General features: G+C 43.2%; 1 protein-coding gene across 3 annotated transcripts; it reads left to right on the forward strand.

The window, feature by feature from the left end:
• The first annotated feature begins 1,124 nt into the window (after positions 1–1,124).
• LOC101950492 (uncharacterized) lies at positions 1,125–28,743 on the forward strand. 3 transcript variants are annotated; one of them, XM_065567285.1, is made up of 13 exons: positions 1,125–1,143; positions 1,397–1,851; positions 4,723–4,857; positions 6,516–6,640; positions 8,453–8,521; positions 10,862–10,975; positions 12,324–12,439; positions 13,935–13,990; positions 16,907–16,959; positions 18,780–18,907; positions 20,002–20,158; positions 22,233–22,401; positions 25,359–28,743. In XM_065567285.1, exons 2-12 carry the CDS (start codon positions 1,513–1,515, stop codon positions 22,375–22,377), a joined length of 1,437 nt encoding a protein of 478 aa, XP_065423357.1. In that variant the 5' UTR covers positions 1,125–1,143; positions 1,397–1,512; the 3' UTR covers positions 22,378–22,401; positions 25,359–28,743. The 3 variants fall into 3 exon arrangements, with proteins under 3 accessions (XP_065423357.1, XP_008166851.2, XP_042708046.2); XM_008168629.4 differs by lacking the exon at positions 1,125–1,143 and having other exon boundaries at positions 1,371–1,851; XM_042852112.2 differs by lacking the exons at positions 1,125–1,143; positions 8,453–8,521 and having other exon boundaries at positions 1,371–1,851.
• The last annotated feature ends 43,346 nt before the right edge of the window (positions 28,744–72,089 follow it).

The raw sequence follows: 72,089 nt of genomic DNA on the forward strand, positions 1-72,089 counted from the left end.
TAGCCCACGAAAGCTTATGCCCACATAAATTTGTTAGTCTCTAAGGCCTCCTCGTTGTTTTTGCTGATACAGACTAACACGGCTACCCCTCTGAAACATGTGAAATTTGTGCCTCTGGTAGGTGCCCCCAGGATGGACCTAGAGTTCAGGAAAAGCTGCTGACCATGAATGGACTAGTGTTAGGATTGGGGCTGGTTGGTAGCTCCAGGCTAGAGTCTGGGGTGGCTGGTGGCCCCAACATAAGGTTAGGCTTAGGGGCAGTTGGTGACATCAGGCTAGGGATGGAACCTATGAGTGCCCACAAGTTAGGTTTATGTGTGGGGCTGGTGGGTAGCCCTGGACTACAATTCAGGCTGGATGGTGGCCCCAGGTTAGGGCTAAGGTTGGGGCCAGCTGGTGGCCCCAGGCTATGGCTGGAGACCAATGGTTATCCTAGACTAGGGTTAATGTTGAAAGTAGACCCCTATTCATACCAGCTCCTAAGAATTTGGAAGGGGGGAGAATGGGGCATGAAGGAGAGAGTAGCTTTTCAAGCATTAAGGAAAGTAAAAATAAGAGAGAAACCAGCAGGGAAATCAATCCAAATCCAAAAACTGCCAAGAGTGGGCAGGGCTGGGTTTCAGGACTCCTTAGTAGTGGTGAGTAGCTGCAGAGAGGGACGTTGTGAGCTAGGATTTGCCATCGAGGGGCTGGAGGACTCTGCACAGCATGTGCACAAGGAAAAGGGACAAAAGACTATAGCTTGGGACCAAGTGTGTAGCAAGAGGGTGAAGTGTAGCCGGGGGCGGAGGGCACCACGAGTGTAACCAAAAGCTTGCGGCGGTATTAGTGAGTATCCAGGGGCTGGATCCTGCAGGGAAGTAAGTGTATGTGTGTGTGTGTAGCCAGGGGCTGGATCCTACAGTGAACAGTAAAGTGTGTGTGTGTAGCTGGATCCTGCAATGGGGAGTGTGTGTGTAGCCAGGGGCTGGATCGTGCAGTGAAGTGGGGAGTGGGGTGTGGCTGGAGAGTGCAGCGGGGACTGTGTGTGTAGCCGGGGGCTGGATCCTGCAGTGAAGTGGGGTGTGTGTGTGTGTGTAGCTGGATCGTGCAGCGGGGAGTGTGTGTAGCCAGGGGCTGGATCGTGCAGTGAAGTGTGTGTATGTGGGGGGGGGGGGTAGCTGGATCGTGCAGCGGGGAGTGTGTGTAGCCAGGGGCTTGATTGTGTAGCGGGAGTGTGTGTGTGTAGCCAGGGGCTGGATCGTGCAGTGAAGTGTGTGTGTGTGTGTGGGGGGGGTAGCTGGATCGTGCAACGAAGTGTGTGTGTGTGTGGGGGGGGGTAGCTGGATCGTGCAGCGGGGAGTGTGTGTGTGTGTGGGGGGGGGTAGCTGGATCGTGCAGCGGGGAGTGTGTGTAGCCAGGGGCTTGATTGTGTAGCGGGAGTGTGTGTGTGTAGCCAGGAGCTGGACCGTGCACACACACAGGCTCAGAAGCTGCCCCGGGAGGAGGGACCCGCGCTGCATCCCCGGGACAATGCCCGATCTCCTCAGCCTGCTGCTGGCCGCGCTGTGCCTTTTCCTGGCCGGGTGTCTGCTGTGGAGCCAGCGCTGTCCCGCGGCCGGGCCGGGCGGCAGCTGCCGCCGCTACTCGGTGCCGGGGAGCTGCTTCCCGCTGAAGAAATGGGCCATGTGGGGGCTTCTCTCCTTCGCGTTCCGCCGGCGCCGGAGAGAGCGCGGCAGCGCCGCCCACCGGTTGGAGCGGATGGACACGGGAGCCGGCACGGAGGCGGTATTCTCGGCTACCCCGGGCGGGCAGCCCGGCCGTGGGGCGGAGGAGCTGGAGCGGCTGCAGGGACTGGTCTGCGATGCCCATGTGAGTGAGTCCCTTATATCCCCGCCTGCCAGGGCTAGGGTGTCCCCGGGGGGCTGGAGCCCGGCACCTCTCCGGGGACTGGGACTGGGACCAGCGCCTCCTCCCGGCAGATTTGTGGCGATCTTAGGGGCAGATTCTTGGCTGGTGTAACCGTGTAAGGCCCCATAGCTCCATTTACACACCTGGGCTTCCCACTCGAAGCTGGCCGGGTTAGAAATGACCATCCCGCTTTGGGTATAGCCGTTTCATGCAAAAACATGTTGGTCATTACCTGAGTCCTGCTCCTCTTCCGTCTGATGGTTTAACCCTCTTGTCCTGTCTTGTCTTTGTAAGTTCCCCTTGGCCGGGATGCTTCTGTGTGTCTGTGCAGTGGGCATCTGATCTCAGTTGGGGCTCCCCGACTTACAAAACCACAGTTGCAGGAACTTGAATCAGAATGACATTGCAGGGCCAAGAAGCTAGAGGTGAGACAGTGCTGGCAAGCGGGCAAGGCGGAAGATGCAAAATAGCTAAAGATATAGGGCCACATCTTCACCAGCTGTAAATGGGCATCGCTTCATTGAAGTCAAGTTGATTTACACCAGCTGAGGATTTGGCCCACTGTCATTTTTTGAGAAACGCCTACCAATTTGCGACATTTTCTAAAGGTTTTGAGGAATCCAGAATTTCCTTTCTTTTTCAAGCTGATTATCATCACATTGGCGTTGTGTGTGGTTTTGATGGGCAGGGGTGGTGTCCCTAGCTTCTGTTTGCCAGAAGCTGGGAATGGGCGACGGGATGGATCACTTGATCCACCCGTTCTGTTCATTCTCTCTGGGGCACCTGGCGTTGGCCACTGTCGGAAGACAGGATACTGGGCTAGATGGACCTTTGGTCTGACCCAGTACGGCCATTTTTATGTTTTGTTTTGTTTTATTTTTTTAAATAAAAGGCTGTTTTTAAAGCCGGTTTTTAAGGCACCGGGACACAAAGCAAGTCATGAAAATTGTAATACGTGATATTGGATGTGCATCTTAAAGTAGGGCTGGAAGAACTCTTTGTGGTTTTTTCCATTCCAGTTCTGTGAAAGCCCTTTCTGTGGCAAGGACAGAGATCGCCTTCCAAAACTGTAGTCACTCTATGACCAGACAACACTCCTACACCAGAGTGGTCTGAAAAGTGGTTCAAACTGTAACCTTCACCTGTCACCCGGCTTCACACTTTTCCTCTTCAAACTGAAAGCAATGGAGCACCTCTTCTAGAATGCTCCCAGAAAATCCCAACAATGGTCCTGAAACTCTCTCTCCAAATATCTATTTTGACAGTCCAATGCACTCTGCTTTGCTCAATAAAGGACCCAATTATCAAACTTGGCTACCTCAAGTCAGGCACATATATGCATATTTAGGTGCTTACATGGGCACTTAGTCACCTGAAGTAAGTATTTTTGAGCATTATTCTGAGTACATTTTTCAGAGGCAGGAATTTATCCACACCCAAAATGCACAAGGAAGTCAGGTTATGCATGTGCAAACCTGATTTTTGAAACTGCATCTGGTGAGGGGTTGCATAATTTGTGCATGTAGACAGCTGAATTTGAAAATTTGGGTCTAAGCACATAACAAAGGCATTAACATTTATCATTTGGACCCTTAACTAGCTGATTAGGACTGTGACTGGATTTTACTGAAATAAAATTCTATCTTCCCTGTAAATCTGAATATTCTGCATACCATTTTGAGCTACTGTCTCAGCTTGACTCTGGTGTAACAAGTGTAGCACCTGGGTTTGGAACCACTTCACACTGGGGCTAAGAGCAGTGCTATTTGCCAGCTGGGCAGATGTAAAGTCAGTCTGGATTGTGACTCCAAATGCCTGGGGACATCAGACATGCTAAAACACATGAAGCATAAGAAGGCCCATGACGAGGCCTACAATAGTACATACAATAAATAATCATTTGGACTTGAAATGTGTCAAAAATCACCAAAACGAAATGTTTTGATGTTTCTCAAACAAAATTTTCCCAGCATTTTGAGTTGGTTAAAATTTTTGAAAACTTTTCTTTTTTTGTCCCTGTTTGGGACAAAGCAAAATGTCAAAATTGTAAAGTTTTTTTGTGAGTCATAAATTCCATCTTCTGGCCCGCTCTAGGCTCACCAGGCTACATCAAAGGAAAGGCACAGGTGCTCCCAGATGGAAGTGATGTCAGATGACAGACCACAATGCCAGGGTTTTCAGTCATATTTTCCTTCTCCTACAACTTCCTCTCATTGTTTCTCAACTCCGAAGTCAGCAAACAGGAAAAAAAAAATTATCGAAGTCTAACGCGCAAATAAATGGAACCATTGCATCATCAGTTGTGAAAGTCATTGCTGTGGAATGAAGAGATTATTTTCTGTCCATTTCTTAAAGAGGAATGTGGTCGGACAAATATTAAAAGAGGAAGAAGTATTGACAGCTGATTAAAAATAGTGGACTGGGAGTGCACCCACTGACCAAGTCTGACCTTGGGAAAATCTTGTAACCTCTTGGCAGCCCTGTATAAATAGAAATGAGAATACTTACATACTTGCCTGAAGTATTGTGAGGCTTAATATAATACACTGCTATTTGTAAAACACTTGGAGATGCTTGGTTGGAAGGGGCTTGGGAGTGGGGATTGCAGGTGTTGACTAAAAGCAGTCTCTGGATCAAGTCCACTAGTGTCATTCTACAAAGGACTCACATTAGGAAGAAAGAACATCCTACATCCTTTGAATAGAGGGCAAACTTAGCTGGCCTGATGATTTTTGACATGCATAATCACTCTTCCCTACACACCTCACTTCCCATTTGTTCTTTGTTCTCTCTCTCAGTGCTAAAGCATTTTTTTCCTTTACCTTTCTGTAGGCCCTGGATTCAGTTTACTTCACTGGGTTTACAGAAACCGACAAGACTTTTGTGATCACACGTCTCGGAAGACGTCCGAATGGGCTCTGTGAAATGTGGCTCTTTCTCCGCGTGGACGGAATTGGAGAGTTTGAAGTAAGTGGAGGGTGAGAGGAAGGTAGGTGGCTGGAGTTCGGGGATAACATTCAAGGGTGATGTTCATTACCCACCTGAAATTTAACACTGAGGTATGACCCCAAGATTATTATTCTGTTATCAATGGTAATGCCTAATGACCAACCCAGAATGGGGCTCCATTGTACCAGACACTGGACAAATGGAGAGTAGACAGTCCTTGCCCCCCAAAAATTGACAATCTAAATAGACAAGACAGAAACAGGGTGAAAGATGGGGTATAACATACAAGCAGTGTGAATAATGTGATGGTCGATTTAGTGGCCAATATGGATCCCTGAGAGACTGCTCAAAGAATGGATACAAAGTAACTCAAGCAGAAACTAAAGTTTTCTGCCTCTTCATAAACATCAACATCTGGAATTCTGTGCAAGACCGCAGTGCTATGACTAAGGTCAATTACAGGTAACGTGTCTGTCCCTTTCTTTCCCCTCACCATGTTTCAGTCTCTTTCCCCATCCTCTTGTTTCTCCATTATCCTTCAGCAGCAAAGGAGGTCTTACTAGCTCAACATGCCTCTACTCCACAGTAGCTCTTTTGCCAGGGCTCTGGCAGCAGCAGCGTGAAGCAAAATACAATCGTGATCCTAGTTCATCCATTACTGGGTCATAAATGATTCACTCAGCTGTAGGGCAATATGCAGGAGGACAAGGAAAATGCATCCTTTCCATGTTCCTGCACTGAATGTAGCTGTTGCCAGGACCCTGAAGTAGTGTGTGATTTTGGATTAGTGAGAGCTGTTTAAACTAATGTCTTTCGTGGATTTGACCTTTTTACTGTTCACAAATTTCATAATGCAGTTTACATTTAAAAAGTAGTGCAGAATAACTGCATAGGGTGAAATCATCTCTCCATTGACATCAATAGGAGTTTTTTGTAACATTCTTTGAGATCCAGTGGTGAAAAGCGCTAGACAAAAGCTAGGTATTATTATTTTGCCATTGACTTCAATGGGGCCAGGGATTTCCTCCATTAAGTTTACAACTGTGAGCAGTCCATTGAAGTCTATATAGGGAAATTGACTGGCAGAATGATAGGAATAATGATGGATGGATGGATGGATGGATGGATGGATGGATGGAATAAAAGTGGTTTTATCCTGGTATAATCACGCTGGTCAATTTTCCCATGTAGACAAACCCTAAGAACAGTGTAGTAGTAACTGTTACTCAGGACCGGTGCAAGGAAATTTCACGCCCTAGGCAAAACTTCCACCTTGCGCTCCCCCCAGCCCTGCGGCAGCTCCCCACCCCCCCTCCACCCTGAGGGCCCCCCCTGCGGCAGCTCCCCCCGCTCTATCTTGGCGCCCTAGGCAACCGCCTAGTTCACCTTAATGGTAGCACCGGCCCTGCGGTTACTCTTGACAGTGTTTGCATCATGAGGTCCTAGAATAGTAATTTATGATTTCATTCCATTTACCACTGGTGCTGTCTGCAGTAATTACTTGATATTCATCAACTCGGGTGTTTTACATGCAGTTTTCTCCTCTGTGAAATATCTGGAATCAAAAAGCTATCGCTGTCAATGTTCTTCCCACAACAGATGAATAAATTATGACCGCACCTCTGCCTTACCCCCACACTTTAATTCAATGAATGTTTTACTGAATTGTCTCTTAGCACCCAGTACATCCGGACATGATGGTGAGTGATGAATCTGAAAAATGCTGGCGTGGCAGTGGGCTGATGATTGAGTGCTTAGAGCCATACAGACGCTGGAAAATAAAATTCAATGGACGACTCAGGTATTATCATATCACCTCTGGGGGGGAGAGGATTGCTAAGACACTGAACTCTGACTCAGGAAAACTGGGTCAGTTCTCAGATCTACCAGAGACTTGCTGTGTCACCTTAGAAAAGTCATTTCCTCTCTTTCTGCCTCAGTTCCCATCTGTAAAATAGGGATGATGATAGTGCATCGTTTTTTACCGCCTTTTGTCTGTATTATCTATTTAGGTAAGTTACTTACGTGGCCAGAGAGTGCCCTGCACAACAGGACCTAGATCTGTTTAGTTAGAATGGTTACATGGGATGAATCATGCAACTACAAAAAAGGTTTCAGGACAGGTTGTGTACCAACACTTACAGTAGCCTTTTCCCTGAGCCTCAGCTAAATTCTGCTGAAGCACAAGCTAGAGTGCTGTCTGATCAGGGTAATTTAGAAAGCATAACACAGAGTTCGAAACAGTGAATTCCATTTCTTATTATCACCTTCAAATCCTATTCGAAAACAGCACCATGCCACGCAGTAGCTTAGTGTACAAATGTTTACATTTAATACAAACAGCTCAAGCATTTTAACCAGTACTTGGAAATATATTTAAATAATGTTCTATTAGGTAATAAGTCTAGCAGTGTAGTCTTCTGATACCAACTTTAACAAACTCTGCTGTTGATATCTTGCAAGGAGAGTTTGTAACATCTGCATCACAATGAAGGGTTTCAGCCTAACATTGACATTTTACTTTAGCACACATACACTCATTCTTTCCCCTCTGATCTTCTTCAGAGATAACTTCTTGATCTTCTTCAGAGATAACTTCTGGTGTGATCTAAAATGTACAGTGTCAATGATAAAAATTTCAGGCAACACCAAGAACTGAAGTGTTTCTTATCTTGTCCATATCCAAACACTTCTGCCTAGCCAGGAAACAGAAAAAAATGTGGTCTGGGGGAGATCCTTCTGCTAGCCGTACTCAGTCCTTTGTTGACACATGACTTGCTCTCTCGAGATTGTGTTTCAGATGGGAAATCTGTAGCTAAAATGTTACAGGTTTTGAAGCTATGGCTGAAATGTTCAAAAGTGTGTAAGTGACTTCCATTTTAGAAAGAGATGTAGGCTCCTGGAGGTGTTTTCACAGGGTGTTTAGGTGCCTCAAGATGTAGCTAGACCCCTACTGGAATTTACAAATGCACTTGAGCATGTTAGTTGCCTATTTGCATTTTTAGGCCCCCAAATAGCTGTGAGGATCTGGGCCTAGGAGTCTGACTTTCATGGACTACACACCTAAATCACTTTTGAAAATGGAGCTAAGGCTCCTAAGTCACTTAGGGGCTCTTGAAAATTTTACTCCAAGCCACAACACCAGACACATATTTGGCTTTGCACTATCATTTAGCCAAGTCCCCTGAGAACATCTTGTAGCAACTATATAAAATAATTCTCCATCCTCCACAAGATCAGATTGGCTCAGCTCTCACAATGAGGATATGACTTGCAGAAGTGTCAGCCTATAAAAGTTGGCTACCTATGCTGGCTTCACGAAAGCTATCAAGCATGCTTAGTACTTACAACTCTTATCTTCAGATTTTTCTGGTTTGCCTGCCCTGCCCACGTACAGAAACAGGTGATTTTAATAAAGCCCTTCTTCCCTCTCCATTGTTGCTTTCCCGTTCGTTGGACTTAAACTAATTAAATGTTGTGATATAAAAGCATATGGGTTACACAACAGCTCAGTAAATGAAAAGGGAGAAGTGAAAAAAAATGTAAGGAATGTTGGTAAATGCTGCTGCTGCTACAGAAACAAGGAAAGATAACAACACGTCTGATCTTCCAGAAAAGGACCGTATCGGCATCAGTGGAATGAAGAGGAGGGCGAACTTGTCCACGTTAAATTCTCTTTCCAGTAAGAGCATGGCAGTTTGATGCATGCATCCATTTTTTTTTGTAAGAGTACAAATAATAAGTTGTGGGCCAGATCTTGACCCATTCTAATTCTGCTTAAGTTGTGCACGGACCTTGTTTTTTGTCCTTGAACTCAGGGTGAATATTCTCCTGTATGTATAAAAAAAATTCCCGTTTAAATTACTAAAATAATTTATTGAGGATTGGCCTGATAAATACAAATCTATTACCTAATCGTTGCCTGAGTGTTCTGTTAAGTGATTTATCATTTTATTAACTCACTACAGCAAAAACTTTACTTATATTTTGGAACTTTTAATTTAAAGGAAAGCTGCCATATGCTTAATTGTCAAAGTTAGGGCTTCTTAAAAAAGTTGTATAGTCTCATAGGGCATCTAAGTGCCACTATTCATATATTTTCTGTATTTGTGCAAAAGTGGTTTGTAAAAAAAAAAGAGTAATGAACAACCATAGTTTATAGCAGGGGTCGGCAACGTTTGGCACGCGGTTTGCCAGGTAAGCACCCTGGTGGGCCGGGCCAGTTTATTTACCTGCTGACGTGGCAGGTTCGGCCGATCGCGGCCCCCACTGGCCACGGTTCGCCGTCCCGGGCCAATGGGGGCGGCAGGAAGCCGCAGCCAGCACATCCCTCGCCCACGCTGCTTCCCGCCGCCCCCATTGGCCTGGGACGGCGAACCGTGGTGAGTGGGGGCCGTGATCAGCCGAACCTGCCACGTCAGCAGGTAAATAAACTGGCCCGGCCCGCCAGGGTGCTTACCCTGGCGAGCCGCGTGCCAAACGTTGCCGACCCCTGGTTTATAGTAAGGCTGTTGTGGCTATAATCATCTAGTTAGGAAAGAGAATACAAGCTAACTAACACAGAGCCACAGTCTGCTTTTGCCTATCTATGGACTTGGAATTTTGCATGCATATCCAAGGGCGGGATTTGACGCATTGCATCAATGACAGAAATATATACACAAGGAATTAAACTGAGCAGCTCCGTGATGGATTGTGTAAGAAACAAATCCAATGTCTGCATCATAGCAAGGGTCAAAACTGGTGGGGTATGGAATGTTTTAATCTAGAATTAGAAGTGCATTTTTATAGTATCCCTTAAAAAACCCCACAACTTTCCATCTCCCTTAAGCAATCTGTAAACTGGGAAAAATCAAGCTTATTAAAAATGATCTTGAGTAATATTTAGAATTTTTTTAGTTTATTAAGATTAGGGTGACCAGATGTCCTGATTTTATAGGGACAGTCCTGATATTTGGGGCTTTTTCTTATATAGGTGCCTATTACCCCCACCCCCGTCCCAATTTTTCACAATTTTTCACACTTGCTGTCTGGTCACCCTAATTAAGATTATATTTTCAGAACAATTTTTTTCTAAGGGCTGTATTCTCCAGAGTACTTTGATCAGCACCGGCTCCAGGGTTTTTGCCGCCCCAAGCAAAAAAAAAAAAAAAAATGCCACGATTGCAATTGCGATCGGCGGCACTCCGGCGGCAGCTCCACCACGCCGCTTTCTTCTTCAGCGGCAGGTGCTTCCCTCCGAGAGGGACCCGCCGCCGAATTGCCGCTGAACAGCCCAACGTGCCGGCCCTTCCCCTTGACCGCCCCAAGCATTGCTGGGCTGGTGCCTGGAGCCGGCCCTGACTTTGATTATACGTGCATGCAAATAGTGCACAGAGCCAACTCTTCATGTAACTGTCTGCCTACTCTGATATGCTGCTAGGAAGTGACAACAGCATAGAAACTATAGGCAGATATAACTGTATCTTCACTATGGACTTTTGCCAGCACATACATGTCAATCATATGTCTTCATAGCCCAGACATCATGGCTTTTTGTAGTGTAGAGTTGGCCTGTGTTTGATTTGTGGTTCCCTACTCCTCCTGATCTATAGGGTGTGGCTACTCACTTTCCATCCAAATAAATATTCTGCTGACCAAAGTACATGGCATTTGTGCTACAACATGGAGCGTGTAAGTTACAATAGATCACAATGAGAGAAAACCAGGCAGCAGTATTGCAGATTAGAATCGTGTGCTATCCCCACTGCCAATCCAACTTGACGAGTAATTAGCTGACATGTCCTGTGCTGCTATGCAATAATTGCATCTTTGCCTCATGGTTGCTCCATTGATCCCTTGTTCATTTCCCTAGAGAACTGTAATATCTAGAAATATTGGAAAAATCGGACGATTCCAAGCATGAGAAATACAAAGGCACAAATCCTGCAGACAAACCGAAGCTTTGTCTGAGTCATGATTGCAGGGTTTGACGCAATACAAACTGAACACTGATGAGATTTTGCTTTCTCTTCTTTTGTAGCTGGACTTCCTTTTCAGATATATTCGACTTTAACCTTGACAGTCACCCTAAAGTGTTTGCACATGCCTTTGCTTTGGAAAAGTGGAGTGCAGAGTTCTTCCGGAGAGTCAAAGAGTGAGAGACAGTTTTAACTCTTCTGGGGTTGATGGTAACTTTTGTTTTACTAGCCCGGCTAGTGTTGCCTGCTAGTTTTGCCGCAGACCAATTCATAATAAAGCTGATCAGATACAGTCAACGTCTGTGTACGTTTCTGCCGTTGTTCTGAAGGTTGTGTGTATTTTTTATTATTTTATAAGAATAATTTAATTTAAATCCGTACATTAAAGAACTTTGCTCCTCACAGCTACCTCCTGGCCTAGATGAATACATAAGGTACATTTTTATTGTAAAATACGGTAGTCACCAGTAAGGAGACAGTATTTGCCAACAGTTGCTATGCACATAATTTAGACCCCGATCCTGGCATGCATTCTGTGCAGGCACCTCACTCACCTGGGATCCCATTGGCTTTAGTGGGGCTTCATGTGAGTGCAGGATCTGCCCTTTGTAAGAACAGGGCCTTCGGCAGCAAGTTCTTTGGGGCAGGGACCATTTCATTCTTGGTGTTTTTTACAACATTTAGCACAGTGGGATTCTGATCCTGATTTGACCCTTTTTTTCGACTGCCTGGCACCTGGTGTAGGCAAGTGTGTGTCTGTGAAATGAGTAAAAAATGCTACTCTGTCTCTTCTGACATGGCAGCGTTTTACACCCACTTGGTGCAGGCGTATATTACTACACCATTACACCGAGACAATGTCTACACTGTGAGCTAGGGGGTGTGATTCGCCTGCTCGGGTGCACACACTCGCCCTAGCTCTGAAGAGTATAAATAGCAATGTAGTCGTGGGAGCATGGCTGAGCCGTGCCAAGTACAAACTTGCCTGAAACTGGTGCTCTGCTCAGCCGTGCCGCCGCTGCTGCTACCCATGGTACTGGGGCTACACAGTATTTATACCCATGCACGTGTACATGAGCAGGGGAATCACAACCCTCGCTCGCACCGTAGACATAGCTGATGAGGCAGAGAAGAACAGGCCTAAGAAAACTCTCTCTCTTATTCTAAGTACAGGGGAAAACAGTGAGATCGTTGTTGACGTATGCTGACTTTTAAGTGGCAACTACTGAACTGTCGCTTTTGTAGGGAAAAAAGAGGGCAATTATTTTAGGAGGGGAAGAACGTCTTATAGCCTCAGGGTGTCTTTTTGTCTAACCTGTTTATAGGCTAAACAGTTCATAGCAATATTCTTAAAACTCAAAAATATATCTGACAACTTGCAGCTGGGATCCAGATGTTCTGAAATCTGTGTGTCTTTCATAACAGAATTAACCCTTTTCTGACTGGGGTTTGGGGAATGTGTTTGAATAAGAAGCTTTGTTTCTTAACTGCATGATCTTCTCCCTCCCCCACCTTTTTTTCCAGAGATGGGGAACAACATTCTCGTTATGAACAATGGGGCCAGTCTATAGGAGAAATTGAAATTGAAGGTCATGGGAAGAAAGAGGTCTCTCTGAGAGGTGTTCGGAGCCACTCTTATGGTAACAATATCCTGAACGATTCAATTACGTAACAACTTAGAGGTTATCACTTTGGCTATTAAGTATTGCGGCATGATCACTCTTAAGTGTGACTCATAAAATGATCTGTTTCATGATTAGATCTAAAATTGTTTAACAAAAAAACGTTTTGCAGCTGAATTTATGATATGCAATGATCAGAATCTTCCCACTGCAAGCTCATTCATGCTTTCTCACTTTAAATACCAAACAAAGCTTGTGCTGGAAGAACACGCTGTCTTGTGATCACCCAGCCACATTCCTCTAGCAGAAGGAGTGCCTAGAACTTCATCCCTCTCCATGGCCCATATGGCTGAGAGACAATCTAAGAGACTGAAGACTCATTCTTTGTCCAACCCCACAGTCGGAGCCAGCTGACAGCTCTGAAATGGTGTTAATGTCTGGCTAAGGGGCCCACTAGGGTTGAAGATTCCTTCCAGCCTTGCATGTAAGCAGTGTGTGCGCATGGAATGGAGGGGCCGTGAGTGGGGTACATAAGGCCCTGCAACCTCCCCCCACACAGGTGTTGTTTGTGGAGAGTTCACTCTGAGCCCCCCCGATTCACAGGCCTCCCTACCTCCCTCCACTTCAGCAAGGGCGTCTGCTTCCTCTAGGCAGCATTAGCCTCTGTGGTTCCTGCACAACGGGGAAAGGGATTTAGGAGCCATGAAAACCCTTACCATAGCTGCAGGCCTGTCCCCAGGGTTGGTTAGGTCAGTACAGAGTAAGGGGGCTATGCTAGCCTGCTGATACTAACACAGTTAACAGAGTAGCAGATATGCATCCGAAGAAGTGGGCTGTAGTCCACGAAAGCTTATGCTCTAATAAATTTGTTAGTCTCTAAGGTGCCACAAGTACTCCTGTTCTTTTAACACAGTTAAGTATTTGAATTAGTTCTAAAGAGCTTTCCTAGTTACAGCAAAGAAGAGTCTATCCTGTGGGGGTCATGCCCATGGTCGCCCAAAGGTGGGGGCAAATGGGGCAATTCTTCCGCTCCGGGTCTTCAGCAGCAGTTCGGCGGCGGGGGGTCCTTCTGCCTTGGGACCCGCCGCCGAAGTGCTGGGTCTTCGGTGGCAATTCGGCGGTGGGGGCCCCCTGCCGCCGAAGACCCCAGGCCCCCTGAATCCTCTGGGCAGCCCTGGTCATGCCACTACCCTGGGCAGGCAGATACCTACAGCCATATAGCCCTGTTTGCTAGCTTGGGGCCTTGAACAAGTTAAAGGGGAATGTTTGGCCACTAGCTATTATTGCAGCTAATTGACATTAGTCAGGTCTAAAATTAAACCTTAATAAGAACAGTTTCATTGATATTTCTACCTACAGGCATTTTTATAAACTTAGTACGTGATTGCCTGGTAGAATATTTCTCTGGCTAAAGATAAGGAAGCCAAATACGATACCTTTATATAAATGCTTGTACTTAAAGTGCTCAATAAAGGTGATCTTTCAAGCACATATTCTCAATTTTTCCCCCCAGGCATCCGAAACTGGGCTGAGATTTACCGATATGTCATGATTTTGATGCATTGTGAGGTAGGTCTTATCGTGCCTTTCAGCACTCTAGAGATCAAATGCAAACTTCACTCGACTTGTAGGATATGTCTGAACATCCAGAAGCAATATCCTAGGAGGAAATCAAATATCATAACAGCCACATCTTTAGACCTTGCCTTTTAGCAAGTTGTCTCGTTGCCAAACCTAACATTAACACTCACTGAACAAGTTCTCAGTAGCACGTGCTTGCTGGACTCTGACCTCATTAAGCATATCCGAGATGTTTGTTTATACAATGAACACACAAGGAGATTAATGGCAAATGATCAACTTGTGATAGTCACATTGTGCAATTTGGTAGGTGCGTGGGTGGGCAGTGCCATCCTCTGAGACATCAGATAATGGTTCAGATCCTCTGGTCTGTCTGAGCTGTGCTTGGCACAGAACGCCTGCCACCCCCCGTCCCTCCAACTTCAAGCCATTTTTAAGTTCCTTCCGTTTGGTCTGACCAGTCCCATGCCTTGGTACAAATTTGAGCACTGCTCTAATTTATGCCTGGCTGTCCACAACCCCAAGGATCTGCTCCTGCAGCTGGGGATTGCCAGGTATAGTGATGCCCCAGCTACACACCCTTTCCCCTAGGGTTGCCACCTCCTGCTCCAGCTCCTTTCCCCGCCCCCAACCTCGATTTGAGGGTGTGGCACAAAGTTACTGTGCAGGCTCTATTCCACCTGGGGATTCCCGTTGCACCAGGGAAATCTACAGGGGACTGGAGCTGCACGCTTTACAAGAACTTTGAAGCGTGAGAATGTGCTACTGAGAATGAGTTCTCAGCGTGTGATTGGTGGGTACTGCAGCATTAGTTGCTTTCTCTAGAAAAGTTCATGCATGAGGACTCTAAGGATGTGGCTGTTAATGCTTTTTGAAGGTGATATTTCATCTCCTCTAAGGGTGTGCGTCAGGGTGATACACATCCATTCTTGCTATTTTCCGTTCCTAGGGAAACTGCTTCTAAAACATCTGTTTGTTTCCTCCCATGTTTCACTCAAAACTTTACATCTTTTGTTAGCCCCAATTCTGATTTGCAGCTTTTCTGTTATCGGGAACTTCACCATAGTCCCAACCCCTGAAATAGCAGTAGGGAGGTTTTATAAAATGTCCTTGTGTCTGGGAGCCCTCCCCCCAGTGCATTTACATTTATTTCTCTAGCTTCTCAATGTCTCATTCCTCCTTTGCCAGGCATCTTGTTTTGATCTGGCTGTGGGTCCCTGCAATACACTGCCCATCTCTGCGGGTGACAGTTCATCACTTCTGGGGACAGATTCTCAGCTCCTGTAAATTGGCACAGCTCCTTTGACGTCAATGGACTTGGAGCTACCCTGATTTAGACCAGCTGAGGGTTTGCAATGTTCTAAGTCAGCTCTAAAATGAAAGTTTCTGCAAATCTTTCCATATTGTTTCTTTCCCATGATACATTTTTGTGGCTATGCTGAAGGAATATGCGGAAACATCCTGGTATGAGCAGCTGGGCTGGTGGAATTATTCACGAGGGGAATCCAAACTTGGGCATCTTGCCAGGCAAAGGCTTCTTAGAAGGCATTTCCTGTGTTGATACAGGTGTAGGGAATTCCAAAATGTCAGCATTTCAAGAGAGAAACTTCCAAGCAAAGAAACAGAATGAGAGGGCTCAATCTTACGTGGCCAACATCGCTGCATGCCTTGTAAAATCTTGTATGCATGAATGCAGCTGCCTTGATTAAACATGCAGCATTGTGCAGATGTGTCATAGGGTAGGACTGAGCCACTGGAGTATACAATTCTTATCACCAGGTGATACCCTCACAGCAGTTTGTTTACAGTTACGGAGCGTATGTCTACAGTGAACACCTCCCCATCCTTCTGGCAGCGAGTCTCAGAGCCCGGAGCAACTGTCTCATGCTATGGGGCTTAAAATAGCGGTGTAGCCATTCCTACTCGGGCAGGAGTTCACACTCTGAAACCAGGCGAGGGTCTCAGAAGCCAGGCTCCAGCCTCATAGCGTGAGCCCAAGGCAGTTGAGCTGGGCTCTGAGACTGGGTCTGTTTTTTGCAGTGTACACATAACCTCACAAGTTAAAATGATTTCCACCTTTTGATTAGAAGCCATCCACATGTTTGCTTTGATAGGAAGGAGTAAGTGTTTGACTGGTAGAGAGTTGGCATACCCATACTGTGCCACAAGTACTCCTGTTCTTTTTGCGGATACAGACTAACACGGCTGCTACTCTGAAACCTTCCTTTGTGTGTATATGCAACTCACGATGGGCTGAAATTTACACGACAATGGCAGGAAAGGAACACACTCTAGAGCCTTAGAATCAAGGTAGGGGCAAGTATGAAAAGAATGAAGGTGCATTTGCTTCTTTATTTAACATTTTTCCTGTGTACTGTTCTCAGACACTTCTAGCCCTTACCTCTGTGTCGGCTTTCATTTCTTACTGCTGCTACTGCCTGTGCTCATCGTATTGCTACTGCTGGCTGCGTGGTCCTTCTATGCTCCCTTTGGGTCTCCTTCTCCCATTCATCTCCATGGCTTCTTCCATGCAATGCCATTATGCTGTGCCAAAACAGCCTCTCTCTGAAAACACATACAGCCATTAAACATCACAGCTGCATCAAGGTTAGTCCTTAATGTGTCTGGTTTGAATTGTCTGCCTCACAGTTACTGAATGCTCTTCATGGGAAATATAAAATGTCTAGTACTTAAGTTGATATAGCAAGAAAGTTTGGCAACATGCCATAGTAAAATGCTACATAAGCCTGGTCTTCTCTGGAATCTCTCATTTTAGGAGATCGGTGGCTTTCTGGAAGAAAGTGTCCAATAGGAATTATTTTGATTGATAGCATCATAAACTCAGGTGTCTCATCTGCTCCAAGCAATGAGAATACTTTCCCAGCTCTGCTCTTTTTCTTACAGGATGGGATGTCAGCACACTTAACTATTGTTTGTGTACCAGCAACTACAACACAGTAAGTTCAAGCAGTCTGTGGAACTTATACCTGCCTTCTTCTGCACTGGGATGGCCAGGTTTTCTTCCAGACCACAGCCGGACCTTGGTTTTTGCCTCCATAGTTTTGTGGTTGCAAATAATCATGGGTCCAGCTTTCACCTTCGGTTATTTGCAATCTCTGTTTAGATCATTCAACTGTCTAAGTATATGATTTACAGGCACCAACTGAGCACTTCCAGAGATCCAAGTTATTTTATGTGCACTTGCAAGTGAAAGATTGGAGGCAAGCATTTAAAATCTAGCCGTTTGTAGTCTGTGATACTGACGTAGCTATTAACAAGAAAGTACTTATATAGCATCTGAAATCTCAAAGCACTTTCCTAACATTCATCCAATCTCACATCAACTTCATGAATCAGGATACATTATAACCATTTTACTGATGGGCAAATTGAAATGGAGTGGTTAAGTGACTTGCCCAGAGGACACAAACAAATCAGGAGTCATTGTGGGGAAATAAATCCAGGAGTCCCAATCTTTTTACATTGAGGAATCAGTTTACAGCTTAAAGGCAGGCGGTTTAAAGTTTCCAGTGAAATGGGCTAGTGAGTATGTTTTCAACAAGTATCCTCAAACTTTAGAACTCCCCTTCCTGGATTTGGTGACTTCTGGATTTTTAGCCTAACATCATCTTTTCTCAGGTTCTTCACAACCCTTTCTAGCCAGCCCCCTAGCTCTGTAGTAAAATCCATAAAAAATCCCCTTCCCTGAGGTTCATAAGAACTGCCATACTGGGTCAGACTAGTGGTCCATCTAGCGCAATATCCTGTCTTTGACAATGGCCAGTACCAGAGTCTCAGAGGCCATGTACAGAACAGAGTAATTCTGGAGAGATCCAGCCCTGTCTTCCCCTCCTGACTTCTGGCAATCAGAGATTCAGGGTCTGCCTGAGCATGGGGTTGCATCCCTGACTATCTTGGCTAACAACCTTTGATGGACCTATTCTCCATGAACTTAGCTAGTTCCTTTTTGAATCCATTTATACTTTTGGCCTCCACAACATCCCCTGGCAATGAGTTCCACAGGTTATTTGTACATTGTTTGAAAAAGTATTTTGTCTTGTTTGCATTAAACCTGCTGCCTATTAATTACATTGTGTGACCCCTAGTTTTTGTGCTGTTATCTATTCACTTTTTCCACACCATTCATGATTTTATAGACCTCTATTATATCCCTTAATCGTTTCTTTTCTAAACGAAACAGCCCTAATCTCTTTAATCTCTCATCATATGGAGCCATTCCATACCCGTGATCATCTTTGTTGCCTTTCTCCGAACCTTTTCCTGTTCCACTTTTTGAGATGGGGTGGCCAGATCTGGACAGAGTATTCAAGGTGGGGGAACACCATGGATTTATATAGTGGCATTATGGTATTTTCTGTCTTATTTTCTATATCTTCTAATAGCGCCTAACATTGTCAGCCTTTTTGACTGCTGACCCTTCTATCCAATTGGCTCTCTTACATCCCTTCACTGTCGTCCTCTCAAGAGCCTCATTGTAAGTCTTGCCTCTTGCCTACTCTTTGTTACTAGAGAGCAAAGAGATCTTTAGTTTCCTTGCTCCCTTTCCCAGCATGCATTATCACCCATCTACAGTTCCCAGGGGTCCTCCGGGAACCACACATCCTCAGTTCTGTGCTGAATCAGAATTAGGGTGGTACCTGCCGGTAGCCTCCCTTAAAGGGCCAGCATTCTGTTCCATGAAAGAAGTTGTTCGTTTTAATTGAGCATCGGAAACAGTGACCTGCACCAGCCCTGTTCTGCTTTTTGTTTTTCTCAGTCTCACTGTAGGTTATGTTCTTTTCCCTGATGGGAAGAAGGCTGGCATTGACTGGTCCAATGGCTCACTGGCTGAAATGGCGGATGATGGTATTATCAGAGATTTATACCAAGTCAGTTTCACTGCAGGTAAGTGAAAGGAAGTCAGGTCGTCTTCAGTTTTTTTCAGGACTAATCAAAATGCTTTAGAGTCTAGGAAATAATTTCACTGAATTATAAGACAGGTACGAGCAAGGGGAATTTTGCAAGATGCTCTATTTGATTGCCGTATTTTCCAGAGATCTCATGTACAGAATACAAGGAGGGGGAGACCAAAAAAAAAAACCTAACAAGCATGTCCCCTCTCCAAACCAACCCAGCCAGCAGAGTTCCTAGTGCTTCTAAAGTGTTCTAGGAGTCAGGGCCTTGAGTCAGAGCAACCAGACATATGGCCAGAAAAACAAAGTCTCTAGGGCAGGGGTCGGCAACGTTTGGCATGCGGCTCGCCAGGGTAAGCAGCCTGGCGGGCTGGGCCAGTTTATTTATCTGCTGACGTGGCAGGTTCGGCCGATCGCGGCCCCCACTGGCTGCGGTTCGTCGTCCCGGGCCAATGGGGGCTGCGGGAAGCGGCGGCCAGTACGTCCCTCGGCCCGCGCCGCTTCCCGCAGCCCCCATTGGCCTGGAGCAGCAAACCGCAGCCACTGGGAGCCGCGATCGGCCGAACCTGCGGACGCGGCAGGTAAACAAACCGGCCCGGCCCGCCAGGGGCTTTCCCTACACAAGTGGTGGAATAAGTTTGGGAACCACTGGCGTAGTCTCATTGACTTCAGTGAGGCTATTGGAGTGCTTAAGTATAAGCACATGTGTAATTCTTTGGCGGCCAGGAGCCTCAGGTAGCTGTATCAGACAGAGGATTTCAAATCCCCAATTGTTCTGAACATCCCTGTGTTGCTCAGGTTTAACTAGCTGGGAAATGAGTGCTGAAATTTCCAGTCTCCTCTGGTCAAAGCTCCCAGTTTGGCTTGGGAACCAGCTGCTTGAAAACACCTAGAATGGTGGAGGGCCAAAGAAGCTTTAGAAAAAATGTTCAAAATGTACACAAAATACTTAGAAATGTTTAAAAAAAGAAAGGTTTAGGGGTGGGGGAACTGTATGAAATCCACATAAAACTCTTGCTTGTTTCATCTCGACTAAGTACTCTGTCATATCGTCAAGGAAACCTGCCTACATTTTCCCTTCCTAAGGTGGCCAGTTCTTTGAGGTTTGTGCTAGACTCGACAAGCAGGCACGCCCTGTAGTATATAATGGTTTAACCGGAACAGGAGTATTCCATGAGTGCATTGCTGATTTCCAACTGAATCGGACAGTCCCAGGCTGGGGCTTGGTTGAATTTTATTACAGGTGAGATCCTGGTATACAGTAGAGAAATTATCCTTATACTGAGAGCAGAGTGGAGACAGCAAACAAATATGCTTTCGAACAAAAGGCACACATCTGAATTGCCAGCCGTGGCATTCGCTGTTTGCTTTCTGTGAACGTTTGCATAAGCACCGTTTGTTCCAAAGCAAAACTGTCCTGAATACTTATGCATGTATTCTTGTGTCTATGTGTGCATCACAAGGGCTTGTGCAGCCATCTTTGAATCTCCTGCTGGCTTTGTGAGTTGGAAGCCCATCCACTCTGGGGAAATGAATGAGTCTATGTCAAATTGGGTGGCCTGTCACATTATGTAAATAATGAATCACAAGCATTATCCATTCACAAACAGCACTTTAGCCTCTCAAGGCTGAAATTTGTTCAGCCAAAAGATTTGTCAAACAACTGCAAGTAGCAGACAAAGTATGAATAAACTCATCGTTTGTTCAGGGGTAACTTTGGACACAGCCCTGGTAAAGCTCCCCCTGCTGGCCATTCACCAGGCGGTTGTTTTGGGCCCACATGCTGTGTGGCACTGCCTCTGGTTTGGGTCTTGAGGCACACTCTTGGGGTGCAGCTCCTCCATTTAACACCGCCTTCTGAGAGCTGAGACCCTGGGCTCCAAATGCCTAGACCCAGTGACTTATGCCAGCTCCCCCAGAATCCCCAGTTGCTTAAGCACACATCCTTTCTTACAGCTCCAGCCTTGGGGTCACTCTGGATTACAGTTTACTTCTCCAGGGACACATCATAGATAAAGCACATAACACCCAGATTCTGCAAAAGGGATTTTAAAACAATTACTCTTTACTTGAGACAGCACAAGAAATATATAGGTCTATATTAAAGAATACAACATCTCTATCCCATCCCTGCCTCAGTTTCCTTACCATTCTGGAGTGTTCTTCAGGATTTGGAGCAATGTCCTTTCAGGATCCCAAGTCCGCCTTTCCTGCACCTCTCTTGTTTTGGCTCCTCCTCTAGAACATGGAGTCTCCCACTTTTCCAACCAGCTTCCTTTGGCTTGGCTAGTCCCACAGTCAAAGAAGACCCCCTCTGCTATGAAAGCATGCTCGTCTGTTCCTCTCCTGCCTAAGATTTCCTTTTCTCTGAGTCCCTCTGAGTTTTTAAATGTGAGCAGTAGCCCTGGGTTTCTGTGTTTTCCTGTTGGGAGATTTTCCATTCTCCGCTCCCCTGAAGATAAACTTGGTTGAATGCGTTTTCCAGCTCAGGCGTCCCGCTTAGCATACCCACTGTTCAGCCAGAGCCCAGCTGTTACGGTTAATGACTTCTTTTTGTTTATTCTGTGATATATCAAGGACCCTATCAGCCCACGGTTGACTCACTACACAGTGAGGCCTTTGATGATACAGCAATTGTATAAAATTAACCAGAATTCATAAACTGTACATAGACAGATTACTCAAATTGTCACAACTTGTGAACAGGAGGAAAGGCTACAGTCACCAAATACATCTTTCACTGCAAATTGTTCACTCGGCTGTGCTGAGAAGTATGATTATTTCTGATTCACTAGAGAATCCAGTAAAAGATTAAGCCCAAGTTTTTCCAAAATTAGTAATGATTCGTGGGACTCAACTTCAAACCTCTTAAAGGGTCGTGATGTTCAGAGGATGGGTGCTCAGCACTTTCTGAAAATTGGACTCATTTAAGGTATCTAAAACTGGACTCCGATGGAACATTAGTTAGTTTTGAAAATTGTGGTCTAAGACTGTTGCCAGGTAACCAGATAGCTCATTAGACTCATAGACTTTAAGGCCAGAAGGGACCACCATGGTCATCTAGACCAGTGGTTCTCAACCCGTGGCCCAATCAGCACACAGCTGCGGCTCATGTGACATCCTCAGGGCCATATAGGTAGTATATAGTGTGCATGCAGCCCACAATGGTAAATAGGCTGAGAACCACTGATCTAGCCTGACTTGCACTGAGAGATATACATACATTTTGAGAATGTAGTATTCATGACAGAAAGGCAGTCTTACTCCTTGTCTTCTCTACCACTGTGGCATAACATGCATCATTTCTGTACTTCTAGAGATGCAACTGGGCAGCTTATTCCTAATTCTGGCTCTAGGTTGAAGGAGCCATCCGTTCCTGCCAGCTCCCAATTCACTGAAGAGCACTTTCAATGCACCAGGGACGTGGGGGACAAAGGAGCCCAGCTAGATCAGCTCACGTAGTTACAGAAGCACTCCGGGGGAAAGGTGAGTTTTCACGAGGAGCCAGCGTCTTTCAACCTTCAGCTCTCCAGTTTCCAGGCTGTGGAGTTTTGCAGTGACATCTCTGTTATTATAAATGCATGTATGTGACAGGTCTGTCTTGGAAACTCAAGCTATATCATAGAATCATAGGATTGAAAGGGACCTCGAGAAGTTTGATAATTGGTTACTATATTGAGCAAAGCAGAGTGCATTGGACTGGCAAAATAGATATTTGGAGAGAGAGTTTCATAGAATCATAGGACTGGAAGGGACGTCGAGAGGTCATCTAGTCCAGTCCCCTGCACTCATGGCAGGACTAGTTATTATCTAGACCATTCTTGACAGGTATTCGTCTAACCTGCTCTTAAAAATCTCCAATGATGGAGATTCCACAACTTCCCTAGACAATTTATTCCAGTGCTTAACCACCCTGACAGTTAGGAAGTTTTTCCTAATGCCCAACCTTTAAACCTTCCTTGCTGCAATTTAAGCCCATTGCTTCTTGTCCTATCCTCAGAAGCTAAGAAGAACAATTCTTCTCCCTCCTCCTTGTAACAATCTTTTATGTACTTGAAAACTATTATCATGTCCCCTCTCTCAGTCTTCTCTTTTCCAGACTGAACAAACCCAATTTTTTTCAATCTTCCCTCATAGGTCATGTTTTCTAGACCTTTAATCATTTTTGTTGCTCTTTGGACTTCCTCCAATTTGTCCACATCTTTCCTGAAATGTGGTTCCTAGAACTGGACACACACACAATACTCCAGTTGAGATCTAATCAGCACGGAGTAGAGCAGAAGAGTTACTTCTCAGGTCTTGCTTACAACACTCCCGGTAATACATCCCAGAATGATGTTTGTGATGTTTGCTTTTTTTGCAACAGTGTTACACTGTTGACTCATGTTTAGCAACACTGTGACTCCCAGATCCCTCTCCGCAGTACTCCTTCCTAGGCAGTCATTTTCCATTTTGTATGTGTGCAACTGATTGTTTCTTCCTAAGCGGAGTACTTTGCATTTGTCCTTATTGAATTTCATCCTATTTACTTAAGACCATTTCTCCAGTTTGTCCGGATTATTTTGAATTTTAATCCTATCCTCCAAAGCACTTTCAACCCCTCCCATCTTGGTATCGTGCGCAACCTTTATACGTTAACCTTATCACCTTATTTTCTTCTAAATGTTTGCAAATTGATTGCTTCATTATTTGCTCCATTATCTTTCCAGGTACAGAAGTTAAGCTGACTGGTCTGTAATTCCCTGGGTTGTCCTTATTTCCCTTCATATAGATGGGAACTATATTTACCCTTTTCCAGTCTTCTGGAATCTGTCCCTTCTTCCATGACTTCTCAAAGATAATCGCTAATGACTCAGATTTCTCCTCAGTCAGCTCCTTGAGTATTCTAGGATGCATGTCATCAGGCCCTGGTGACTTGAAGACATCTAATTTTTCTAAGTAATTTTTAATTTGTTCTTTTCCTATTTTAGCCTCTAATCCTACCTCATTTTCACTGGCATTCACTACATTAGCTGTCCAATCACCACCAACCTTCTTGGTGAAAACTGAAACAAAGAAGTCATTAATACCTCTGCCATTTCCACATTTTCTGTTATTATTCCCCCCACACACAAGTAACAGGCCTACCCTGTCCTTGCTCTTCCTCTTGCTTCTAATGTATTTGTAGAATGTTTTCTTGTTACCCTTTATGTCTCTAGCTAGTTTGATCTCGTTTTGTGCCTTGGCCTTTCTAATTTTGTCCCTACATACTTGTGTTACTTGTTTCTATTCATCCTTTTAATTTGACCTAGTTTCCACTTTTTGTAGGACTCTTTTTTGATTTTTAGATCACTGAAGATCTCCTGGTTAAACCAGGGTGGTCTCTTGCCATACTTCCTATCTTTCCTACGCAGTGGGATCATTTGCTCTTGTGCCCTTAATAATGTCTCTTTGAAAAACTGCCAACAGTCTTCAATTGTTTTTTCCCTTAGACTTGCTTCCCATGGGATCTTACCTACCAACTCCTTAAGTTTGCTAAAGTCTGTCTTCTTGAAATCCATTTTCTTTATTTTGCTGTTCTCCCTCCTACCATTCCTTTGAATCATGAACTCTATCATTTCATAATCACTTTCACCCAAGCTGCCTTCCACTTTCAAATTCTTAACCAGTTCCTCCCTATTTGTCTAAATCAAATCTAGAACAGCCTCTCCCCTAGTAGCTTTCCCACCTTCTGAAATAAAAATGTGTCTCCCATACATTCCAAGAACTTGTTGGATAATCTGTGCCCTGCTGTGTTATTTTCCCAACAGATATCTGAATAGTTGAAGTCCCCCATCACCACCAAGTCCTGTGCTTTGGATGATTTTGTTAATTGTTTAAAAAAAGCCTCATCCACCTCTTCTTCCTGGTTAGGTGGTCTGGAGTAGACCCCGACCATGCCATTACCCCTGTTTTTTACCCCTTTTATCCTTACCTGGAGACTTTCAGCAAGTCTGTCTCCTATTTCCATCTCAACCTCAGACCAAGTGTGTACATTTTTAATATATAAGGCAACACCTTCTCCCTTTTCCCCCACCTGTCCTTTCTTAGCAATCTGTACCTTTCCATACCAATATTCCAGTCATGCGTATTATCCCACCAAGTCTCTGTGATGCCAACTATGTCATTGTTGTATTTATTTACTAGCATTTTAAGTTTTTCCTGCTTATTCCCCATACTACTCGCATTAGTATACAGATATGTAAGATACTGATTTGATTCCCCCCCCCCGTTCTGTCTTGTCTCTCCTTTATCCCTGCTATAACAGCCCATGCTCCCCCCAAATTCTGACCCTTCTCCCAGATCTCCATGTTTTTGACTTACCTGTGGGTTTTGATCACCTGCCCCCTTTGAACCTAGTTTAAAGCCCTCCTCATGAGGTTAGTCAGTGTGTATTCAAATATGCTCTTCCCCTTCCCCGATAGGTGGACCCCATCTCTGCTTAGCAGTCCTTCTTCCTGGAACAGCATCCTGTGGTCAAGGAAGCCGAAGCTCTCCTGGTGACACCATTCTCGCAGCCAGGCATTCACCTCCAGGATGCATCTGTCTCTGCCTGGGCCCCAACCCTTGACCAGAAGGACTGAAGAGAACACCACCTGCACTCCAAACTCCTTCACCCTTACTCCCAGAGCCCTGTAGTCACTTCTGATCTGCTGAGGGTCATACCTCGCAGTATCATTAGTGCCCACATGGATGAGTTGCATGGGGTAGTAGTCAGAGGACCAGATGATCCTTGACAATCCCTCCGACAATCTCCTTGATTTCTTTATCCCTAGAAGTCACTACAAAATGGGCACAGAACATTTTGTGGTAAACTACCCAGATTTGTTAGTCTGTCTACAATTGTACCAGAAGCAGAACCAGAAAAAGTAAAAGACTATGACAGCACTTCAAACCTACAACGCTAAGTGCAAATATTAAATAGTCATACCAATATTTCTAGTAGAAAGTTTATGGTTTATATCTAAGAATACAAAAATCTCTTAGAAAAAATCTGCATTCTATTCACAGCACTGAATGGTTATAATATGCCATAAAACAGTAGAAATGCAGTGTTATTTATTAGTATAATTCTTGTGAAAGATCCTGGACTGAAGCCCTATAAAGTGAAGTCCCATGTATCTGCAGAACAGATGCACGGTGCAGCTGCAGTTTAAGTCTTGTCAATGTATCTTAACACCAGTTTAGGTGGGAGTGCCACCTGTAGGGTTAAGAGGGTAGTACAGCCTCCTGCATATTCATTTTTAGTTTCTATGCTCAGAATGCCAGCTAGGAGACTATTAGGCCTGGTCTACACTGGGGGGCAGGGAGGGGCTGTGTCGATGTAAGATACACAACTTCAGCTATGGGAATACCGTAGCAGAAGTTGAGATATCTTATACCAACTTACCTCCCATCCTCACGGCGCGGGATCGACGGCTGCGGCTCCCCCATCGACTCCGCTACCGCCGCTCGCTCCGGTGGAGTTCCGGAGTCAACAGGGAGCACGTTCAGGGATCGATATATCACGTCTTAATGAGATGCAATATATCAATCCCCGATAAATTGATCACTACCCGTTGATACGGCGGGTAGTCTGGACGTACCCTTAGAGCCAAAGATGATGTTTTTTTTTCTGATATGGATACCTGTCCATTAGAAACCAAGCTGAGATCACCGCACAGATAAGCAATCCCTTTGAAATAGGTCACCAACACTACATCAGGTGGTAATGTGTGTGGCCCAGACTAGTTATGTCAACTGCTAAAAATCTTTGTAGCCCATCACCAAATTCTCAAATTATCTAGTTGCCCCAGGAATAAAGTTCTCTTGTAACGTTTGCCTGTTTCATTAGAGGGGCTTAAGTGCCTGTGCAGAAATCCATTGATAGTAAATTTGGCAACTTTTATATAAGGGAAATTTATTTTTCATTATGCTTGGCTAGTTGTAACAGTCAATTTAAAAAAAAAAATTATCCGTCCATGTACTTTTAAGAATAGATTACTTAACAGTTAATGTAAGTATTCGGCAGCCAAGGCAAAAGCATTGTATTTTAAAACCTGCGCACAGTAGCAAATAGACAATTGTTTAGTAAATGGCTTTGGGGGGGGGGAGGGAGAGTAAGGGGGAAAGTACAATACATTTGCTACTGTGAGCTGTGAATACATTGTACATTATTTAAGTATATATTATTGTGCACTGCCTATCACATACTTAGAAATATGTTAGCTCTTTATAATTCATTGTTGGACAACTTTTAAAATCAGTTACTTTTTAGAAGATTATAAACCACGGAAATTCTTTATTTATCAATCAAAACCTGGCTAAACAAAGACACAGACATGAATCAGGGTTTTGAGATTGGGTAACATTTAGAAATTGGAACCTTTCCACTCTGATCTTGAATGAGTAAATCATTGTAGTAAATGCTAGTTAGAAAGACTTTAGCCATTAAAAACAAAAAGATCTCTAAGCAGGAAAAACCATAATGCACAGTTTGCTCTTGTTTAAACATTTGTGTGGAACAAACTATTCCTGGCGTCTGTCTGATATCTTAGGTTTCAGAGTGATATCTTAGTTAATCATGCAATACCCGTTTTGCAACAAAGTTTGATCTCCCCTTTTTTTCCCAATCATTGGCTTAATAATATACACATAACACTGATTCTGATCCCTGAGTCTTAATGCCCTTTGTGTTCAAAATTCCTCACTCTCAGCCATTACCGGCTATTACACCTAGGGGAACTCAGCGCATCCGCGGACGCGCAGAATTAATCTGTCTCGCATAATTTTGTATTTTCCTGCATAAAAAACATTTTGCCTAAGTGCTGCAGTTTCGCGACGTGCCCACCAGAGGCCGCTGTAGGGCCAGAACAGCCAGCGGCGTTCATGCCGACTGTTCTAGCGCCACAGCGGCCTCTGGTGGGAAAAAGCCGGAACTGCGGCACTTAGGCAAAATGTACAGTATTTTATTCGGGAAAATACAAAATTCTATGCCCAGGGCTGCAGAATTCCCCCTGCAGGAGTAGAGCTCATCACAGCACCCTGCCCGCTGAGCCAGATTAGGATAAGGAGGGGGAAAACAGGGCTGCTGGGGGAGGGGGGTGTCACACACTGGGGTTCAGAATGGCTAGTGGGGGACAGACTGGAGCATTGGGTCAGGAGCTAGTGGGGTGACAGCGTTGAGCTTGGGGATATGGGAGGGCGGCTGCAGAGACCTGTGGGGATGAAGGGTGCGGGGACAGGGGCAGAGGTGCCTGACTGAATGGGAGAGACTTGGGGTCAGCCAGTGTCTGCATGGGGGAGGCTTCTCATCACCCTAATAATCCCCCCCCAAAAAGAAAAACCTCCCTCCCACACCCAACACCCTCCAAGTTCACTGGTAGGCTCCTTTCCTCTCCCTCAGCTCTTGCGTTACCCCTGACTCCCCCAAGCATTCGCACTGCTTCTGACAGGTGCAGGAAATACAGTTCTCCCCCTCCTCCCCACTCCGATTGCAAGGCTGTGCCAGAACCTCATTTCTCTGATGGTTAGAAACCTTCTTGTAATTTCCAGTGTGGATTTATTCAGGGCCAGTTTATAGCTATTTGTTTTTTTGGCCAACGTTGTCCTTACGTTTAAATAGCTCTTCTCCTGCTGGGGTGTTTATCCCCCGATGTACTGATAGATTGATGTATTGTCATTTAAATGAATTGCACAAAGTTCTGTATTAATATGCCTAGTAAGGAATTTATTTGTCAAAAAAAATTACCAGAATATTTTTGGGGGGTCTGTATTGTTACAAACATACTTGCTGACATATTTTGAAATAAATTAGCAAAATAATTGAAACTGGCATGATTATATTGTGTATTTTTGACAAAGAAAATATGCAGAATTTTGCTGAATTTTCAAATATTGTGTGCAGAATTTTTAATTTTTTGCTGCAGAATTCCCCCAGGAATAAGCTATGTAACAAAACAACTGAATCTGGGACTCCAGAGACCTGCTTTCTTTTCAAGGCTCTGCCACTGGCCCCGCTGGGGTACCTTGGGCATGTACTGCATCACTCTGTGCCTCAGTTTGCCCATCTGTAAAATGGGAATAATGATACATCCCTCTTTCGGAAAGCCCTTTGAGAGCTGATTGAAAGCACTGTGTAAAACTACAGTATTATTATTAGAGCTGTATATTCTGTGTTTAGCTTTCTTCTCATGGGTCCCAGAAAGAGAAGTCCTACATCTTAGAGCTATCAGTGTTTTAGAAGTTATAGAGTGAATTGGCCTTTCTTTTGTATTGGAAAATATTGTGTGGCATCCAGTCCTAATGACAGCCACTCTAGATTGATCATGGTTTGACATCACACTGAAGAGGGCGGCTTTAAAATCTCATGGGTGAAATCCTGGCCCTATTGAAGCTAATGGGAGTTCACCCTGTGAGTGATATTCTGGCTTCATTTAAATCAGTGGCAAAACGGCATTTGACTGTAAATAGGATCAGGATTTCATTCTGAAGCTTCCTTCATACTTTGAGATCACTTATAGCCTTTAACTCCTCTACATCTAACCACGTGGTTACTGATAGTTCCCAGATAACAAAAGTAACTTTGGGAAACACTGATTTTGTGATAGTTTAGAGAAAGTGCTTTTGGGTCACTGTCTCATGGCATAGGACAGTATCATGCCTTAGTTTCTAAGTAGAGCTCTTCATTGAACTGTGTAAGGAATTTTGCATAAAAACTCCTGCCTTAAATGACTTAAATTTGATGGGAGACAAGAAATTCTACTCAACGGTCTGCTTTCAATTCTCTTACACAGAACTGTATAAAGCAGGGGTTCTCAAACTGGGGGTCAGGACCCCTCAGGAGGTTGCAAGGTTATTACATGGAGGGTTGTGAGCTGTCAGCCTGCACCCCAAATCCCGCTTTGCCTCCAGCATTTATAACAGTGTTAAATATATAAAAAGAACTTTTAATTTATAAGGGGAGGGGGTCGCACTCAGGGGCTCGCTATATGAAAGGGATCACCAGTACAAAAGTTTGAGAACCACTGATATAAAGTATATGGCATCGGCTGAGAAAAAAAGAAAAAAGTTATAAAATATACCAAAGTCAGAGTAGGGACACAGGTCTGGAAGGGATCTCCTGGGTCATCGAGTCACCAGTGCTCTGCCATGGCAGGCAACCCCATCCTATAATCATGTTCATAAACTTATCAAGCTCTATCTTAAAACTAGCTTCAGTTGTTTTCCCCCACAACTCCGATTGCAAGGCTGTGCCAGAACTTCACTTCTCTGATGGTTAGAAACCTTCTTCTACTGATGGTTAGAAACCTTCTTCTACTGATGGTTAGAAACCTTCTTCTAATTTCCAGTGTGGATTTATTCAAGGCCAGTTTATAGCCATTTGCTTTTTCTGCCAATGTTGTCCTCAAGTTTAAATAGCTCTTCTTCCTCTGTGGTGTTTATCCCCCGATGTATTGATAGAGACTAATCATATACCCTTTCGATCTCTCTTTTGGTAGGCTAATGCATCTTGCTCATTCAAAATATGGGTTCTTTCTTCTAACCCACTGTCAGGGTTCCTTCCCCACTCTGAACTCTAGGGTACAGATGTGGGGACCCGCATGAAAACCCCCTAAGCTTATTTCCACCCGCTTAGGTTAAAACCTGGTACTCTACCACCACCAAGAGCTTTAATCAGAAACAGGGAAAGGATCACTTGGAGTTCCTCTTCCCCCAAAATATCCCCCCAAGCCCTTACACCCCTTTTCCTGGAGAGGCTTGAAAATAATATCTAAACCAATTTTACAAAGTGAGCAAAGACCCAAACCCCTGCGTCTTTGGACAATGGAAAAATCAGTCCGGTTCTTAAAAGAAAGATTTTATTAAAAAGAAAAGGTAAAAATCATCTCTGTAAAATCAGGATGGAAAATAACTTTACAGGGTAATCAGATTCAAAGAGCCCAGAGGAACCCCCTCTAGCCTTAGTTCAAAGTTACAACAAAACAGAGGTAAACTTCCCTCTAGCAAAGGAAAAATTTCACAAGTTGAGAAAACAAAGTTAAACTAATACGCCTTGCCTGACTGTTACTTACAAGTTTGAAATACGAGAGACTTGTGCAGAAAGATTTGGAAAACATGTATTGATGTCCGGTCCCTCTTAGTCCCAAGAGCGAAAACACCCAAAACAAAGAGCACAAACAAAAGCCTTTCCCCCCACCCCCAAGATTTGAAAGTATCTTGTCACCTGATTGGTCCTTTGGGACAGGTGTCAGCCAGGTTACCTGAGCTTCTTAACCCTTTACAGGTAAAAGGATTTTGGTGCCTCTGGCCAGGAGGGATTTTATAGTATTGTATACAGGAGGGTTGTTACCCTTCCCTTTATAGTTATGACACCCACTTTGAGAGGAAGCTTTCTGAGCCAAATCCTCCCCCCTCCCAGGGAAACATACTCCATAGCCTTGGTGAGTTTGAATTCTCCAAGTTGGAGTTTTACTCCACTTGAGGAGGAGTTTTGGGTAATGTGGAGAGGACAGGGGATGTGGACAGGAACTCATGATGAACCTGGAGATCTGGAGTTCAATCTGGTTTCTTCACCTTGTATCTGAAGATTTCCCAGCTTTGTCCCTCCCAGCAGCCCTACACTATCCCTCAAACTCAGAGAGCTTCTGCAGGGTGCTGTTCATGGGGCTGGCATATGCTTCTGCCGTTGAAGTGGAAGAGGGTAACATGCAATGTAGGTTCCACTCCCATCCATCAGCTTTTGAGACCTATATTCCTGCTCCCTTGCCATGCTGGGGACGTGAGAACGGAACCCTCTTGAGTTAAATTTTTAAAATAGTAATAAGGGGTCAGAAAACTGTAATAAAGTTCAAAACATGGGGGTTTGTTTGCCAGGTCCTGAAGCACATGAAGGCGTCTTTTGCTTGAGTTTAAGAGCTAAGAATTCACATCTCAGGGTTGCTCCCTAATCTGCAAATTACTTTACAACGATCTGTGTGTCCAGAACACATGGCTGAACTGTGTTATGTTTAAAATAAATCACCTACCAAAAACCTTCATTTAAACCGTGCAAAGTTGTCCCTTTTCATGGCTCCTTTCTCGGTGGAAAATTAATCTTAGGAAATGATACTGCTGCCCAATAAAACAGGAATTCCAAAAGCATGAAGGTCCTCATGCTGAACATTCAGGATTTTGACAGGAAGCAATAAAACGGAGGAAACTCACAGCTAGAAGTGAAATGTACCATACAGCCTGCACTAGTCTAGCACAAAGGGATACAGCCAGAGTATAGTGATAATGGTGCCTTATGTCTGGACATTGAGGGTATGTCTACACTGCAGATGAGATTGAGCCTTCCAGCCCAAGTAGACAGACTTGTGCTAGCTCTGCTGGAGCCAGTGAGCTAAATATAGCAACATGGACATTGCGTCATGCGTGGCGGCTCAAGTTAGCCACCCACGTCCAAGCCCACCCCACCCCCGGGTCAGAACTTGAGTGGCTACCTTGAGTTGCTGTCCATACCACACTAATAATTTTAGTGCACTAGCTTTGAGCAGACCAACCCGGGCTAGGAGGTAGGCTCCCAGCAGCAGTGGAGACATACCCTGGGGGACCTGGAGAGATGCAGTCAATGGGCCAAGTCAAATATTTGCAAAGTCCACTGGAGCAGTACGTGGGCTGCCTAGATTTGCTAAATTTAAAGACTTTTAAAGAGGGACCAGGATGGGACTGGCATTCTAAGCATTTCCAGTCAATCACTTCCTAGCTAGTTACCTGATTTGGAAAATGGTTTCACTGTGTTATACACCTAGACCTTTATTTCCCTTTAACTTTTCTGCTGGTGTCAAATGTTACTTATTATTTACCTGAAGTTAGGTGATTGTCTTTTGTATATCTACAAGTATCAGGGGATAGCCATGTTAGTCTGTATCTACAAAAACAACAAGGAGTCTGCTGGCACCTTAAAGACTAACAGATTTATTTGGGCATAAGCTTTTGTGGGTAAAAACCTCACTTCTTCGGATGCATCTTTTTACCCACGAAAGCTTATGCCCAAATAAATCTGTTAGTCTTTAAGGTGCCACCAGACTCCTTGTTGTGTTTGTATATCTACAGTAGATATAATCCCACTAGGAATGCCCTATGTGTATTTCCATTGCAAGGTGGAAAGCTGTAGCAAACTTTTGCTGCATTTAGGTTTTAGCCTCTACAGTTCGTAAAACCAAATAACAGACTTAGTGAATCCCAGAGAGCCCCACCGGGAGGAATAAGTTATCACAAACTATATTGCATGACTGAATTTTCTCCAGAAAAAAAGAGGAATTACTCAGGAAATAGATTATTCTCAATAAAGCTGTCTAAAAGTTGAGCTCTCTGTCCAACAATGAAATTAATCAAAAACAGTCCAAATGAGTAAAAAATACCAATTTATCAGAATCCAGACGTCTCTGGAGTCCCTCACATTTCCCATTAAAAATTCAGTTAATTCTTTCTTGATCTGAAGTTGCTCCTCATAGAACCATAAATATCTGTGTTTAAGTTAAAGCCTTTAAAACACAAATAGAATTCTAGAATTCAGAGCATGAATCACTCTCACTGAAAGATCTGATTTGGGGGCTTTATGAATTTACCCCGTGCAGATGCCTTATCCTTTCACAGTTGGGATGTTGGTTTTTGCATTGTCTTTAGAACTTATACAAGAGACACTGGAGAAATATTACAGAGTACAAACAGTGCAAGTGAAGTTCATTCTCATCTGGCTATAAAATTTAATATCGATCGTAAAACCAAAGGAAGGAGGAGGAGCTAAACCTGTGGAGCAGCTGAGAAGCATTGGAGCTTTCTCACTAGAATTAAATCCCTTTTGGAGCGAATTACCTAACAAGGTGTTTAATCCAGTTATAAATAACACCACAGACTGAGACAAAGAACAGCAAAGGGGTCTGCTCAGTTTACAAGGGATTTGTGTTATAGATTTACAGAAAGCAGCAGTGATTGCGTTATTTCTAATCCAAGGGGGAGGTGAAATTCGAAGAGTAGCTGGGCAAATTTATCTCAAATATTTTTCTTGTTTTCCAGTAATAATTGAGCTTTGCGCCCCTACTCTCCTCACCTTGGCCTTGGTCTCCTAAAGTGCTCAGTAGCTCTGCGAATCAGGACACGTTTAATTCAGATGCCTAAATATGGAGTTAGGTGCCTAACCTCAACCACCCAAGTTAGAACATATAGTCTGTCTTTATAGAAGCACGCAGGAGGCAGTTCAAAAATGATACTGTTCTCATGAGTGTGGGGATGGAACTATATGGGGACTAGAACTGCCTACTGCAGGGTTTCTTGCACCTTCCTCTGAAGCAGCTGGACTGGTCTCTATCAGAGACAGGATACTGGGCTAGGTAGACCACAGGGCTGATCCTGTCTGCCAATGTCTGTATTTCCATGGGAGTTACAAGTATAACTACTATAAAATCAGAGTACAGAGAGTTCTGCTCAGAATGAATTTGAGTAACAAGATGTGTGTACCTTGCTAATCTTTATTGGATTGTGCTGGTTTGTCACTGGTTGCAGTGATCAATGAAAGTTACTAGTATATACCTCTATAAATCGTCATCCGTAATCTCTTCATATGAAAGTTGGCAGCGATACCACAAGGTGGTGCTGTTTAGAGTTTTTCTTTCGCAAAAGAATGAAGCAATTCCAATGACTCATCTGCTTTACTCTTTTCTTTGTTGTTCTCCCTCCTTTTCCTTCTCCCTTCTTTGTTTGCCTTACTCTTCCCCTGGCCTGCTTGGCTTTTCTCCCTTTCCTTTTGTCTCCCTGTCTTTTTTTGTAATAATACCTTGTAAATTCATAGACCTTAAGGCCAAAAGGAACCATTAGAATAATCTAGGCTCAAAGCATTTAGAGAGAAAAAGGATTTAAAAACAACAGTCTACAACAGGGGTTGGCAACGTTTGGCACGCGGCTCACCAGGGTAAGCACTCTAGAGGGCCGGGCCAGTTTATTTAGCTGCTGACGCGGCAGGTTTGGCCAATCGCGGCCCCCACTGGCCACGGTTCGCCGTCCCGGGCCAATGGGGGCGGCGCAAAGCCGCGGCCAGCACATCCCTCACCCGCGCTGCTTCCCGCCGCCCCCATTGGCCCGGGACGGCGAACCGCGGCGAGTGGAGGCCGCGATCGGCCGAACCTGCCGTGTCAGCAGGTAAATAAACTGGCCCGGCCCGCTAGGGTGCTTACCCTGGCAAGCCGCGTGCCAAACGTTGCCGACCCCTGGTCTACAAGCATGTCTATCTTACCTAAAGACTTACCATCCCCTGATGGTAACTTAGGCAGATCTAACTTCCTTAGACACCCTCAGCAGGTCCTGTGTAAGTGTTCTTTATTTAAATCCTTTCAATCTCCTCGTTCTTAGGCCTTGCCCCTGCTTGTCAAAACCTTCTGTAGGTTGGCTGGATCCAGTAGGGAAACACTTCAAAGCTCACAGTTCAGGCTTATGTCTTAACAATCGTTAAGTGTTTACCATGGGGTGATTTATTTTAAGCCATTGTTTCCCTTCCTGCTTGCTTTTCCTGACAACCCCCCATTAAACTAAACCAACATGTTCATACAGTAAATATTCTAATAACCAGATCAACATACACATATTCATAAATTATGACAGAGCAGCTCCAGCTCTGTTTCTGGGCCCTCCAGAGCGATAAGCATAAGCTGTGACAGTTTGAATTAAAGAGCCAAGTTTCCCTCGCTAGGGCTGTGAAAGGCTCATATCCCCTGTGGATCGGGCACAAAGACCTGTTACATATCCTCACCAGTGGGTCACCCACAGGAGAAGGAGACCTGTTTGAGGTCCTACTGAAAATCAGGCCCAGAATTGCTAACCATGTAAACAGTCACTACTTACTAGATTTAGCTACACTCCTTAACCACTTAGTGACCATGAATAAAGCCCTTCGAAATCTCCCCCTTGACTGAAAGCAGCATGAAGGATGGAACAACATTACAAGTTATTGTGGCCTGTGTACAAAAAGCAAAATCATAGGTTTTCTGACAGCTGAAAGTCTCATAGCACTATCCACAAATACTCTTTCAATTCCTTCCTCTCGTGTGCCAGTTTGGACCCCAGAGGCCATGGCTGCGATTGCTGTGCTCGGTAACACCTGCCCAGATGTTTTTTCTGTGGAGTTGCCCAGGTCAGTTGAGGTAAGCCACACTGGTACTCCCATTGTTTTCCAAGGCACCGCTGAGCTCATGAATTGCTTAGGAAAGAGAACATTTCTTTGGAGCTCATTGTAGTGTTGTTGAGCAAATGATTTCACAGTGCAACCCCGATGATGGCAGTAGTTTTCATTTTCCATGCAACAGGCAGAAATCCTAGGGCGTACTGTTCAACCAAATCAGTGAGATTTACTGGCTTAGGACTGGTTCCTCAACTGGTGTAAATTGTTGTAACCCAGTTGCAGTTAACAGAACTATAACAATTTACAGCACAGTCAAGAGAGGCAGCATAGGGGAGTGGACTGAGCTTGGCCTGGGAGCCAGCAAATCCCCACGTTTGTGATCATTTTGTCAGACATGTTTCTTGTCTTTGACATCTCCCAAATGGGTTAATGTTCCATGGAGATCCATTGGAAGAACACTAAGTACAGAATGCTCCAGTGTATCTGACCTATGGGAGTGGATTACACTGACACTCTAGTCTCTTTTGGGTTCAAGTCAAAGAGCTGACTTTTCCTTTAAGAGTCCTGGATGGTTGGGAACTAACTAATAGAGAAACTGCTCTCCTCCCATTTTCTGCTAAGTGGGCTAAGATCAGCTGATCGCTTGAGCTTATAGTTCCTGTATTGGAATATTTGGGGCTGATCGGAGGAATTTGTTTCCCCTGTTTGACCAACAGAGCTCAGGAGTGTTCATCTTCAGGGCATTCATGGTTCAAAGTCCATCTGTTTATCCAGATCTTTGGCTGCAGGGGAAGGGGTGACTGTCTTATGTTTATTTTAATTTGGAGTAGAGTGTATATAAATTGGCATTTAGGATATTTTCCTTTTAGAAGTTGTTTGGATATGTGTATGTCTCTAAACCCCCAGATCCAGAGTACTCTCTTCTATCCAAGAGTTCTGTGAGCTGAACCTGTAATGCCAAAGTGAATATCCAACTGCTTGTTGTTTGGTTTTGTTTTTCCAGGCTATAATTCCAGTTGTTAGAGACTAAGGGAAAAGTGCAGAATTTAGCAAAATGGATCCATGGAGTCACCTTGCAATATGTAGAGACCAGGGGGCTTTTGCTCACCCTCCTCTGTGGCTGAGAGGAGCAAAAGCCTGTTAATTACTAGACCTGAGTTCATAACAAATAGTTTGATAAAATATAACCCCCTTTTTGTCCAGTGTCTGCTAACAGATCCCATGTCCTCAGTATGGGATTTCCATTCTGTAGGGGATGATTATTTTTGAGAAAAAAATTTTTTTGATTCTGTGGATTGATCACCAACAGTGCCCTGCAAATATATGATATTCAAGCAGTGGTGGTTATTTGTGATTGGTTAGATAAGCCACCCGTTGTTATGCATATCCCCTGATTCAATTAGCAAGCAAGCAATTCCAGCCCCCACAGTGCATGTGCATTTTAAAATAGTTTTCCTTGAAGGGCAGGTGGCTTTGAAATCTGCTGTCCAGAAACATTAGTGGTATCAGAACTTGGCTGCTCAAATAGTCTCATAAAGCAGATGCAAAAGGACCCTGATTAGAATCAAAGTGAATGTATTTAAAACTTTGACCAACACCTACTTGAAATGCCCCTCTGCCATGTACATTGGCCACACTGGACAGTCCCTATGTAAAAGAATAAATGGACACAAATCGGACATCAAGAATGGTAACATACAAAAGCCAGTAGGTGAACACTTCAAACTCCCTTGATGGTGTGGCTGATGTGGTTGGGTCCTCTGATGGTGTCGCTAGAGTAGATATGGGGACAGAGTAGGCAACGAGGTTTGCTACAGGGATTGGTTCATGGGTTGGTGTTTCCATGGTGTGGTGTGCAGTTGCCGGTGAATATTTGCTTCAGGTTGGGGGGTTGTCTGTAAGCGAGGACTGGCCTGCCTCCCAAGGTATTTGTGTACATACCTTTTGGATTTCTTGCACTCAATGTGTGAATCCCATTATGCTAAGTGCAGACAAAACAAGCCAGTTATTTAATGATTTAAAATCTTCTGTTTTCTGTTATAATGTCTGCTTAATATTGTTTTTGCTACTTTGGGCATCAGGCATAATAATTAGTCATGGAGTGGCTAAAGGAACAGCCTGTGTGTTGAAGACCATTCAAGAAGCTAGCAGCATTAAGCAAGAAGATATAGTAATTGTGGCAACCATAGATGTTGGCTGGACTTCATGCTTTCCATTACTGGAAAGCTAAGTCACAGAAATCGGAGGAGTGCTGTCACATGGTATATATATATATGGGTGACTAATTCATAATCACTGATTTGATCAATGAATTTCCCCTCATTTTCTGTTAGTGAATTTTTTGAGAACAAATCACAACATTCTCAAAATGTATTTATCATTCACAATGATTTATGGATTCTTTCAGAAACTCATTTTTGTTCTACAGATAGTGCTCGAGCTGGTAAGTGTGAATAAGCAAAACTTTGTGGTGTCAGACATGTGGTATTTTTTCTGTTCTCTGATCTGATAACCCTGGAACTAAACACCACAGAATTAAAATTTGCTTTCTGTGACTATTTGACTGTTCTGCTGTAAAATGTATATGCCGTGAGTGTTTATGTTAGTGAAACCAGAGTGCCTGAATGTTTCAGAAAGCAATGAAAATTCACAAATAGTTTTTCCACAACTTTGGGCTCCCTTAAAAATTTGGACAATTTTGAAAGGTTCAATCGTTTCTAGGGGAATTTCACATTTTACAGATAGGGAATATTGCCAAAATCAGTGGGATCATTCACAAAGTTACAGTGAGTATAGTGAAAGTTGTATTTGCTCAGCTATAGTCCAACAGTTGAATCTGAAAGTGGCCCTTGTAGTCCATGTCATTTACTTCCTCTCCATCCTTTATATGTGAAGATTGTCTGCATTCTGCCTTGGCATTTGTATTCCGAGGTGTTGCTCTTTATGCACCAACTCTGGATTTTGTTAGATTATTACCTTTCCTGAGACCCACCTAGTGTAGTGTGCACCGACAGGAGTTTTTCTTCCAGTGTAGGAACACTACCTCCCCGAATGACTTTAGCTACAAATAATGGGAGAATTCTTCTGTTGACATAGCTGCGTCTACACCGGGGGTTTTGTTGGCATAGCGATGTCGCCGGAGGGTGTTTTTTCACACCCCTGATCAACATAGCTATTCTGGTATAAATTTTAAATATAAACCAGGCCTACCATGGCAACACCCCAACTACTTATAACGTCTGTGGTTTGAATCAAACTTGTAGAGGAGCTTTGGTTAGACCCTATTTCTGTGTGGAATATCCTGCACAGCTTCATTAGTCGGGCAACTCCGCACATATATTACTGGGCTTCACTCAGTGTTGCTTTTGGCTTTTCCTTTAAAAATAAAAAAAAAATCAATCAGAAAACTCTTTAATGCAATGTTATGATTAAGACTTTAATTGCACCAAGTCTGGAAATCCAAGGTCATGATTTTCATAACAACAACTTAGCTAAGTTGTACATAAAGGAGCCTCAGTCCAAACTTCTAATTTTGCACCTGCGATTTTGTGCCTGCAGTGAATTGTGGGTGCAAATAATAGCATTTAGATGTCTGGCTACCTGATCTGGAGGCATAATCAAGCAGTTAGATGTCTAAATGCTATCAGCTGTTCCTGAAACGCATTGCGGACAAAGGAAGTGTGGGTACAAAATTTAGATGCCATTTTAAAAATATTTGGCCGATACTGTATTTTAAAGCATATGTGGTCATAATAAATTCACGCAAAGAAGCTGAGTTATGGGATGTTGTGGAAATTATAAATGTGTGTTTCCTAACTTTAATGTTAGTCAAATCTCAGCATTAATGTTGCATGAATGTAGATCTTTCATTTGTATATTGGTTTCTACATTGGTATATAGGTAAGACTACAAGGAGTAGGGCCTTAAGAGAATCCTTTTAGCCTCATTTTCAGTAATAGTGAGAACAAAAGTTAAATGTTAAAAGTTAAAAGTTTGTTTAGATAAGGAAATGCTCACAAGATTTTTTTAATTCACACACCAGAAGAATGGATAGCTTTTATTGGCATACTTCTTTCAGTTCTTCTTTTTGATATCTCTAGGGACTGCTGGTTGTTCTGTATCCATTATGGCATCAAAACAAATGTTACTGCAAGGAAATTTGCCCCAAGCCTTGAAAAACAAAGTTAAACAACAAAATATGAAGAAGCCCCGAGGCTAAATTTGTCTAGATGGGGTGATGTGTTACCGTTGCTGAGATGCAGTAACCCAAAGGGACTTTGCATAGTATTTATTAATGAATGTCTGTAATATTTTCAGTGTACCTTGCTGCAAAAGGTATAAAGGCAACTAATTTACTAATCACCCAGGCCCAAATGATGTATTGCATTACATGACAGGACATCAGGTCACAATGTGGCTATAAAAGACTCTGGAGACCTCTTGTGGACAACACAGATTTCTTTCTTCTTATACTATACGTCTGTGTATTAATGAGATGCTGCATTTCATTTATAAGATCCTATCTGATTTTTTTTAACCTGTGTTCCATATGTATTTGTGGTTCTCTGCTTTCCCATGTTTTATTTTTTTCTTTAATGACATATTGTTCATCTTCTGAATTGTCATTGGCTGTGATAATTATTTTAATTCCTGGACAAGTTATGACTATTTTTATACCCCTTAACAAAAGATGGCATTTAAAGCGGAACTCATTGGGTGCAGCTTTTTGTTCTGTCTTTATACAGCACCTTGCACAATGGGGTCATGGTCCATGACTAGGCCCGAGTCACTAGGACTACCCTTCTAGCTAGGGCAGTGTGGCCTAGCAGCCAGAGTCAATAGAGCTACCCTCTGTGGGAGGGCAATGCGGCCTAGTGAACAGAGTCAGTAGAACCACCCATTGCGGCAGGGCACTGTGACCTAGTGGCCAGAGGGTGGTGGGCTGCCATCCAGGGGTGGACAGTGGCTGGGGTAGAGGGACACGGGCCCTCCCTACTCCACCAGGTCTCAGCCCAGGGCCTTACCTGGGTGGGGTTATCCACCACCTACTCAGTGGGGATCCTTCCAAAACATGCTGAGTCAAAGACCGGTACCTCAACCGGATCAGTGCTTAGTTCCCCAGGGCTACTTCCTGTGGTCAGATGTTTGGCTGCGTTTGTGTTCTTTCTGTGTGCTATCCCAGCTCTGTGCAGATAGCGGAGATAGACTTTGATTGAACTGTCCAATAAATTCACAGACTTGGTTTTCAGGGAAGGAATTTGGTCAGGTTTATTGCCAACAGAGCACGGTATTGGTGTCCTGTACTTGCTACAAGTACACTCAGTGCATGTATGCCTGTGACAATGGATCGGCTCAGTGAATCGCAGGATTTTCCATTCTCCCCTCGGTCAGACAAAGACACTCCCGCTCTAGACTCCATTTTATACATCAATACAAACAAGTTACATACTGCCCCTCTGACGTAGTTAGCTGACACCCTCTGACGTAGCTGGTTACCACCCATCACCTTATACATCTCTATTCATCACACTGTCATCCTGACCTTATCTTTAGGATGGGTCAGAGTGTTCCATTCTCTTTAGGGAATTTACTCATATCAAGGTGTTCTAGTACCACCCTTCTGGAATGCATGAGTGCTCTGTGTCTAGCACCTCTTAGGAATGTGTGGTTTTGCAATATCAGCCTGTTCTTACCAGATTCTGTGAGCAGGGCCTGCCTCTAGCTCACAGCCTGATTTTGCTTTATATTAGCAAAGTTTTGACCACCCCCTTAGCCGAGGCCTCAGGCCTCTGATATAAGGACTTATGTTTTACATCCTCTTCCTTCCTGTCCTCCCACGGCTGGTAGTCTTGGGGGTTCCGCAGTCTCGCCTTTGTCTGTGGTGTCGGGTATCTGGGGGTTGGCTGGCGCCACAGCCCGGCTGGCCTGTACATCCTGGAGCACTGGCAGCCTCTTTGCAGGAGACTGCAACACACCTCTGTTCCCTTCGGCAGTCAGCCCAGACTAAGCTGAGCTGTTCCCTTTTATATCCTGGTTTCAACTGGAGCATGCCCAGCAGGGAGGAGGGGACATGACCTCCTTGGCTCACAGACTGCTTAACCCTTGCTGAATCAGTGCAGGGTAGGTACACTCTGTCACACCCATGTTACACTAACTCTGTTCCCATTCACAACTGTGGAACAGAACTACTAAGAAATGGTGTTTTTTCCCTCCCACAGAAAATGTTGATGAAAATACAAACAATGCTTTTTGTTTTGTTGACATTTTTCTATAATTTTTTTGGATTTACTTCAAAGAAACAAAAATCTGGAAATTAATTAATTATTTATTTATTTATTTATTTGGAAACTGGGAATTGAAAAAAATCAGCCAACCAGGCAAAAGTTGTGGGGTTTACTGAAAATTTTCATTTGCTGAGAACCAAAAGACTTTCAAAAAGGTTTAGTTACTGAATATTTGTGGTGACTTTTGATGAAAAACCCCCAAAATATCATTGAAAAGGAACCTCAGAAATTTGTGTTTTGACAAAAAAGCCATTTTTTGTGAAAAATATTTCAAAGAATTTCAATCAGCTCTACTGTTAAATAATAGACCAGACTCCTTGTTGTTTTTGGTCTCAAGAAGGTTAGCTTGAGTATGTGGAGTGAAGGCTTCCTAGATATCTGTATAGTCTATGGCTAGATTCATGGCCACTCTGTTTTTGGTAGGGTTACCATTCGTCCGGATTCCCCCGGACATGTCCGGCTTTTTCGGGTTAAAAATAGCGTCCGGGGGGAATTTGTCAATGTCCGGACTTCCCCTCCTCCCCCCTCCCATGCAGAGCGTGCGCGCGCTTACAAAGCAGCCGGTGCTCCAAAAGCCAGAGCCAGAGCCCTGCTTGCACTTCCCCCTCCTCCCTCCTGAAACTTGACACCACTCCCCTCCTTCCTCCCTCCCCCGCCCTCCCTGCACTCACAGATCCCGGCCGTTCGCCTGGAGCTCCGAGCCTGCTGGGGGTTGGGGGTGTAAGGTTTTGGGTAGTCAGGGTACAGGTGGGGGGGTCTCAGGAGGGGGCAGTTAGGGGACAAGGAGCGGGGGGGGTGTTTGGGAGTTCTGGGGGGGGGCTGTCTGGGGGTTGGGGGTGTAAGGTTTTGGGCAGTCAGGGTACAGGTGGGGGGGGTGTCTCAGGAGGGGGCAGTTAGGGGACAAGGAACAGGGAGGCTTAGGTAGGGGGTGGGGTTCTGGGGGGCAGTTAGGAGCAGGGGTCCCAGGAGGGGGCAGTCAGGGGACAAGGAGCGGGGGGGGGAGTTCGGGGCGGACTTTCTGGGGGAGGGTGGATAAGGTTTTGGGCAGTCAGGGTACAGGTAGGGGGTAGGGTCCTGGGGGACAGTTGGGGGGGGGTCTTAGGAAGGGGTAGTTAGGGGATAAGGAACAGGGAGTCTTAGGTAGGGGGTGGGGTTCTGGAGGGCAGTTAGGAGCAGGGGTCCCAGGAGGGGGCAGTCAGGGGACAGGGAGCAGAGGGGTTTAGATGGGTCAGGAGTTCTGGGGGGGGCTGTCAGGGGGTGGGGGTGTGGATAAGGGTTGGGGCAGTCAGGGGACAGGTAGGGGGGTAGGGTACTAGGGGGCCAGTTAGGATGTGGGGAAGGTCTCAGGAGGAGGCAGTCAGGGGACAAGAGGCAGGGAGGCTTAGGGAGGGTGTGGAGTCCTGGGGGGCAGTCAGGGGACAAGGAGTGGGGGGGAGGGTTGGGGGTTCTGAGGGGGCAGGAAGTGGGAGGGAGTGGAAGGGGCAGGGGCGGGGCTAGGACAGGACGGGGCGGGGCTAGGACAGGGGTGGGGCTAGGACAGGGGCGGGGCTAGGGGGGCTCCTCCCGTCCTCTTTTTTTATTGTTGAAATATGGTAACCCTAGTTTTTGGTGCAAAATTATTGTTAACCTTGTGGCCATGGAGGATTCCCTTTGTGAAATGAATTCTCTGGCAGGCTAGTGCCTCCTATGGTACCTCCCTTCCTGCCCTCACCCCAGTGTAGTGGGTGTGGCCAGGGGAAAAGGAGCACTGCCAAGACATGAGGTCATCTAACTGATCCCGGTCATCAGCTGGCACAAGACACAGTTTCCCTTAATGCTCTGTCTTGCACTGGGGACCAGATCAGCCTAGATTTGGGGAAACAGGAAGTGGATATAACTAACTTCCTCACACCAACCCAACCCTGTGCACTGCTTGGCCAGACTGGAGAATCTGGACCTATATCAATAAATATTGTTTGCATATCATCAACTGTAAGTTGTAATTCTTCCTGTTTAGCTAAAAATTAGGTTATCCAGCTAGGGAACATAAAAACATATAGTGACCATTCACATGGCAGGAATACCAAATAAAAAACAATGGATTCTCCTAGTGACCATTTTGTGAACAATGAATAATATTTATTCTCCCAAGCTATTCATTGAAGATTTGTGAACGAAGAACACATTAGCAAAAACAATGCCCACTTCACAAATAATTTGAGTAAATTGTTAGCTTAAAATAGTTCACCCATTGAGAGTTACAGCAAAGAACAATGTGTGAAATGGAAATACTTTCCCACACAGCCTATGGAACTCAATACCACAAGATGTCATTGTGGCCAAGACCTCAGCAGGATTCAGAAAAGGACTGGACATTTATAAACATAACAAGAATAACTAGAGTCACAATAGTAAGGATTTCAAAAATAACTAACAGCCTTGGAAGGGATAGAAACACTTCAGGCTTCAGGGTAGATCCAAACTCTAACTATTGGAGTTGGGGAGGGAACTTTCCCTGGGGCAAGCAATTCCATAACAACCTACTGCAGAGTTCTTTGTTCCTTCCTCTGAAGCAGCAGGTGGACTGGAGTAGGTGCACCCAGATCTGGACTTTCCTTTGTTTCTAGGTGTTTGTACGCAAGTTTTGTTAAGTCAGTGGAAACCTGTCACTCCCATTCAAGAGCAGAACTTTGCCTAGCATGAATGTAGTTATTCAATCCCCTGCCGTATTTTTCCTAGTAAGGACTTGTGAGCACTTTAAATATTTGTCTTCGAAACTGGATGTCTTTCTGGGAGATATGCCTTTGTCAAACAAAACATGTGCTCAATTTAGGAGTAATGGGATGACTTTCTCTGGCCATTATTATACCAGAAATCAGACTAGATGATCTAACGGTCCCATCTGGCCTTAATCTATGAATCTATATGATTTGATCCAGTTTGTGAATTAAGAATAAAAATAAATGTGTATGTACCATGTAACACAACATATCCCAGGGCACAATATGTCCTTGTGTGGGGACTTCTCCACCATCACTGAATCGGCATTAACCAGCCTGAACAAGCTATTGTATAATTACCAGATTTTACAGCCGTCAAAGTTTTGTTCTTTGTACAGCAGCATCCTGGAGACTAAGATTAGGGGAAACCTGAGTCCATTGAAACAGTTATTGTTTGTTCTGTGCTGAATATTAGCTTGAAGGTTAGAGAAATCTGCTTTCTCTCTCTCTCCCCTCAGATGTTTGCTCTGCTCACCTCGTCCATCAGGGGACTTTTAACATTGTGCTGTTGGGTTTTAAAAAAATTCTTTAGCCCCGTGTGGTCTGTGAACTGTTGAGGGACCCCACAATAAAGGCGGAGGATGCTGGGTATTTTTAAGCTCAGACACAGTCCCTAGCGATATATTTTTCCCCCAGTACAGTTTTGGATTCTGGCCATAGTCAAAGCCAAATATGGATCTGGAATCTGAAGTCCTGTCCTACTTTTGCTCTGTCTTTTTTTCCAAAGCTTTCTCATTTCACTTTGACAAATCACCAAGGAATATGACTCTGAATATTATTTTTAGTGGTACAGCTTAGCGGCCAATTAGGTTTTAATTTAAAAATACGAGAGCCTATCTCTCTGTTCACAGTTATTCTGTCAGATAAAAAACAATTGTTTGGTTACAGACTACATGAATCAATGTTATCAGGACTCATGAACTATCTTATTTGCTTTGTGATATGAATGTTTAAACATATTTTTAATTTTTTGGGGGTCTCTTACTTTTATGTGCCATGAAAACCTTCATGAGCTCAGCAGGCTATTTTCCTGTTGTTAAGCCCTGAACCCTAATCTGAAGGAAACAAGCCCAGCTCCTCTTATTTTCAAACAGATAAGATTTGTGAGGTTATTAATCACAGGTTCAAATGCTACGGTGGGAATTGAAAGTGATATACAGTTTTATATAAAACTTGTCAACATTTATTACAGAGTTGGACCATCAGTCCAGTGGGAGCTTTAGAAAGTCATTATGTGTCTGGTGTATGATAAAGAGCGATTTAACTGCATAAACAACCATGACATCATGCTGAACTTACATGTGCTTTCATCTGCCTCCTAACAATACAATTTCTTTTTAGTGCATTGCATTATGCTTTGATTCTTGGATGGGGGAGTTGTCTCTTCTCCTGTGTCTCCTTTAATCTACCCACCCTTTTGATAATAGAATAAAAATACTATTTTTCTCTAAAATCTTTTTGTCATTTTGTTCAGGTTTATAGGGATAGATCGTCAGCTGCTATAAATCAGCATAGTTCCAGTGAAGTCAGGTTAGACCAGTTGAGGACCTGGCCTATCAAGTGGTCTCTTGGCCAGTCTGTATGCTGAAAAACAGTCACCTCTCCCACTGCCAGTAAAACTGAAATTGTCCCAACCACGATAACATATAACATCTATCACCATATAGCAATCATTCTGGATAGCGTTCAACCTATTGAAAGAAAATATATTTGTGTTTTCAATGCACATTTTATTATTACTTAGCTGCCCTAGTCCTGGGCCATGCCCCATTGTCCTAGGTGCTGGACAAACACAGAACCAAAAGACAGTCCCTGCCCCAAAGAGCTGACCGTCTGGGTATTACCCAATTTAACCCTGCTGCTCAGCCTGGCTCTCAGATTCACCTATTTCATGGGTGAGCTAAACTTAAAAGCTAATGAAGCCATTGGATCACTTGACAATTGCCGGTACAGTACAATTTATAAGAAGACAGATGTCTTCTGTTGGGGTCACAGTAAGCGTGATGATTGTTGAAAAGCCTTTGGCTAAAGGTGCTGTCATCAGTCAGTATAACACTGCCATTACGGTGATGACGTAGTTTAAAACATTCATATATAACCTGTCAAAGTCTTTTCAGTGGCCATTTATTCTGAGGCCCAGTTCTCAGACGAGTTAGTAACAATGCGCTAAAACTTTTAGTATTACTTATTTAGGACTGGCTGGCGGCATCTAAGAGTGTGCCAGGTGCAGGAGCACAGAGTAGATGAGCTCCCACGTGTGCACTAATTTCCACAACACAGCCTCCTTCTGAACCATTTCTGGGACCGACCCCCCTCCTTTGAAGCACTGCGGGAACAGTGTAAAGGGTTCTGGGCTTGTAGTTGATGGACAGCTGTTCTGAGTAGCTGAGGATAAAAATCACAGTGTGAAAAAAACCCCGAGAAGCCTTGTTCTAAGGGATAAAAGATGTGAAGTCATTTTGCAAGCCACAGGCAGGCCCTTGGCTGCACTAAGGTAGGATTAGCTCTGGCCTCTGGAAAAAAAATAGCCTCTGAACCAGACGGAAATGTGCAGCGGGTGGAGAGATTACACAGTGTGGATGATAAATACAGCTTCTTTCCCCCATCAGCACTGCAGCCTCAATAAACAACATACTGAAGCTGCCACAACGTGAACCCCGAGGAGAAAAAAAGCATCTATCCCCTCCCATGACAAAATATTGGCCAATGCCAGAAAACAGGAGCTATCCCAGGAGAAGTAATCCCGAAAGAATGGCAATCAGCTTTCAAAGACTTTCCCTTTATCCTATCCAACTTCCCCACAGGGGAAAGTATTGAACAACGGAGGCAGTTGTGCATTTACAGATACTAAAAGGTTCCTATTTCACAGAAGAGGAAGGATGGTCAAGTGGTTCGGGTGCCTGCCTGGGACTCAGGAGATGAGAGTTCTCGTCCTTGGTCTACCACAGACTCCTGTGTGAATCTTGGCCTCTCTGTGCCTTGTTGTCCCACCTGTTCAATGGGGATGATAGCACTGCCCTACCACACAGGGTTGTTGTGTAGCTAATCACATTAAAAAGATGATGAGCCTCTCAGATATTATGGTAATGAGAGAGCCAGATAAGTAGCATAGGCAGGATCCCAGCCCTCATCTAGAGATGGACAGCTATCAATGGGAACAATAATACACTTTGGATCTTGTTAACATACTGTTGTAGCTCATGTCCACTGACCACACTACCATTTATGGTTTACCTTCACAACCACAAGGCAGAGCTGCCCGGAACACTCTACAGGGCTCTTCTGCTTTACAGGTTCTAAATAAATTAAATTAATGGAGATATCCCATCTCCTAGAACTGGAAGGGACCTTGAAAGGTCATCGAGTCCAGCCCCCTGCCTGCACTAGCAGGACCAAGGTTCTGAGAGTGATGTATCTTTGCTCCTCCTTGTGGTTGATACTCTTTGCTGCACCAAGCCAAGCGCAGAGATGGGCCTATGATTGCTGCTTTCAGGTGGGCCACGTTGACAGAGCCAATGTGGAGACTCTTGGCCAGCACGTTGGGTTTTGCCTTGGCAGCTGCTCCTAGTGCTTAGTAGCGTGGTTGAGGTTTTATCATTTCTGGGTGCTGGATGGAGAATCGGGCTGGGGTCGGAGTAGTGGGGGTCTCCACAGCAGGCTGAACATACTGTGTTTCTGAACTCAGTAGGGGAAATGGCACTGGGCTGAGTACCAGCGAGAAGAATCCTACCTGATGTGATTCAGTGACTTCACTCTACTGCAGGAGTGGCCTATCCACCTGCCAAGATGGAAACAAATACATTCGAGTTTTAAATTCCTGGAAGGGAGAAATGTATTTGCTTATTAATTTACCAAGCGGCTCAAGAATGCTTATTTGCTTACTCTCTCTACACAAACGGAGTTCAGAAAGCGGAGTCGGGAGTGGAGCCGACTTCATTTTGAATGCTGACGACTGGAGCACCAGGGATCATGTGAAACAGGCAGTGCTATTCTCAAGTTCCTGGATGCTACAAAGCAGCCATGATGGAACCAATAATAATAGAAAATAAAATGTGGGAGTTTGGCAATGGTTGGGATTACAAAAGGGAAACCCAAAAGAAAGTTATTAGCTGTTGTGAATTTAGGCTGAGATATTCAAAGGGGCCCAAGTTAATTTACAGGACAATTAAAGAGTCCCCGACATGTCGTGGGGGTTTCAGCATGCCACTGAATCAATGTACATTGACACTGTATCATGATCTGATAACGCAATGACCTTATGCATATATGTAACCATTTGATGAAGATGAGTTAGTTGTCATTTTGGAGCCATTCCAAGATTGATCTCACTGAAGTCAGATAAAATTCTCTCTCTCTTTCCCGCCTCCTCCACCCCTTTGTGTTCCACTGTCATGGACTTTTGCATTTACTGAATCAGAAATGGATACAGAAGTGCCGAGATATAATGAGAGGGGATTTTCCCAGTACGGTCAGCTCCATCAGAACCTAGATGCAACAGAAATCTCATGAAATACCCCTTCCCCACAATTTTCTCAGATCTATTCTATAGACCCAAGAGGTATAAGTAGCTGAGATGGCCATCCATACTGAACATCTATACCTTTTGAGTTTCTGCCATCCCAGGTATATTCTCAAGTAAGGCTGCTGTGGGAACATAGCTAGATATCTGTGCAAATATCTCAAATCGCACTAGGCTCCTGCCTCTCTCCCAGTTCTCCAGCTGGGTTGACTAAGGTACAAAGAGGTCAAGCGTCCATTGATCCAGCGAGTAAATGATTTGGGCTGAATTAGAAGCACCCACAATGATTTGGATGTTCTACAGTGAAATCCTGGCCCCACTGACGTCAGTGGGAATGGGAGTCAAGATCTCATCCCCAGGTTTTTGCTGTCATGATACAAACAGTGGGTCCAGGAAAGAAACTGATGTAGAGAGACTCCACTAAAAGTCGATTCCAATCTTTGTGCCTTTTTTAAGTTTCTCATGCTCTGAAACAGGTTTATATAAGGGAAGCTCGTGATCTCTACGGCTAATTCCATAGCTGGTTATTAGTGTGTAGCTGTATTTTTAATGTTGCCTTAGGGATTTATTCTGCATATGGAATCAGGGAGGGCAGAATAGGTCCTTCATTTCTTGGGCTAAAAATGTTCTGGTTTCCTAAGTCCCTAGAAATGAACTGAGTTTCTTTCCCTTATTAATAGCACATTGCCAGACTGTGCCCAACTATTCCAGGAGCGCGCCGGGGAGCCAGGACCCCTCCCTCTTTGTGCTCCAGTGTAACCACTGGGTGTAATTGCAGCCCTTGTAGTCTCTGGAGTGCAGGTATTGCTCCCTCTATCCACCCCACCCTCCCAGTGCAAGTAGGTGAGGAGGCAGGGCACAGAGATGGGGCCGTGGCTTGGCTCCGGCCTTTGCACTGGTCAGAGGTGGCCTGGTATGCAAGCGAGCAGGGGGGAGTTTGTGCCTCTCTGTGAAGGGTTATAGTGGCCCCAAGAGTGTCAGAAATCCTCTCAAAGGCCCCTATGCTGAAGTGTAACCCCCACCCCCAGTCAGGTGTGTTATGCAGCCCCCCTGCCCCCGTGCTCAATGGGAGTCTGTTACCACCATAACTGCTTAGCTCCAGCTGTAGATAATTATGCTTTTAGCTTTGGAGGTCACAGGTTCAATCCCCACTGTGCAAGCTAGCACAGAAGTCCGGCAAAAGGTGGGGTTGTATGATAGAACCCACACATAATACCTCCAGCCTTTACTTCATAATTAAAGATGCCATCAAAATACATGTACCGACAGAAAGGAAAAACACCATCTTATTGGAAATGCAGTTGCCCCCAGGGATGAATTTGGCCCATTCTATTTCCACTCCAAGAGTTTAGGGCCTAGTCCTGCAGAACCTTAGTAAGACACCCTGGTGAGTAAGGGTGACTTGCATGAGTAAGGGGTTTGCAGATCTGGCCTCTTAAATATCCATCTATGTTATTTAATTTGAAAAGCATGTGCGTGGGAGGGAAGTTTTTACTGAAGTCTTTTGCTCTCAGTGTTTTGATCTTTACATAGATATTTTGCCTAAAATGTACATTTAGTTTTACATTTCAAGGTTTCTTTTTCATGTAAGAGAGGATTTGATTATGGCTAAAGACTGAAGCTGTAAAATGCTCCAGTCTTTAGTCAGAAAACGGCTCAGTGTTTATGCAATCCCAAATTCTTCCTTTTTAAATAAAATTTACAACCTTCTGAAATGGTTTGTACAGACCTCCCAAGCTTTGATTTCTTGCAGAGTTTTTGAAATGCATATTAGCCCTGAGACTGCTAACAGCCTGAAATAATTACACTCAAAGGTAGGTGTTAATGCCTTCGACATTTGCCTGCCAGTTGTCTTCATGCTTGTGAGAAATTTATGTACCAACTGCCCAAGATTTTACTGCCAAATTGTATTCTTTCCATTTCTCTTAAGAGTTAACTTCCATGCTATGGGTTTGCTCATTCATTTATAACAGCCATCCTTTCAAAAAAGTCCGTTTGTTAAGAAGGACATATGCGTGGGACTATATAATGTTACTTATTTGCAGGATGTGGGCCAGATTTTCAGCAAAAATTAGACACACAAATACACACAATTTGCATGCAATTGCATCTCCAATTTGCCTGTCAGTTACTACAGTGGTGTAGGAAAATCAGGCAATTGCACATTTACCTGGTATATTAGGTGCATTGGCTTATGCAATTACCTGAGTTGTGTGCATAGTTGCACTAATTGCATGCTCAGCTGAGGTATACATTTATGCATCTAAATTTGTCTGAAAAGCAGGTCCAAGTTACATTAGAACCATCCCAACTGTGTTGTTAAATCAACTTTACGGAGGAGGATAACAGAGCTATTTTGGGCTAGAATTTTATCATTACCCAAGGGATTTAGACACCCAACACCCACTGAATGAAAATTTTTGCCTAATGCTCCGTTGATTAATCTAATGTTAATATCTCTAGTACACACAGATCATGTGAGACACATTTCTCAATCAGTGTACGGGGGTCTTAAAATGAGATCTGCCAATTAATACATTTAGGAAGGAGTTAAAGAAGGGGATTTCATAGCCTTTTGTCTTTCTCTTTTTTCTCATTCCTATGGTGCATTACTGTATTTGGGCAATTAAGCTCCCAGGAAGATGGGCAATATTGTGTATAACAAAGCTATCAGTGCACCTGAATCCTGATCTGCAGCACCCTCTACTGGTCCTTCACTCAGTAGTTGTTAACTCAGATACCATGGTGATGGGCACATTAAAGATAGGTTAGACATTGACTTCCTAGAGCTGAAGAAATAATTATTTGATTCATTTCAGCCTTTAGTTCTGTGAATGGCTGGAGACATTTCAAATGTATTTATTATTTGCATTCTTTATTCAACACTGATTTGCAAGTCTCAAGTCCCCTCAGGAGAATAATAATTGGTCTGTGGCTCTTTTGTTGATCTACTGCTGTGAAGATTTGTACTATGAAATCCTCCCTATTGTGGTTAGCGTATGTCAGATCCTTGTTACATAGTGCCAGAAATAAACTGAAGGCCAAATCCTCAGGTAGTGGCCACAGCTTCACCTGGCCCAGAGTTGTTGATGCAAGTGGATCAAATAAGGTCTCTTGAATCCCTTGGGCTGGAAGGGAACCTAGCAGAGGAGGAGACTCTCCTGGAAGCGCGAGGCCTTGCAGTGAAAGCAGAGCGGGTGGCATCCTCCGCACACACTGTGGTGTTGTTTCAGGTCCTTGACTGGGATGACTCATTTCTAGCTAATCAATCCAGCGAGAGTGGTGAAATTTACAACTGAAGATAGAATTCAACTGTCGATGTTGCCAACTATTTAAACACTGGAGCCTAAAACTTGTTTGTGTGAGGTCCTCTGAGACCTTCAGACAGTGACATAGAAAGGTCACAGTAAGGGAGGGGGGGAGGTTGAATTGAAACTTCTTTGGAACTAGACCACAGGCGCGCTTCCCAGCTCTGCGGCCAATTTAGTTGTAGCTTTGTGAGGCTGAAACATGAACTGGTGTTTACTAGGGTGTAGGCTGAGGCCATCAAACTCATTTCATTTGTGACTTAAGCCAGGCATTAAACATAGCTTCCATAGACGTGAAAGGCCGATCCATGATGCCACCATTGCCCCATATGTATATTTGAAAGCAGGATGGGTTTTCAAAAGCAGTACCTAATAGCTTTAAAGCAGGGTGGGGCCACACTCACACTCTGATGCCTGGGGATTGGCCCAAAACCACAAAATAAAAACCATATAGAACATCACCACCCATAAGTCAGAGGCAGCTTTTGTTTCCTGGTGTATGACTTACACGAAGTAACGCAGCAGGGTACTTCCATATCTAGTACACTCACCATACAAATGCCTCGTGACTTTAATTCTTGTTTCCTCACTAGTATCTCTGCAAGTTCTCGTCTAAAAAGCAGAGCGACAGCTGCACAACAACCATTTCCATTTTAAAGGTGGCGGTCACCATGTCAAGTGAAGAAATATGTTCATTTACGACCAGTGGCTTTAAAGAAAAGCATGGGCATGTAAACTAGTATGGCTCCAATGGAAATTAATGGAGTTGCACTAGTTTACAAGCAGGGCTAAATTTTGCATCTCTCACCCTAAAACACTCTCTCTCTCAAACAGGACCCAACTCTGCAATCCTGCTTACATTGAGGTTCTCCCTCAGGTTAAAACACAGCCAGGTGACACAGCTCCAAATTTGTTAGCCTGCCTCTTGCTGGGCCTCTTCAACTGTGTTAAGCTACCTCAACTGAGCTAAAAGAATTGAAAAACATACCCCTTTAGTCCATCAAAACAAGCACCTATAGATGGCATAATAACATACGAACCACGAGAACGGCCATACTGGGTCAGACCAATGGTCCATTTAGCCCAGTATCCTGTCTTCCGACAGTGGCCAATGCCAGGTGCTTCGCAGGGAATGAACAGAACAGGTAATCATCACCCTGTCACCCATTCCCAGTTTCTGGCAATCAGTGGCAAAGGACACCCAGAGGATGGGGATGTATCCCTGACCATCTTGACTAATAGCCATCGGTGAACCTATCCTCCATGAACTTATCTAATTCCCTTTTGACCCCTGTTATAGTTTTGGCCTTCACAACATCCCTGGCAACAATTTCCATAAGTTGACTGTGCGTAATATGAAGAAGTACTTCCTTTTGTTTGTTTAAAACCTGCTGCCTATTAATTTCACTGGATGACCCCTGGTTCTTGTGTTATGTGAAGGAATAAATAACACTTCCTTATTCACTTTCTCCACACCATTCATGATTTTATAGACCTCTATTATATCCCCTCTTTGTCATCTCCTTTCCAGTCTAAAAAGTCCCAGTCTTTCTAATCTCTCGTCACACGGAAGCTGTTCCATATCTTTATTTTGTTGCCCTTCTCTGTACCTTTTCCAATTTTAATATATATTTTTGAGATGGTGTGACTGGAACAGCATGCAGTATTCCAGGGGTGGGTGTACCATGGATTTATATAGTGGCATTATGATATTTGCTGTCCTATCTATCTGGGCAGAATCAGGCCCAGACTAAAAACTATCTATAACCTAGTTTAATAGTTAGAAGTTAATGCCTCATGTAAAGTCTGGTTCATAGCTCTGGAGTGAATGTTGATTTGTGCTTGGCAAATTCTGTTGGGGCTTTATTTTTTCAGGTGGCTAGGTGTTGGAATTAATTGGCTTGGTTTGTACGCTGCTCTGACAATTGCTGCAATTTTCATATCAGGGTCTGACATGTTAAATTCTTGAGGGTGGTGGTGGGGGGACAAATGTTAGAGGCTTTCAGCTTCTGAACAATTATAATTATCTGCAATCAGCATGCCCTTCTGTAGATACCAATGCTCAGAGAGAACGTGCTGAGTGAGATCTGAGTTAATAATAGCATTCAGGGAAAAATACATGGCTGTAGAGACAGAGCAGGGACATTTAAAAACAGTTTCTGTTTACAGGAAGGTGGGTTTTTTTTATCCTGTATTCCAACATCTGCAACACACGTGTACAGCTTTTGATTCTGCCTATCTGCATATATCTTGAGGATGGGTGCTGCAGCAGACTCCTTGGCTTGAAGGTGAATGTGTGCAGTACACACAAGCTAGCTGGAAAATCAATATGGCATGACATGCCATTGCTCACCAGTCACTAATGTTTTAATAACTACCATCCTCCTTAAGGACATCTCATTCTGATCCTTAGTCTAAAGAACAACTGGGGCCTCATGGGCCACATTGAGAAAACATTCACTTTGGACATCTTTCTGCTCACTGAATGTCTTTTCTATAGTAATTTTTTCTCTTCAACTTGGGGCTTATGGACCAGCTGTGGAAGATAGGAGTTCATCTGCTCATTTTCCCCTTGAAATCTAGATCCTCTTCAACAGCATAATCATCTCTTCAGCCATGCCAGAAACACAAGGTGGTGATCTCTTGTCGGGAATGAGCTTGAAGAATAGGAGACCTCCTAGGAGCATTGGAGATGGCAAACTCTAGAACAGTGGTTCTCAAATTTTAGTAACCCGGGGACCCCCATTTTGATTTAAAATTTTGCCGCGGACCCCCAAGCCCCTTGCTCAGCCCCAGGCCCCATCCCCACTCCACCCCTTTCCTCAAGGTCCCACCCCACCTCTTCCACACCTGCCCCTCCTCTTTCCCACTTCTTTCCACCCCCTCCCCCAAGCGTCCCCACCCCCCCATCTTCCCCTCCCTCCCAGCGCCTTCTGCACTCTGGGGAACAGCTCCCATCATGCAAGAGGTGCTGGGAGGGAGAGGGAGGAGTTGAATGAGGGAGGGAGGAAGGGGTAGGAGTTGATCAACGAGGCCCACGGATCCCCTGGAGTACCCTCATCCTCAGACCCCAGTTTGAGAAATGCTGTCCTACTAGCTTGTCTCCAACTGTGGCCAGATAGGGACATCCTAGGTCATCAAATCCAGTCCCCTGCTATTGCAGGCATCCCTATCATATAATACTATTCTTGAATTTATCAAGCACCATCTCAAATCTAATTAGGTCGTGTGGCTATTGGAAGGCTGTTCCAAAACCACACTCCTCTGATGATTATAAACTTTCTTTTAATTTCCAGCCTAAATTTATTCATGGCTAGTTTATGCCCATTTCTTCCTGCTTCAGAGGAAGATACAAGAAACCCCATAATGGACAATTAAAACTTTAAGATCCTGTTTAAATGAGGGATCAGAGAATCAAAATGTAGATAAAACGAGAAGTTATGAAGATAGCCATTAAGTTTAGATCCAGAGCCAAACTTTTGCAAAGTTCATGGGTGTTCTGACCTCGGGATTTGTTCAGGCCCATCTTTCATATACTCAAATGTGGACTATTAAATTAAAAAAAACTTTCATAAACTTTTTCATGGTTGTGAAAGGAAGAATTTCCTCATATTTACAGCTCGATTTAAACAACTAAAGAGGTTTGGCTAATTAGGGAAACATCCAAACCTTTGAATTCCTAAATAAAACTCCAGATCTTTGTGGCACCTCCTTATTGGCTTGGGCACAAAAGTCTCTTATAAAGAGAGGAAAGAAAATCAGAAGAAATATTTAATCTATGAGAATAATTACTCCCAAATAGATTGCTTTTCAGTGTTTTCTGTGAATCCTTAGCTGTTCGCTAAGAAGCTGCAAGTTCGCTGAATTACAGAGAGAGTCAAGAGTCACATCACACTCTTATTTCTTATTTCCATCTTCATTACCCACTTAAATTTGGGGATAAATTCTATGAGCCAGATGGGCTCTCTGCTTAGACAAGTGGAGAGGTGAAAATTCCTCGGGGGTTGGAGAAAGTCCTGAAACCCATGGGACTTTGATGATGGAATGGCTTTGACCTGGGAACTATCCTTGGGCCCCATGGAAACGGCAGACCCTGCTTCCCTTTCATGACTGTGTGACTGGGACGTGGTTCCTTTGAGGTTTGGGTGAGGACTGAGCTGTAGGGATGTGGCATCTTTTGTTTTAGCTTCTGGAATGTTGGGAGCAAGCAGAGCAGCGTGGTGGGGCCAGTCCTGTCTGCATCTGGGTATTCCGTTTCCAGTGGATCCCTAGGGATGGGAGGCTGCACCCCTGAGGTTTAATCTGAAACGTCAGCTATCGGCTATTGTGGGATGTAAGATAACAGACTCACTGGAGCAATGGTCTGAGCCAGTGCGGCAGACCCTGCTTTCCTCTTCCAAACAGAAATCAAATTATGAGCTCAGCAAAGAAATAAATCATGCCCAAGGGATTGTTGCAAAGACGAATTGAGAGCCTTGCTTTCCTAGAGGGTGAACACATGGAACAGCAATCAGTCTGCTGTCCATGTGTAGGCCTTGCTGTCCCCCAAATGGCTAGTTATTAAGATATTTACGGTTAGTATGAATTTCCTCTACCGTAAATCCTCCTCCTCTCTACCTGTAGGGAAGTCATAGCAATCAGTGACCCAGCTCCATCAGTTAACATGGCAACCATCATGTTCTTGTAAAATGAAGATTGTAACAACTTAACATCATCATAAAAACAACAAGAGGAGGAAAAAATCCCTGTGCTGGTATCTGATAACTTGCTGTAATCAAGTGCTTGCATATTCTTTTCTTAGAAGACTGGTAAATGGAAAGTTACATGGTTTCATTTGTCACTGAGCAATTTATGAACTGTTTGCCAAATTCTGATCCTGATTATATGGTCTGGGTGTTAATGGGAATAATACCACTGTGGATTAGCAGGCATTCCGTTCAGCCAAGCCAAGCACATATCTTTGGGAGAATTGCTTCCTACTGAGATGGGGTGTACGTGATCCAGGGAGTGTAACTGCAGAAAAAAAGCAAGTTACCTGCATTTCTCGCTTAAGAAACACACACACATATTGATGCTCTACGAATCATGCTTAGGAAAGTGTCACTTGTATGATCCTTTGGGCTATGATGTCTCAGACCCTGGTACAACACAATCAATATGGCATAAAAGGGATTGGAAATAAATTAGTATAATTTAAAGAGACATTTTTCAGGACAAATTTAGCCACAAGTCTAGGTCTAGCTGTAAGATGCACAGAAATTTTGCCAGACATTTTAATTCCTATGAAAACAGCGGTGAGGCTGTTCTTTTTTTAAAAAAAAACCCAAACACTGCAGCATTTTGCTAATGCATGAGAATCTGAAAGAGAAATCGACCAGAAAAGATGTCTCCACACTGCCCCAATGGGCACCCTGTCCATACATAGATAGGGACCATAAACTAAAGATGAAACTGACTAGCGTATTTTCGTTTGGTAACAGATTAGCCTCTGACCCAATTACTGTGATATAATCAGACACTAATTAAGATCCGTACCTATTCAGTTCACCAGTGTTCAGATTGGTAATGGTATGGGTAGGCAGTAGCTGGCCATTACTAATTGGTGCCTGTGATTTGGAGAAATAGGAATTTGTTCCCTTCCTCTCCTTTTAAAAACCTGGGGAATTAATATATATAAAAATGCTGATTATTTTAAAAACCGTAAGTGCTGAAGTTACTCAGACAAGCTCATAGGAATTGCAAAGCGGAATGTATATCATTCCATAAGAGATCTCATTTCCTCTCTGGAGCCTGCGGTCAAGCTGTCAATCACCAGTTTCTCCCATGAGTGGCAAGCCAATCATCCTGTTGCCCTGCGATAGCCTCAAATGGCTCAGTCACTTCCAGTGTTGAGGAGATGTAGTAGCTTGGAACAACTCAGTTCTTTTTTTCCCCCACTCCGTCACCTCTACAAATAGGAGGGAGCACCTTCTCTTAGCCTGGCACATTTCCACCAGCCACTCACGAAAAGGAAAAGCAAGAGCAGCCGTGTTGCCAACTGTGGCAATTTCACTGTGACTCTCCTGATATTTAGTATGTTTCTTAAAGACCCAGCTTCTGGAGTCCAGTTATTGTGGAGTAATCTTAGGGTTTTTTTTAAAGTAAGATTTTAGCCCTTCTGATTGCATAGAAAAGATTGATAATGTAGCCTGAGATAATGCACCTTCAGAGAGCCAGAAGACAAATAAAGAGAATTCAAAATGTATGATTTAAAAAAAAATCTCAAGAATTTTAAGCCAATCTCATAATTACTGGATTCATGAATTTTGAATGTTTGCCAACATTCATGATATCAGGTATCACAAAACTCATGATGTTTTTCTTAAAGCCTGAGCTTCTGGAGTCAGGTGATAAAATGAGAATTTCAGCTTTCATTTAAAAAAAATAAAACAAGTAAGTTTCTAGCCTTCACAGTTGCAGAGAAAAGTTTGAAAACATCGTCCAAAATGCTCAAAACCCAGAAACAAATAAAAGGATCCCAACATTATTTTTTTAAAACCTCATGGTTTTTTTAGCCATCCACGTGATTATTAGGGAACAGACATGATTTTTTGAGTCATGATTTTACTTTTGATTTGCAATACTGCAAGAAGTTTGCATCCTTCCCTGCCTCTTAAAATAAGCGTATTTAATAGCAAAATGCAGATTTGGGCTTTAATTATTGTTCTTATTACTTTATTGCTAATATTTACAATAGCTGCTAGAAGCCCAACAAGATGGAATAATGAGAACCAGTCCCTGTCCTCCAGAGGTTACAACTCCAGGAGAATGAGACCTCCCATTATTCAGAAATGAGGCACAGAGGGTACGTCTACATTGCCGTGGGGTTTATTTTTGCAATATAGATGCCCAGAGAGACTGAGTGACTTGCCCCAGGTCACCCACGAAGTCTGTGGCAGAGGTGGGGGACTGAACCCAGATGGCCTGAGTCTCACTATAGAACCTTTGCCACAAGTTCATTCTTCCTCTCTATCCTCATCTTCCTTCCTCTGTTCCCTCCTCGTGTTTGTTCCCTCTTGTCTTAAATTAGATTATTAGCCTTTTGGGGTAGGACCTACATATAGAACACTAGAGCCCTGATTTGGAATGGAGCTTTTGGACACTTGTGCAAGACAAACACTAAATCATTATCATCTACATTCCCATTCCCATTCTTAATTTTTTTGCTTCCTCCCTCTGTACTGTGCTGGGCAAATCCAGCCCACAGTAATGGCTGTGCCAGCCCATTAAGTCCCCTGGGTTTGCATCAGTGTCAGTGAAGGTAGAATGGGACTGTCTTGCAGAACCACAGCTAGTATCAATATGCTTCACGGCACTATCATCTTACTGCTTTGGTGGTCTGTCATATAGTCTGAGAAATGCGCTTGAATGAAGGACTAGGCACTAAGATGAACTGGGGACGGGAGGAAACCATACTCCTTTCAGCACCATCTTCTGACTGTCCTTTCAATTATTTTTTCTCCTAATTAGGAAAGGCTCTAAACAGCTACACATGCTCAGGAGCTGGTGCACCCTGAACGGCAATGCCTGGATTGTGTCACTAGATGGGGCTGTTATATACTTTATGAGACCACTGTACAGGTAAGGCGTATGACCAGCACAGGAGATGTTCTAAACACAAGATTCCGCTTTCTGGCTAAATGCAAAAATGCTTCATTTTGTTGAGTGTGAAAGTGGTGAGGTTTGGCTCTGTGGCGTCTTATTCTCCTTTACGTTGTACAAATCTTTCACTGTGGCTGAGGTTTAAGGACAGACCATTTTGAACTCTGGAATTTAGTTTATCATTAGCATTTTAATTCAAATAAGCAAAATATAAGAATTCAGATTAAACACCTATCGCTGGCTCTGCTTGGTAAATATTTGGATTGCCGCAGACTGCTGCTATGCCAGAGATACTATTCTGAAAGACTAGTCCCAGGCAGGACGGAAATACTGCCAGACAAACTGGTGAGGAGAGATTCACTCCTAGATATTTTGCTTTAAAACTACACTGATGTGATTAATCAACAAACAAATAAATAAAAATCTATTTTAGGCTGGTTGATTTTTAAGCTGTACAGAGTAAAAGCCCATGTTGGTTTTACAAATTGGCATCAATTCTGCTGCGCTTTGCACTCCATGGAAATCTCCTTGAAGCCAAGTTATCGTGGGGTACAGGTCAGGGCAAAATTTCACCTATTGTATTCATTTTAGAGCATTTGATAGATCAAATTCTGCTCTTACACCCACTGGGGTAAATCCAGAGGCAGCATTCTGTCAAAATCTATGGGGTTGCTCCAGATTAATGCCAATGCAACTGAGCAGAATTTGGCCCTCCAAAATCTCTGTTCAGAAACTGTTGCCTCTGAAGACACAATGAAGGCTGTTTTGGTGTAAGAATGGAGTTACCCCAGGGACTGATTTTGCTGTTTGCTTCCATTTTATCTGAGTCAGCTGGGGTTTATTTTGGAGGCTTTGTGAAGGTCAGAGAGTTCAGAGTTCAACAATGCTCCTCAGACTTAAATCATATTTTGACTTTAAGTTTTAAAAAAAGAAAGGAATTTGTCCTTCACTCTTAAGTCCCCTGCATTTTGAATTCCTGCCGTCATCTACTCATGTTTGTCACTTTAAACATTTTGTTTCTTTTCCAAACTGATCCTTCCCCATGCACTCCCCTGGTTTGCTCTTTCCATGTGTTACCTTGCAGTTTATGCAGGTTCCCTGAGCGCCTTCACCGTTTCATCGGCACGTTTCTTCACTCCTGTATTTATTACATTCTCCAACTGTTTGCTAAAGCAAAAACAAATAAAAGAAATGCCTAAACTGAGGTAAAAATTACTAGTGGGCCTTTCTAAATAAAGGCCTCTAGGAAGTCAAGTGCATGGCCAGTTAACAATCAGACATTTTTTCCCCCACTACACTACTGATGCAGTATTAGTTTTGTGAAAGGCCTGACTTCAGTGCTGTTTTATCTTGAAGAACATCTAAATCACTTAGAAGTCTGTTGGCTGAACTCAGTAAATAAATAGGAGAAAGCTCACTAGTAGCAGTGAGTTATGGCTTTTCTGTCACTACTTTGTGGGACTGTATATATTAGCTGTGCTAACAGTGTTCTCTGTATTATGTATATGTTTTTTTAATTCAGCTCTGAAGAACTAAACGTGTGTCTCCCTCCACTCTCTGGAGTGTGGTGCTTTATAAACTAGTCACACTGTAAACTCAGCCTTGAATATCAGGATTATGTTTTACTATCAGTAATAGCTACAAGTATTTAGATGCAGCAAAGTCCTCTGATGTACAAAGGCAACGTCCCATAGAGAAACTTACACCCACATGTGATTTGCTCATGGATCAGAAATCCTCACCCATTAATCACGCGATGGGCCAGATTCTACTCCCAGCTCCCACTGAACTCAATTGGGATTTCACTGATGTGGCAGAGAATAGAATTTGATCTCTTGGATTTAAACATGTAAAAATCTGGAAAAAAAATAAAAGCATTGCACCCAAAGTGCAATTTCTATACATCTGAATTGCACACGAAAGGGTCTGAAAGGCCATGTATATATATACTGATTTTATTCCCCCCACCATCATCTTTATTAAAAATAAATAAATAAAGGTTTTAATGCAAACTGCAGGGGGGGGGCAGGAAGAGAGAAAGTGAAGTCATGTCTATTGACCTTCATTCGCATACCTCTCTCTCTCTTCACCCCCCCCCAAACATACAAGGAGAGGGGGGCTGCAACATGCATAACTTGTATAATAGTCGGCCCATATCTGTTTTCTAAATACTGATTGTAAAAAGCAGTGTCAGCTTTCAAATATGTATATTTTGAACGACTCGCATTTGCCACCTCATGCCTGAATAATAATGCTTTTTAGTCCCCTTGATTTCTTTTTATTCAGCATTTCACTGATCCGAATTTTTATGCTCAGCTACAAAATGTACGTTCTTTATAAAGCTAGAAGAATGTCTTTATCAGTTCTGGTCTATTCTCTCTGATAAACACAGAACGAGGTTGTTTTTATTATAACCTGTTATATCATTGATAATATTTTATTTTGTTTTTAACCTAAAACACTGAAGGCAAAAGCTTTGGTGTAAATAAAAATGCTTTTTCTTTGCCTGACATCTCCTTGCCTGTTCAAACCAACGTCAACGCTCCCCTTTATTTCACTGATGCAGGTTGAGAGGTCAGAGCTGAATCATGAAAGGTTCTGCAAGTCCCATTGACTTCACTGCCTAAGAAAGCAAGTCTACTTGTCATTTACTTGATCCACTACCCCCCTATTTTATGGAGCAGATAGTATTTGTTAAAAGTGTAGGAAAAGGCTCTGTTCCCTCCAGCAATTAAATACTCAAGCACAATCTGAATAACTCCTTGTTTGACCCCTTCTTCTTTAGATTGGAGATGATTGCTTGTTCAATTGGCCTTGTTCCCAGCTTGATTGTTAGTAGAACTAGTTGAATGTTTTCATTCAAAATTTTCATGCGAACGTTTTGATTCTCTTGAAATCTTCCTTTTTTTGAAAACTGGACAATTGTGGTTTGTTTGCTTGTTGACGGGGGTGGTAATTGTTTTTGTCAGTTTTCCTTTGCCATTTTTGGTTTTTATTTTACATTCTTTCTTTTTTGTTTGTTTTCAGTTTCTTCCCCCCATTGTCAATTTTGATTGTTCATTAGTCACTGGGTCTGATGCTTCTAAACCAAAAAATGTGTACAAGTGACAATATTCAGTTTCAAATTTTGGAAAATTACAATTTTGGAAAGAGAAAAAAAATAGAAAATTAAAATAACCAAGACATAATAACAACATATTATTAATTATTAATAATAATTCCACGGAACCAACCTTCAATAATGTTGAAATGTTCATGAAAATTATTTTTGATTTTTCAACCAGTTCTATTTGTAATCATTAATGAAGGAAATCCTTCACTCTTCAGATCCAGCAACATACTGTGCTTGGTGCACAGCAGAAATATCATTTCAATATGAGTTAGATTCTGCACCATTGCAGTCGGTGGGATCTTTGTCATTGATTTCCATGGGCACAAGATCAGAACCTACCTACACACTTCACAATTGCCACTGCTGATATTTTTCTCCTGGGCCAGGCTCTGAGTGATTCCTTCCAGTAATTTCCTTCCCCTTCAGTTTGATTTGATACTGCTGCATTGCCTGACGGCTGGGAAGCTTGAAACAATCCCAGGTTCATAGAGAGTTCAGTGCATGTAGCATCATGTAGCACCCTCAAACACGTCATTGGTATAATGTCCAAAATGTTTCAAAGTTCCCCCGTGAATTAATTCCTTTGAGCAATTTAATAACTGAGGATTAAAACAGTGTATCTGTGGCTTTGAGATTAATTTGTAGCTAGACCAGCTCTTAAATTCCCTTTGATGCATTTTTCACATACTATGCACCAGGCAGCTCTAAACAGACAGCAGAATTCATTGTCAATTTGGAAAGACTTAAAATAAATATATTTTAAGCTATTAGAATTTAGGGACCTGAGAAAACTATAGCCACTGGGATGGAGGATTAAGGTTATGGCTGGGATAACCACTCAGGCACATATTTAACTCCATCCCTATTCAGCAAAACCGTAAACACATGTTTTGCTTAATCATGTGCTTAAGTCCCATTGATCATGTAAAACACTTTGTTAAATAGGGATCAAACTAAGAATGTTCTTATGTGCTTTGCTGGCTGGGGCCTGTGACAATTGGGCTGAATTGAAGGAAGTTTCAGATCCCAATGATTAGAAAGAGGCACACCTTTAATTTTTAATATAAAAGTTATTTTAGGGTGGCCATACCTTAGTGTCAAGTTAGGCTGGAGGCCTTCCAAGATATTGGGGACCAATCTTTGTTCACCAAACACACCTCTTTGGCTTCCTTTGCCTTCAATGGGGAGGGGTGGAGTGTGTATGTGTGGATCAACTCTTCACAGGAGATATATTTGCTTAAGAGACACTAAGAATGGGCCCAACTGTCAGATCCAAATCTGGATCCAATCGTTCCCAAAATCTGGAGATTTGGGTTCCACCCATTTGATAGAAAAGGGGTGGCTTGTAAACTTCATATACATAATCAGACTTCCCCAAAGTGCAAAGGTGTCCAGATATGGGAGCATGCTGTAAGAACCATGCATAGAAGAAGGATCAGAAATCAGCAATGTCATAATGGAATATGCTCACCTGATTTAAATATGATCCCCGATCATTGGTCAAGGATCAATTAAGATAGGATCCCTGACTCAGTAGCTATAGGTCAAGAGTCCCAGAAAGTTGGGATACAGGATCCATACAGTGGAGGGAACCACCACAGAGATTCACCATGGGAGTTGGGGAGATGGATGTAACTCTAACAAGGTAGGGATGCCAGGAGAGCCTATGGCATGGGGTGGGGGTGAGGGGTAGGGATTGATTTGTTGTTGGGTGCTCTTTGGCAGAATTAGATCAAGGCTCCATTTAGATTTAATCCCTGACTGTCAATGCCTCTAGGATGAAATGTACCATTTACAAAGGGCCAATACACTCAAAACAAGGCTTCAGTGAGTCTTCAGAGATGCACTGGCTTTGTGTTGGCCCTCTGTACTGGATTAAACTTCACCTCTAGCAATTCTGAATGGATGCAGATCATTCTCTTTCAAGTCCACTTTCTCAGTTCGTGCTGTGTTTCTTTCACACTCAGACAGCAGTCTTGATTCTGTCTTGTCCAGGCATACTTAAGTTCTGCAAACTATTAAACAGAGAGAGGAAGAGAGATCCAAATCCTTTTAGATTCAACGTATTCTTTCATATCGCAAACAGAACCATTAGAACCAGCATTCCAGAGCTTCCAAAAGTCGCTATTAAAAAGCATGTCATAGGCACCCTGCTAAAAGTTGTCCCCTTAAATATATAACATGATACATTGTTATATACGGACGCAAAAAATTTCAAAAGCACCTAAGGCCTAGAATTGTCCAAGGTGTTTAGGCTCCTAAATTGATTTCAGTGGGAGCGAAACCCCTTTGGTGATCTGAGCCTAAGAAAACTAGGAACCTAAATGCAATTGAAAGGGTTCTAAGGTATTTTTGAAAATGTTATGCAGTATCTGTATTTACCTCTTTAGAAGGCTCTCAGTTGAGTTCAATGGACTTTAGATCAGGCCCTGTTTGTGCAGCTCCTGCTTTGCTTGAACTTTCTGACAAATTATTTTGACCGTTTTTGATGGTCTCTTTTAAACGTTATCATTAGTGTCCTATTCAGAGAGATGGCATCGAAGAGATTGCCCACCAAACGGACAGAAGCAATATTTAGAATTTATTGAATCACATATTCATTTTCGAATGTAATCAATAGCAAACTAAATCCAGCCCACCTACTTTTTTGTGGGTACAAATAAATCTGTCCATATGAGGTTTAAATGTGGATTATATGGGAAAATTGCAGATTAATGCATATGAGGACTAAGCAAGCATTAATGTGTCATCTACTAATATAAACAGGAAAACCAATGCCTTCCCTGCTTATTGGTTTAGTGAATAAAGCTAAGTTAAGGCCCTTGGTCTTATGCTGAAAATATCTCCATGAATTCTAATAACATATTGTAAACAAATGTGAGTCATAACCCTTCCCCCCAATGGGAAAATAATACTGCATTTGGATATAAGAACATTTGATATTAGGAAAAACATCCTTTGAATTAGTTTGGCAGGAAAATATTTCTTGAAGTTTGAATTTTTTTTTAAATTGAGCATGTGACTGAAACCACAGGTTTTCCTTTCAAATGCATGCTGCTGTTTTTAAAATGAAATCATAGGTTTCAAAGCCTGACAATGCTTTTAACATGGCAGATTAAGAATGGCCCTTTTGCTCTATAATTATTGGATACAAAAGGAAGGACTTCCCCCCACATTTTTTTTTTACATTTGTTCATTAAATCTGTCTCAGACCACCTACACAAAATGAAACTTGGAGGTCTCTGCTTAGCTCTTTGGGGACAGGCGTCTATCTCCTCCACAGTTTTACTCCCAGTAGTTAGCTATATATATATTCCTATCTTTCCTGGATATATTTCTCTTGAGAGGTAGAAAAGCTGAGTAGTTAAACAGAGACAACACTAATTCTTCTTTCCCAAGACCCATGGCTTAACTCCTACCTTCCGTTCTAACTGCAGGGAGTGTTAGCTCAAACCCTGCTGCCCAGTAATTTAAACCAAAATTACAACACACAGTTTCCCATAATTTGTTCAAATGGGATATCAGAAAGGTCCCAAGATGGATCTGGTAGAGAAAGTGAACTGTCCTCAATCATATCCCTTGACAAGGTGACCTCTGCAAGGTCAGGCTGGAGGGCACTTGAAGAGTGGTTTGGGGAAATTTTCACCACAGCTGCATGCTCACACCTGGTCTGTGCAGAAATGGAGGACGCTGCTTACAAGTTGGACCAAACTATGAGCCTTTTCATTTCTTCCAGCAAAAATGCACACATAAGGTGTTGCAGGCAGTGTTTGCATCAAAATAGCTTTAAACCAGTTTTACCTTCCAGCTCTGCTTGTTTGCAGAAGGATACATGTGCCACTTTTTCACACTGGGATTAATCAATGTGCCAGTATAAAAGATTAAAGATATCTGGGTGACATGACCGAGTACAACTGATTCCTATAACTCAAGAGAATTCACTTGCAAAATATGATCCCTGTCCCTGCATGTGATTTATCATCACACAGATGTGATTCTTTAGGGAAATAAAGGCAAGCTGCCACATCAGCAGGTGTGCAGAGATGCCATGTTACATGGTCGATCTAGCTATCAGAGCTAGCTGAATACTGCCTAGTGTTTGTGCATTTTTATTCCAGTTCCAAATGACTGTTCCATTCAACCATGCTCATATCTCCCATTATTCGTTATTGTCAAATTAGTGCACGAACACATTCCGTTTGCATGAATGTCTGGGAAATAACTGCTCTTTGTGGGTGAAATACACTCCCATGCAGAGCCCAGGACATATGAACCACTTAAGCCCTCAAGTTTAAGCTCAAGGTAGTACTTACTTAGGTCTTGCTCCGTAGAGGGTGAATTTGAATCATAACGAATATAGTGTGAACCTCATAGCCTCTGGAATCTATTAATCTGTCTGGCTCCCGTACCAGCTCCTTTTCCAGTCAATATCCCATAATTAGGTTCCATATTACATTTTTTTCATATATATATATATATGTTAATGTACCATTTAATCATGGTTTTTATAAATTTCCATGCCTAACCACTTTTTACATGCAAGGTAATTGCATCTTTTTTATATATATGTATAATTAGAATAACCTGAACATGCACACAAATAGGGTCCAGGCCAATGAACGGACTGACAGCCTATAAATCTCTATATATACCCTTTCCAAATAGATTTAAATGAATTCATTTTTATTAGCGTGCTTGGAAAAAAATGAACCCGAAACCAAGTCCAAACAAATTAGGGTTTATTGCTGTTCTCTAATGCTAAAGAGAGGTTTGATGGATTGAAACCATTTTTTATATTGAAAAATAAAGCAAACAAATTATCCTGGCTTAAAATTTGTAAACCATTTTCCCCTCCTTTGTGCTATGCAATTTGAAACAGGTGAGATAATAAACACAGACTTCCAATCTTCTCATGAAGAAGGCCAAGCAGCATTTTTGACTTCATTACCAAAGCAGACTCTCAGTTGCAGGGTTTTCTGATGCTTTCACAGATAAGGATTAGGGTCACAAGGGAATTTGTGCCCTGATCCTGAACCACTGATGTTAACGGGACAGTCTCTGGTGTCCTAACTGGTATTGAATAGCACCTTACTCCACAAGGAGTCCTGTTGACTTCAGTTTGTGAAGGAGGTTGCTACTGAACATGAGGAATGGTCCTTTAATACGGGCCCAATGGAAGCGTTGTCAGTGACTTCAACGGCTACAGGATTAAGAGCTTCGGGAGCACTGACTTACTGCTTCCTGATTTCTTTTAATTGAGTATCATTTGTTTTTACTTTGTTTTCTTTAGGCTTCTTTGGTTGTCTTTTTGCTGCCATCCCAGTTTACGTGACATCATGAGTTTGGTTATCCAATGCCATACACGACCCCTCCTTACTGTGTTCTGTCTTCCTTAAAGCTTATGGGCCCAGTTCCTCAGGGGGGTAAGCCAATGGGGGTTGAGGGTTCTCAGTGTCTCACATGATCTCCCAGAGTCTCAATGAGCCCCTGCAACTGTTAGTTCATTACAGCTCCTTTTGAGGAATATTTTATTAGACCCATTTTACAGATGTTAAACAAAAGCACAGAGAGATTAATTAATTGATTTTATTTAATTACCTATTATTTGCATTTCAGTAGTGCCAGTTGAGCTCAGTGCCCCGTTGTGCTAAGTCTCATAGGAAGAGACAGTTCCTGTCTTGAAGAATTTACAATCTAAATAGACAAGACAAAAGGTGAAAGGGGAAACTGAGGTACAGAGCAGTGACGTGACTTGCCTATGATCACAGAGCTGGGAATACAACCCAGATCTCCTGCTTCATCCTTTAGACCACCCCTAACTCCTGTATGTGCTTAGTTTACTTATTTTAATTTAGATAATATTTTAGCATTTAATTACTTGCCTGAGGTCATTCAGTGACAGAGATCCCAGATGTCATCTATGTGGGGTTTTGTGGTCCCTTCCATCACAATTTTTCTTTTACCAAACTTATCTCTCAGGTGCCGGCTCTTCCACTGTGTCAACAATCCCCTAATTTGTGGGACCTAATCTTGAAAATGCCAATGGAGTTGCTGGCAATGGTGGTAATATAGATAGCAAGGCTGGGGTTTTGGGGGTACAGGACCAAATGGGTCCTGTAGACAAAGGAAGAGGAGACAAGAGAGAGGAAGTATTTTACAAATACTGGTTCACAGCAGGGAAATATATACAGAAATGTTTTTTTGCAGCAAACTGACAGTCACTTTGCTTGTCAATTCCACTTCATTGCATCATTTCAGAGACTCTTTACTTTAAAAAAAAACTTTATTTTTTTTTTGATTATCCTTTCTATCCTGTGCTGGTTATAAGGCTTTTTACAGCCTTAGCAGAACTGGAAACTATTTCCCCCTTGCACCTAGCAGTCATTCACTCAACGAACAGTCAATAAACATTTTCATGCCCCAGAGGCAGTTGCCAATTCCATGTATAGGATAGAGTGAGTCCAGCTTCCATATGCTGTATGCACTTTCTTTTCCTATAGTGCATTTGCAGATAGGCAAATAAAGTCATTCAGCCCTGACTTGGGAACTGAGCTGTATAAAAAAACAAGCTCCATCTTAAGAACAAGACATGGCAGATACGTATACTGTGGGCTGAGGTCAAAGTTACGTCTAATATTTCAACTTCAAGTGATGTATTCTATGCCACAAATGCCGTATATATCACTATGATCAACGCAGGAAAGACAACTGTCATATGTTCACCAATGGGTCTCTGTCGGAGGTGGGAAGTGCTCACAAACACCACTAAGAGCCTTCCAGAACAAGACCTCTTAATCTTACTGCTCCACACAGACTTTTCTGATCCAAGAGGCGACTCCCTATGCACTCACATGAATTCTTGATTCCAGTATTTGCTTGGTTATTTTTCTTTATCTCCCTGCTTTCTCCATTAAGTTATTCCACCGGGAATGATCATCATTCATTGGGTCAGCCCAAGTTGTCCCCCAATCAGAGCACTGGCAGCACTTCACTTATTAGTCGGCCAGCTCATGGGATCTTGGCAACCTCTTTCTTTCTGTGAGGACAGGGTCCAAGCTGTTCTTTGATGTTGTCAAGCCATGACTTCCACTGGTCTCCCTGCTGATTTCTTTGCTCTTTCTCCCTGGGAGCATAAAGCCACAGGGAAGTTCCTACTATTGTATCAGGCCCGCTGCCAGCATGGCTTCAGTCTTTGTTACTGTGTTCTGCAGACAGTCTGTCCAGGCTAGGCTTATAATTGGGATGCTTTTCTGTTCTGCGAATGTCATGGATTTCAGTTGGACACGTTTTTACATCCACGTACCTATCAATGTAACTTTTGTAATGTTGACTCTCTCTGAAATCAGAAGGCATAATAATAACCCAAGTAAAATGTAGAGTTCAAAAGTTACCCTGAACTGGTTCTATATTATCTGTATTTGGAAACATAGAAGACAGGATGAAATCTGAATTTCTGAGTTGCTGATTTATTTCCATTAATTCAACCTCAAAGTTTGAAATACATGGAGTAAACAGATGCCATTCCCTAGATCTTAGACAATGTGGGTGACATCCTGGCCTCATTGAAGTCAATGGCAAAACTCCCATTAATATCAATGGAGCTGATTCCACACTGTTACTTATTTTCTTGCTTTATTTTATTGATCTTTCACTCTAATACTAAAGAAATGCAAGTATTCTTTTCCAGCACAAGTCTTTGTACCCCATAATCTCTATTGGATTCAAAGTACTCCATATGTGTTTAAAAAAAAGAACAAGCTGGGGGAAAAAACAGTTAAGCTATATAAAAATGATCTGTGAGATCTATAAAACAGCCATGTTTGAAAAGAGAGACCCATTTAAATAGTAAAGTTAAACAAAGCACACATTTGCGCTACACATAAGATTAATAAATCTGCGTATTGGAGACCACACATTTTGGGAGCTCAGATAGCATCATAGACCACTCAAGCTTCACTCCGTGGTTACCATGATGTCCCTTTGATGCTTTTATAGAAGCTACCTGAGTAGTATCACAACCTATAGAATCTGTAGAAGCAGCCAGTTTTGATGTGATAGAAGGGATATGGGATTATCCCATTCTTGCAGCATTATTCTGACTAACTGACTAAAAACTGTTTAGAGTGGAAGGAATTTTTGTTTCCTTCAGGCTGACTTGGTGGCAACACACAGTGTTCTTCCAGTCCAGGTCTTGTTTTTGCCAGAAACTTTTCCAGCAGCCTTACTCAGACTGTTTAGAAATAATGGTGTAACATGCATTCAGAGAGTATACAAGTAAATGAACAATACCTTACTTAACACCTTTACATTTTTTAAAGCACTGCAAAATTGAATTAACCTTCAACCGCCCCTACCCCCCAAGAGATTTGAACGCCTGTAAGATCATCCGTGATGAGCAA

Source organism: Chrysemys picta, chromosome 14, assembly GCF_011386835.1.
Source record: "Chrysemys picta bellii isolate R12L10 chromosome 14, ASM1138683v2, whole genome shotgun sequence".
Lineage (NCBI taxonomy): Eukaryota > Metazoa > Chordata > Testudines > Emydidae > Chrysemys > Chrysemys picta.

Bases quoted from the DNA above. Each gene is read 5' to 3' on its own strand.
- LOC101950492 (XM_065567285.1), top strand. From the start codon at position 1,513: ATGCCCGATCTCCTCAGCCTGCTGCTGGCCGCGCTGTGCCTTTTCCTG. The intron at 18,908-20,001 runs GTAAGTGAAAGG...TCCCTTCCTAAG, and splicing joins CCAAGTCAGTTTCACTGCAG to GTGGCCAGTTCTTTGAGGTT. The intron at 20,159-22,232 runs GTGAGATCCTGG...CTGTACTTCTAG, and splicing joins TTGGTTGAATTTTATTACAG to AGATGCAACTGGGCAGCTTA.